This window comes from Raphanus sativus, chromosome 9 (assembly GCF_000801105.2).
Source record: "Raphanus sativus cultivar WK10039 chromosome 9, ASM80110v3, whole genome shotgun sequence".
Taxonomy (NCBI): Eukaryota; Viridiplantae; Streptophyta; class Magnoliopsida; order Brassicales; family Brassicaceae; genus Raphanus; species Raphanus sativus.
In genome coordinates this window covers 10,515,251-10,585,438 of record NC_079519.1, presented here as the reverse complement: position 1 = coordinate 10,585,438, position 70,188 = coordinate 10,515,251, and the positions used below count along the sequence as shown (strand labels likewise).

At 34.6% G+C, this 70,188-nt stretch overlaps 9 protein-coding genes and 1 long non-coding RNA gene across 17 annotated transcripts in view; 4 read left to right on the top strand and 6 right to left on the bottom strand.

Moving 5' to 3' along the window:
- The window catches only part of LOC108827527 (transcriptional activator DEMETER), an 8,074-nt gene extending 5,859 nt beyond the window's left edge, over nt 1–2,215 (top strand). The window contains exons 12-20 of the mRNA XM_018600939.2: nt 5–87; nt 187–630; nt 809–845; nt 932–989; nt 1,070–1,209; nt 1,298–1,363; nt 1,460–1,574; nt 1,694–1,732; nt 1,815–2,215. Coding sequence (XP_018456441.1) covers nt 5–87; nt 187–630; nt 809–845; nt 932–989; nt 1,070–1,209; nt 1,298–1,363; nt 1,460–1,574; nt 1,694–1,732; nt 1,815–1,918 — 1,086 coding nt within the window. The 3' untranslated portion in view covers nt 1,919–2,215. The remainder of the gene's footprint in view (nt 1–4; nt 88–186; nt 631–808; nt 846–931; nt 990–1,069; nt 1,210–1,297; nt 1,364–1,459; nt 1,575–1,693; nt 1,733–1,814) is intronic.
- Nucleotides 2,216–2,525: 310 nt separating this feature from the next.
- LOC108824733 (uncharacterized) lies at nt 2,526–3,806 on the bottom strand. Its single transcript, XM_018598127.1, has one exon. The coding sequence runs from the start codon at nt 3,804–3,806 to the stop codon at nt 2,526–2,528; it is 1,281 nt and encodes a 426-aa protein (XP_018453629.1).
- Nucleotides 3,807–17,101: 13,295 nt separating this feature from the next.
- LOC108827446 (UDP-glycosyltransferase 74F2) lies at nt 17,102–18,726 on the top strand. Its single transcript, XM_018600845.2, has 2 exons — nt 17,102–17,762; nt 17,864–18,726. The coding sequence occupies exons 1-2, from the start codon at nt 17,139–17,141 to the stop codon at nt 18,587–18,589; spliced, it is 1,350 nt and encodes a 449-aa protein (XP_018456347.1). The 5' UTR covers nt 17,102–17,138; the 3' UTR covers nt 18,590–18,726.
- A 3,439-nt stretch (nt 18,727–22,165) lies between these two features.
- On the bottom strand, nt 22,166–26,571 carry LOC130499584 (uncharacterized). 3 transcript variants are annotated; one of them, XR_008938458.1, is made up of 3 exons: nt 26,455–26,571; nt 25,774–25,845; nt 22,166–23,139 (listed from the first exon to the last, which is right to left on the bottom strand). It is a non-coding gene; the product is annotated as an uncharacterized LOC130499584 (long non-coding RNA). The 3 variants fall into 3 exon arrangements; XR_008938459.1 differs by having other exon boundaries at nt 25,788–25,845; XR_008938457.1 differs by lacking the exon at nt 22,166–23,139 and having other exon boundaries at nt 25,697–25,845.
- LOC130499583 (uncharacterized) lies at nt 25,852–30,153 on the top strand. Its single transcript, XM_056993787.1, has 2 exons — nt 25,852–26,756; nt 29,635–30,153. Exons 1-2 carry the CDS (start codon nt 26,398–26,400, stop codon nt 29,888–29,890), a joined length of 615 nt encoding a protein of 204 aa, XP_056849767.1. The 5' UTR covers nt 25,852–26,397; the 3' UTR covers nt 29,891–30,153.
- A 10,719-nt stretch (nt 30,154–40,872) lies between these two features.
- LOC108827423 (uncharacterized) lies at nt 40,873–49,986 on the bottom strand. Of its 6 annotated transcripts, XR_008938837.1 has the most exons (10): nt 49,792–49,986; nt 49,585–49,666; nt 49,257–49,487; nt 48,767–48,825; nt 46,299–47,691; nt 42,730–46,215; nt 42,520–42,601; nt 42,192–42,422; nt 41,703–41,761; nt 40,873–41,145 (listed from the first exon to the last, which is right to left on the bottom strand). XR_008938837.1 is itself a non-coding variant. In XM_056994612.1 (8 exons), exons 4-7 carry the CDS (start codon nt 47,689–47,691, stop codon nt 42,200–42,202), a joined length of 5,184 nt encoding a protein of 1,727 aa, XP_056850592.1. In that variant the 5' UTR covers nt 48,767–48,825; nt 49,257–49,487; nt 49,585–49,777; the 3' UTR covers nt 40,873–41,761; nt 42,192–42,199. The 6 variants fall into 6 exon arrangements, 2 of the variants coding, with proteins under 2 accessions (XP_056850592.1, XP_056850593.1); XR_008938834.1 differs by lacking the exon at nt 49,792–49,986 and having other exon boundaries at nt 46,299–48,209; nt 49,585–49,777; XR_008938836.1 differs by lacking the exon at nt 49,792–49,986 and having other exon boundaries at nt 49,257–49,777.
- Nucleotides 49,987–50,538: 552 nt separating this feature from the next.
- LOC108826181 (uncharacterized protein At4g00950) lies at nt 50,539–51,802 on the top strand. The gene is made up of 2 exons (XM_018599564.2): nt 50,539–51,348; nt 51,588–51,802. The coding sequence occupies exons 1-2, from the start codon at nt 50,680–50,682 to the stop codon at nt 51,648–51,650; spliced, it is 732 nt and encodes a 243-aa protein (XP_018455066.1). The 5' UTR covers nt 50,539–50,679; the 3' UTR covers nt 51,651–51,802.
- Nucleotides 51,803–53,247: 1,445 nt separating this feature from the next.
- LOC108827033 (protein RKD4) lies at nt 53,248–54,160 on the bottom strand. Its single transcript, XM_018600378.1, has 3 exons — nt 54,075–54,160; nt 53,536–53,986; nt 53,248–53,409 (listed from the first exon to the last, which is right to left on the bottom strand). Exons 1-3 carry the CDS (start codon nt 54,158–54,160, stop codon nt 53,248–53,250), a joined length of 699 nt encoding a protein of 232 aa, XP_018455880.1.
- Nucleotides 54,161–59,429: 5,269 nt separating this feature from the next.
- LOC108825825 (uncharacterized) lies at nt 59,430–60,559 on the bottom strand. The gene is made up of 4 exons (XM_018599176.2): nt 60,443–60,559; nt 59,992–60,064; nt 59,838–59,893; nt 59,430–59,677 (listed from the first exon to the last, which is right to left on the bottom strand). Exons 1-4 carry the CDS (start codon nt 60,484–60,486, stop codon nt 59,572–59,574), a joined length of 279 nt encoding a protein of 92 aa, XP_018454678.2. The 5' UTR covers nt 60,487–60,559; the 3' UTR covers nt 59,430–59,571.
- A 671-nt stretch (nt 60,560–61,230) lies between these two features.
- LOC108825500 (uncharacterized) lies at nt 61,231–64,422 on the bottom strand. Its single transcript, XM_018598796.2, has 11 exons — nt 64,186–64,422; nt 63,926–64,097; nt 63,762–63,844; nt 63,568–63,668; nt 63,275–63,370; nt 62,892–62,945; nt 62,648–62,796; nt 62,448–62,565; nt 61,886–61,973; nt 61,560–61,778; nt 61,231–61,479 (listed from the first exon to the last, which is right to left on the bottom strand). Exons 1-10 carry the CDS (start codon nt 64,304–64,306, stop codon nt 61,594–61,596), a joined length of 1,167 nt encoding a protein of 388 aa, XP_018454298.2. The 5' UTR covers nt 64,307–64,422; the 3' UTR covers nt 61,231–61,479; nt 61,560–61,593.
- Nucleotides 64,423–70,188: the final 5,766 nt, after the last annotated feature.

The following is a 70,188-nucleotide window of genomic DNA, read 5'->3' as shown; positions in this document are numbered from 1 at the left end:
TCAGGTATTTTGCACGAAGAGTAAACCAAACTGTAATGCATGTCCCATGCGAGGAGAGTGCAGGCACTTTGCTAGTGCTTATGCTAGGTAAGCAAACCGTTCATGCATGTCTACTTCTATGCAATACACATGCCAAAGTAGCTATTTCTAATTGGAGAGTCGATGACTGATGTGTCATGGTAACAGTGCAAGACTTGCGTTGCCGGCACCAGAGGAAAAGATCTTAACCACTGCAACTATCCCAGTCCCTCACCAATCCTTTTCTCCTGCACCCATCCCGATGATGGAACTACCTTCTCCTCTGGATAGTTTTCTAACAAGGGAAGCACCATGGAATATAGGAAGCTCGGAACCCATAATAGAAGAGCCTGCTACGCCCGAGCAAGAATGCACTGAGATAACAGAGAGTGACATTGAAGATGCTTACTACAACGAGGACCCTGACGAGATTCCAACGATTGAACTCAACATTACGCAATTCGGCAAGACGCTTAAGGAACACATGAAGAGAAACATGGAGCTCCAAGAAGGTGACATGTCAAAGGCTTTGGTTGCTTTGGATCCATCCACAACTTCAATTCCAACTCCCAAACTAAAGAACATTAGCCGTCTCAGGACAGAGCACCAAGTGTAAGACAATATCTCCTATATTTCATCTTTCGTATATAACTTGGGGAAAAAAAGAAAACATCCCTCTCAATCTGGTTTTATAGCATGTGGGTCAGCCATGGGACATTATGACTTGAGAAGGTACAACTGTTTAGTATAGATAGACAAGGTAAATGATAAATGTGTCGTCTGTTTGCAGGTACGAGCTCCCGGATTCACATCGTCTCCTTGCTGGTGTAAGACAAATCTGTTTATTCTCTCTATACTTGAGGTGTTTTCATTTGAACAAAACTGTATAAAAATACTCATTTGATGAAAACAGATGGACAAAAGAGAACCAGATGACCCAAGTCCTTATCTCTTAGCTATTTGGACACCTGGTGAGGATACAATGTTTCACTATTGCTTTCCCCGAGTAATCAAGGCATTTAAACTAATGTAGTTGTTTGGACGTTGACAGGGGAAACGGCTAATTCGGCTCAGCCGCCTGGACATAAATGTGGAGGGCAAGCGTTTGGCAAAATGTGCTTTGACGAGGCTTGTTCAGAGTGCAACAGCGTGAGGGAAGCGAATTCACAGACAGTTAGAGGAACTCTTCTGGTGAGATTTGTCTAGATCTTTTGTAGTGCTCATAAGAAGGGAGAGTACAAGTTACTTACTGATATGTTTTTTTTTCAATCATTCTCAGATACCTTGTCGAACTGCCATGAGAGGAAGCTTTCCCCTTAATGGCACATATTTTCAAGTGAACGAGGTATGTTAATTGAAAAATACAAGTCAGAAACACAGCGAACCAATTCTTTCTATCTATTTACTTTGATTCTTGATCCTTGTTATTTTCATCTTGCAGTTATTTGCAGACCATGATTCCAGTCTCAAACCCATCGATGTTCCTAGAGAATGGATATGGGATCTACCAAGAAGAACTGTTTACTTCGGGACATCGGTAACATCAATATTCAGAGGTAAAAGCATTCACATATGATCAAATGTTCAAACACACACTTAGCAAAAAAAATGTTCAAACACATAACTCTTTGTCAAAAAAAAAAAGTTCTTGAAATGTTTTGAGGAATACATGCAGGTATGTCGACTGAACAAATTCAGTACTGCTTCTGGAGAGGTACACGTTAGAATCACATTGTTCCTTATCAACATAGTATACACACTTGTTATGTTCTCTAACGATTCTGATGATGATGCAGGATTCGTCTGTGTACGAGGATTCGAACCCAAGACCAGAGCACCTCGACCGCTGATGGCGAGGTTGCATTTCCCGTTAAGCAAATTGAAGAAGAACAAGACCTGAAAGATCAACGGGTTAAATAAACAGCATCACTTCTCTTTTCTCCCCTGAATAAAAGTCAAGCAAAAGACTCATCTAGACATAAAACAGAACACCAAATAGTTTTATTCTGCCTTCATTCATCAGAGAAACAAAAAGAAGTTAGCAAATACCAAAAGAAGTTAGCAAATGCCAAAGGAAGATTCGTAGGTTCTTTTTAATTTCTCTCTAACAGATTGTAGCATTCGTGCAGATTGAAACGCATCGTTTAGATATGAATGCGTCTTTCTACCGTCAGTTAATGCATCTTCCATTCTTTTACTGTTGGGTTCGTGAGCTTTTCTCTATTTACTAAGGGCATCCTCAAAGGGGGAGCAGTTAGATGTGTGCTTATAGTGAAAATAGTAGTATAATATTGTATTAAGGCTAAGAACATGGGACATCCTCAAAGGAAGATTACTTTATCAAGGGTGTGCTTAACAAATAAAATTAATTAAATAAAGTAACAAAAAAACTTAATTTAAAATTGATTCCAAAAAAAAAAGAAAAACAAAATACAATTGGAAATTTGTAAGAAACAAACATATTATTTAATTAAACAAACAAACATTTTATTTAATTAATACAAAGTTTAATATCCAAATTTATTCCATATATTCTCAATCAAATCCTCTTTCAATTGGTGATGTGCTTGTCTATCATGAACTCTTGTGTGACCATCACCAAGACCTTCGAGATTTGAAGCCATACTTACTGAAAACGATCGACCCGGAGTAGTTCCGGTTCCATTTTCTTGTTCCAATTCTTGTTCGAGAGTGTATGAATCTCGTTCATCTTCAACAATCATATTATGGAGTATGAGACATGCTCGCATAATATATGCTATTTTACCTTTGGACCATAAAAGAGATGGATTTTTAATTATCGCGAATCTAGATTGGAGGACTCCGAATGCACGCTCAACATCTTTTCGCGCACCTTCTTGATGTTCTGCAAACAAACAATGTTTCGGGTGTTGTGGTCGTGGGATGGATTTAACAAATGTCGCCCATTCGGGGTAAATGCCATCCGTCAGGTAGTAAGCCAAATTATACTCCCTTCCGTTGACATTGTACTTCAGTTCGGGAGCTCGACCGTAAATAATGTCTTTAAATACTGGTGATTGGTCAAGTACATTTAAATCGTTACAAGTACCTGGCGCTCCAAAAAATGCGTGCCATATCCATAGATCTTCTGAAGCCACCGCCTCCAAAACAATTGTTGGTTTCTCGGTGCCTCGTGAATACATTCCTTTCCAAGCGGTTGGACAATTTTTCCATTTCCAGTGCATACAGTCGATGCTGCCAACCATCCCGGGAAAACCCCGTCGTTCTCCATAAAAGAGTAGCCTTCGCAGATCATCTTCTGTGGGTCGGCGTAGGTATTCATCGCCAAACAAGTCAACTATTCCGACGACGAAGTGTTCCAAACATGCACGAGCCGTTGTTTCGCCAATACGTATATATTCGTCAACACCATCCGCCGCACCCCCATATGCTAATAATCGAATAGCTGCAGTACATTGTTGTAACGGTGATACACCATCCCGGAAGGTTGCATCCTTTTTTGGTCGAAAATATGGAACTTCTGCAGTGAGACGATTGACAATACGCAAGAACAATGATTTGTTCATTCGAAATCGTCTACGAAATAACTTCTCCGGGTAAGTGGGATTATCACTAAAATAATCGTTCCATAACCGATTGTGACCTTCTTCCCGCTTTCTATCGATATAGATACGTTTATTCTTTGGGGCCGGCATTTCCTCTGCAGCAGCTTCTAATTCTTTATCAAATTGCTCTTGAAAAATTTGATCTAAACTATCATCATTTGCATCATAATGATAGTGAAACTTGTTGGAAGAAGATGCCATGAAAGCAAATTTTTATTAAGATAGAGAAAGGAGTAAGTGAGAGAAGAGAATTGTATGTTCATTTGGAAAAAAAAGACTTATATTTATAGGTATTATAGAAGTTCAATTATTTGGGACAACTCGATGTGATTCTGATTCAAAGTGATTCTTCGTTTATAACTACATGCCAACTACATGTGATTCTGAAATTAGTTGCACAGAACAATCCAAATGCATGTGATAGTTGCTACTATACTAGGTTCCAAATACATGTCATTACATGACAATAAATCCGACATACAAGTCACAAAATAGAAGTCACTACACGTGATAGTTGCTACTCCGACAGTACATGTCACAAAATAGAAGTCACGACATGATTACTAATCCGACAGTACATGAAACACAAAATACAATAGATCATTTAACCTTCTTAAACTAAATACAATAGCGCCACAGCCATTGCTACCACAATGCAGCAAATACAATAAGCCCACATCATTGGTTTCTTCTCACCTAACTCAGCAACAAGGCTCTCCAGGTTGACCAACCTCTGCTCTGAAACCCTCTCCAGTTGCACCACCCTCTGCTCTGCAAGGCTTTGCAGATCCCTGAGCTGCATCAGTTGTGTTGCGTAATCAGGTTCAGCTTGAGCCTCCTCTTCACAGCCAGTGTATCCAACCTCAGCAAGACCAAGTTGCAGAGCATAGTAACTGCTATCAGCCTCGTCTTCAGAACTATAGTCTAATGGGCTGTTTATTCCATAGTCGTAGATAGAGTCAAGTCCCATTTCTTCTTCAACCTGAAACCAAAAAACAGAGTTAAAACATATCCATCAAAACAAGTCTTTTAAAGCATAATTCATCAAAACAAGAGAAGACAATACTGATTCATTAAAACATATCCAGAAACCAAACTGGTTCATTACAAGACTCGTTTCCTAAAGCATAAAACATATCAAAGACAGAGGCAAACAAACTTGCAACAGACAGTTCAAAGTTCCTTAAATAGTTGACGCATTAGGCTCTTTTTAATGACTTTCTCATCTTCATCAAGAGTGTCATTGCGGGCAATGAGGGTATCAAGAAGTGACATCTTTTGGAGTTCTTTCTTCACGTCCAAATCTTTCTGTTTCATCTCCCATATCTGACTAATGTTCGAAGCTTGGGCATCCTTGTCTTTCCCTTTGTTCCTTAACCTTTTCATGGCCTTTATACCAGGAGGCCTGCTCTCATGCTCACCAACAACAGATTCTGTAGATGGTGCTGCATCATCGGCTTTTCTCTTGTTAGAGCTGGTTGTCTTCGGAGTTGGGTTCATAGGGGTGTGGTCGCACCATTTCTGTTCAAAGCGCAGGACATTCCACGCATACTCCAAACCAAACTTCTTCTTATACAGCAAAGTGAAGATTTGGTGAGCATTCTGCAGAATGTCCAAATCATTCATCCCACTAGCTTTCTCACCCTTTGCATCTGCATAGGTTCCACAGAACCTGGTCACTTCGCGAGAAATCTTTTGCCACCGTTGTCTACAATGCTCAAAGTTTCTTGGCTCAGCACCATCAAGTACATGAGTACTTGATGCATAATAATCGGCTATACGCTTCCAAAAGCACCCACCCCTTTGGTCATTGCCAACAATGGAATCCTTCGATGTGTTTAACCAGCCACTTATTAGGACTAAGTCATCTTGTGTGGACCATATCCTTCTCTCTCTACGCTCTTCTGGTGTCTCCTCTGCTTGACTAGGAGGTTGACTCGGCTGGGAACTCGGTTGTGAACTAAGAAAAGGGGTTTGGGTTTGAGGGGTTTGGGTTTGAGAAGAGGAGAAGTTTACAGTGGGAGAGAATCTATCATAAGGGAAGTTAAGAAGACTAAAGTATGATTGAGACTGACTAGGATTTTTGTTTGAATCCATAGGAAACGATTTCATACAAAGAAGAAGATGATGAAGAGAGATTGAGTTCACAATCTCGGGTTTAAATGGTAGTAGTTGTAGTTAATAGCTAATAACCATTACCTACTTCCATCAACTCAGACACTTATTGCAGACATTAGAGTGTTTTGTTAAAGCTTACAATATCATTTAAGTCTAAGTTTTGTTGGTTAGCTTTCATATCACTTTAGCTTTCATATCACTTTATAGTTTTGTGAGTTAAACCATGAAACTACTTGACTCAAACCAAACTGATATACGAGAAGAGAAAGACGATATCAAAAGCTAACTAAACTATTCAACTAAACACAACAACAACTCAATTCAAGCATTGGCTATTGAAAACACATATGACTAACCTTTTACTTTCGATAAAGGCTTCTTTGTTGTTGCTTAGCCGGTTTAACTCTCGGCCTCACTATCCGTAACTTCAATCCTCAGAAACAAAACAAAAGAGAATCTTAAGCTTCCAATTTTCTTAAGAATCTAAACGAAGCTAACCGTAAACAATGTATATGATCGATTAAAACAATGTATATGATCGACTTCCTATTTTCTTAAGAATCTAAACGAATCTAACCGTAAACATTGTATATGATCGATTAAAACGCTTAACCCATACCAACAAACCTAAACCAATGACAACGATAAACGAAGGACACGAGGAGACGAGGAGAGAAAAGATCAGAGACAAAATTTTTTTAAGAATCTAACTGTAAACAATGGATAAGATCGATTAAAACGCTTAACCCATACCTACAAACCTAAATCGATGAGAACGATAAACCAAGGAGACGAGGAGACGAGGAGAGAAAAGATCAGAGACAAAACATCGGTCATACCTTCTAGGGTGATACAGAAGATCGGTGAGGAGGAGATAAAAGATCGATTCACGGAGTGCTTCGGTCGGAAATCGATTCGCCGTTTGTGGATTCGAGAGACAGAGAGATAGATCGCAAACCCTAGCAAATGAGGAAAAGAAAAACCCGTGTTTCATTTATTTTTTTCGACCAATACCCACTTGCCACATCGACCAGCACTTTCCTTAAGCACAGGTCTTCGACAAGCCCTCCCAAACTGCTCTTAGCCCACTTTTGGATTAAATCCAATTATATTAAGCCCAAGCACACCCCATGTGCTCCCCCTTTGAAGATGGCCTAAGATCATCCTTTTCTGTCATTAACTACTTTAAATGGTGATGGTGTGGTAGGTCACCAACTAATGTTATGGGTACAAAAGAATCAATTGATGCACATCATTAGATAATTAATATGTTTTTTGAGTATATTTAGCAAAAGAAAAATGTAGATGATGTAACATGGTATTTAGTATCCAAGGAACAAAGTAGCTAGCACTTGTTTATTAAAGAAAGAACAAGTATGTAGCACCAGCTAAAACTCGCATACTGATCATATTTAGCATATGCGGCATTAGCCTTTTAGCCTTACAAATCAGCAGTGCCCGTGCGTATTGCCTCAAGCCAAAATTTCAAAATATGTCATTGTACATATTTATAAATCAATATAAGAACTTCAACTTTCATAAAACTCAAATTCCACAAAATGTTTATATTTTTTTTATCTATCACACTTTTATTATTGAAATATAGTGCTTCTTGCATTTTTCCTACAAAATCATCCATTAAACTTGTATTGTCAAGTTTTTCAGCCATAACTGTTTCGGTTGATAATATAATCAACTCCTTTAATTTTTCTTGTGATATGGTAGAGCGCAAATAATTTTTTACAACTTCAACTTCAAAAAAAATCTTTTAATTGTGGCGATTAATATCAGAATGGTCAACAATATCCGATAATCAATTTCTTTATTTTGATAACAATTCTCCATCTTTTTCAAAAAAATCAAGCACTTTGATATGCTTCCGAACTTCCACATGTATTGATTTTTGAAGAATCTTAATTTCCATAGATAAATATTCCCAACTATGTTTCAATGTTTACCATTCAGATAAAATAATTTATTATATTGATTTATTTTCTACCTACCTTGCTTTATAGATAAATAAATATAAATAAATAATAAAAAGATACTTTTAATAGTTTTGAATTATATTTTTTCAAATTTGAACTTTTCATTAAAAAAATCTTGAATTTTTTTTTAAAATGTTTTTGTCCAACTTTCTTTTTTGAAATTCGAATTTTTTTTGAAACTATTTAAAAACACTATTTTGAAAATTTAATATTCATTATTTATCTTTAAAAATTAATATTTATTTTAAAAATTTTAAACTACATTCCGAAAACCCCACCACTTAACTATAAACCCTAAATTTATATTAATCAACCCAATGGATATAAGTATATATTTACATTTTAATGAAACTTGTTTTGGTCATTTTCTTCTTTGGAGAATATTTGGTAAAAAGACACTAAAAAGGTTATCCTACAGATTTCTCTAAAATATATGGTAAAATACACAGTTTAAATTCATTTCTAAAGTCCAAATTATTGTATTGTCTCTACTTTGTTATTTCTAACCATAGATGTTTCATCGAAGATAACATTCCTACTTAGAACCACTCGGTTTTCTGATGGAGACAAGACCCTGAATCCCTTGACTCCATCACTGTAGCCCATAAACACTCTTAAAAGTGAATATTCAGCAGATCTATCTGACCACACATCAGAAGGTATCCTACACTTGATGCCTGTGTGGGAACCAAGATTTATCAAGTATCAAGTTGTGTTAAGTGCTTCATCCCGAAACCGCTTCTCCAAACCAGCACTCAAGAGCATGCGACACATCGCTCTCTCTATCATTATCAGGTTCATCCGTTTTGCAACACTATTCCGTTGTGATGTTCCCCTATCTGTAAGTTTTTTAGCAGTTGTTACATCCTTACAAAACTGTTTGAACTCTACCGAGCAGAATTCCAAACAAATATCAGAACGAAGCAGATCTTGCGTCGACAGACTTTGCATCCCACGCTCACCCATATGTCCAAACCTCATATGCCATAGCTTAGTCATGTCTTCCTTTGGGATCTTTGGCGATGCAACATTACCTGAACCGCTAACCGTTGTATTATTCAACAAATACAAAGTACTGTTCATGAAACCCTTCAAAATCACATCAGAACCCTTGTAGATATTCAGAACTCCATCGTCACCTGAATATTTGAAACCTCTACTGTCCAGAAGACTCACAGATATCAAATTCTTCGACATTGGTGAAATATGCCTAACCTTGTTCAATATGCAGAATCTACCATCATGTGTCCTGACTTGATTGAGCCGATCCTAGCAATATTGGAGACAAAGTCGTTTACCATCTTAATCTTGTTGTCAAGTATCTTTATGTACTCTGAAAACCACTCTCTCCTCGGTGTCATATGGTAGGATGATCATGTATCAAGAACCCATACATCAGAGAGTGTGTCCGTGCACAACAAGAGCGATGTCGTCGTCAGACTTGATTTCATCCTCGGCTACTACAACAGACCCAAACTATTGCTGCTTTATCTTGGGACAGTCTGATTTCCAATGTTCCTTCTCTTTGCAATAGTGCAAATATCATATGGCTTAGTATTTCTTGGAAACGACTTCCTATCTTTCAAAATCTTTCTGCTTCTATGTCACTTCACGCCACTGACAAACAATCCCGACAATCAGTTTTATCAAATCATTAAAATATATTGTACATAGGTTTTGTTATTATTATATATATATATATATATATATTAAAAAATATACTCCCTCTGTTCAAATTTATTTGACATACATTTTACAACATGGCATATAAATTAAGGAAGTTGATGTAATATCTATTTTAATCTTTCATTGGTGTCTAATTTTCAACTGACTTCATACCATTATCGTTAGAGATCATTAACTACAAAGGTAAAAAGAAGTCATATTTTTATCTTTATTTACCTAAGACTTTGTGAACGTCAAATATTTTGAGAAAATCACTAGAACGTCAAATAATTCCGAACGAATTAAGTATTAAATATCTCGTTCTGTGCAAGACATGGATTATTACCTATTAGCTAATTAAACGACTAATACTGTCACGATTTTTGTTCTCGTCAGAAAAAAATATAACGCATATTATATATTAAACGTGATATTATTTTTTAAAAATATATGTACAGGTAAGAACTATGTAATGTCATTATAACGGTTGCTCTGGTCTTAAATATAAGTAATATGTTGTAAAACTTGTATTTCTTCTTATTATTGATGTGCCAATAGGCATCTATATATATACATGTTACAAGGAAGAGATAAATGGAAAGATCCTATTTCCAATAGGAAATAGGAAATACATGGAAATAGTAATATCCTAATACAAATATGCTAATACATAAATATGGTAAAGTCTAAGTCTTCCTTTCTTCCTCATGCGTCTGGTCCGGTTCGGTATTGTCTGTCCGGTACGTCCGCCGGTACTGTCCGGTACGGTTCGGTTATGTCCGTCCATCCAATGGTTTATAACACTCCCCCTTGGACGCCATAACCGTTTCAGAGTTCATAGTGTGCTTCATGTTGCCTCATTAAAACCTTACCAGGAAAACCCAGTGGGACAAAACCTTGGTGAAGGAAAAAGAGTACAACACACACTACTCCCCCTGATGAATGCATCACTGAAGATGTCCGTGTAAGGACTTGTAAATATTGATTCAGTGAGCTTGGAGTGTCTGTGTTTCTTTCTCTTAGAATTTCGCAGAAGAACACTTGGACGTACTGTGCCTTATGTCGTCCAACTTATAATATGGTCGACCATTATGGTCCTTGACCAAAAACGTATGTCTCCTAGACTACTAACCACTTTACTTGGTTGGATCTCATCCATAAGTGTTTATGGATCGTCCTATAGTATGACCTGGTCGTTTATGGACAGTGAGATATTTCTCTTAAGTACTATCGAAAATGTACTGAACTGGTCGATCCATATTGTGTCATAGACCTTGTCTATACACGTCCATAATTTTCTCATGAGTGTCTTAGATCATGACTTGATCAGTGATCATTACTACAATGAGTTTTACATACTCATTAGACTTTGGTTCTATAACCAAGTACACTCATTGGACCTTATTCTTGGCAATCAATCTTTCTTGCCATATGTACTATCCATACTGATAGTTGATACCTCAAAAGTCATACCACGTTTTGGGTTAACAAAATTAGTCATCTCTCATGGATGATTCGGCCGGAAAGAAGCCGGACATAGTCTTTGATTTGGTATGGTCTTTGGCGTGAACCATAATGGTTCTCTTCGCTTTTTGCTGTGACCATCTTATATCTTACTTAGGGCGTGCTGATCTCATACACATACCCACGACTATGGTCTCTGCTATGAGTTATTGCAGTCCTTATATACATAGTCTTAAGAATCAATCTTGTTTATACACACACACAACCTTTGATGGATGTCTAAGATGTTGTTGGTGTGTTGCTATCAAGCCTTTGCCGTAGACCATTGGGTCATAGACCACGACCAATCACATGGTGATTGGTACTTCTCTCATACGGCTATATCTGTATATGCAGTCCCATGTCCTTAGTTCGTATGGACCTTTGCTAGGCGTGCTTATGGACTGCTACATGATAGCTGATCTTTTGAGATCTAGAAATAAACTGTATCAACCTCTCTTTAGGCTGGTTCCAAACACAAGGGATTTTGTACTTCTTATAAGTATGTATGGACTGAATTGGATTGTTCTTAGACAGATCCTTTACTTATACAGCTGCTTAATGATTCAGTCCATGAACAGCTTAGGAACAATGCTGTTCATTGAGAATTTCTTTTCTCATCTTTGTGGTACCTTTATAATATTTGATCCAGTGATCCATATGCTTGCTTACTACGTTTTTATCTCTTACTTATGACCAGACCTTTGTCAATTTCAAATCTGAGTAGTAGCATCCACCACATAGGAGTATATCTCCTTATAAACTGTTTTTCGGTCTCTGTGAGTAACCTTGTGTAATCAGCTATGCTCAAATGCTGTAAATAGGCACATGCACGTCTTAGACCACGTGACCATGTCCTTATCTCACGGTTTACTTTCCTCACATGACCCATTCACTGGTTTTATCACTTGATGGCGTTTTATGGCCAATACGTCCATCTTTCTTTACTTTAAACCCCACGTCCATTTTATTCTTTGTGAGTACTCTCGTGGGTTTATGATCCTCGCATTATATCTTATACTCAAGTGCTACTTTCTTTTATGAGTTCTCTTATATGTAAATACATCAGTGGTGTTAACACTCTTATTTATGGTTCCATTGTGTTCCAGACATGTCCAAATCGATTTGAGATTTCATTATCTAGGACCTTTATTTCCTTGCAGTTTGGCGTCCCAAACTACATGGTCTGGTACCTTAGATGGTTAGCTGGCCAGCCTTATCTCCATGTCCGGACTGGTTCCCTTTTGAACTCGGATTTATATCATTCTGTGCACCTTTTCATTTCTTTCTATCCGAGGTTCCTTTATCTTATGGAACACTTTGGTCTATCTTGTATAGACTCTGTAGCAACTTGATTGTGTCTCTTAGGACATCAAATTTCGTGGTGCATAAGCTGGTATGACATTTAGTCATTCTTTTCTTTCCTTTCGGGTCAATGTGTCTGGCATCTAGTTCTGCTAGCTTTTGCATTATTTGATCACATTCTTTGGACGTCTTAGATTATATTTCTAGTCCGAGGATCTTGCCAAGACAATGATGGTTAATACCAATATCTTACTCTTTATCCAGCTTATAGCTTTCTCACTTTTGATGTTGGACAGTCGGATTACTCATGCAATCCGTGAACCTGGCCATTTAATCTTATCACCCATATTTGGCTCAAGGTTTCATATAAATTCGTGGGAGAAAGTCATACTCCTATCCAACATATATTCCCAATTCTTATCTCAGTTTCTATCTTAGAAAGCACATATGAATGTGGTGGTTAAATCTCTTTAAGATTTCATATGTCTGGTCGTGACCCGTATTCAATCTGAGATGGGAATATCTATGCTCACTTATATGGCCTGATGCATATTGTCTTTACACATGTATATCAGTGTGTTCCCAAGCATTAGGTCGTGGCCTTTGTATTATAGGAAATCGGCCAAATGATTGTCCATGGTTCTGTTTTCGACCCGGTCGGTTTCATCGTCCGTGGTACGGTCGTATGAACTTTGTTGACCGCGTCCACGTCCTGTCCATCCATCCCGGTCTCGACCGGATGGTTTATCATGATGGACGTGGCTTGTCTTTGTATTAATTTACCATGGCCATAGACCATGTCCCACGGATCATGTTCATGTTATAGTATGGTCATGTACCACACGGGTGTGTATTCTCCCCCTCATGAACATGCTATAAACCATTATGCCATTTCATGATACTTGGGACAGTTAAGCCTCATGAGCTTTCCTTGTGTACATGTTTCACAACGTGAGATTCTATGGGATAACTCTTTTGTGCCTTTCAATTATTTGCATCAAGTTTGGATCGATCCGGATGGCTAGTCCGGTCATGCCATTAAGTGTAATTTCGTATGGTTAACCAACTGGTTACCATGGCTCTTTTGCCTCTCATCATACTGATCTTAGCATAGTATTAATCAGTAGAGTATATAGGTATAGTCTTGACCACTTTCTTATAAGGCCTTTGGCGATTTTTCTTTCAAAATCTGTAGGAACCTTTTGTTCTCTTTTGCCCATTGTTTCTATATGGAAACCATTTCTTGTTAGTACTCAATGGGCCACGAAATTGGGTGTATATAATGCCCTTCAGGCAATGCCTTGGCTGTGGTCTAACTATCCTTCTAGAACAAGATTTATTGGGAGAATTTTATTTTTATTTTTCGTGAATATTTTTATGCTTTGTAATTCTAAGATAAATAAAAATCATTCAATAAATAAAATTCCAATAAAGGTTTTCATAAAAACACTAAATCATATAACATAATAAGATTTAAAGTAAATCAAACAAACAAAGCAAAATTTCAGGATGTCAAATGGCCTTTTAGCCTGTGGTCAAGCCGGCCACTCCAACTGTCACTTTGGATGTGGCTTCCTCGGATTTATTATCTCTTTCATCACAATCTGCTTCATAACCACTCATCTCATTCTTTATTTGATTCATCCACTCTCTTTGTAATAAGTATGAGAACAGATCATTGTATGTGGTGAAAAATTTCTCTCTATGATGTAAAAATAGATCTCTTGGATCTGCTGTAGAGAATGTCTTTTCAAGTAATTCCTCATCTGTTAACTTTTCACCACATAATATCAGGTTATGAGCTATTTCGGACAGGGTATAATTATATTCTTCCACAGACCCATAGTCCCGGAATCTGAGGCTCATCCACTCATGCCTTATCTTTGGTAATAACACCTTAGTGTATCTGGACATTAATTCTGTCCAGAGGCATCGGGGGCTCTCTATATCTCGGTACTGATTTCTCAGTTCCTCAATGAGATGATGGCTCATTACTGTTAATGCCATTTCGTTCTTTTGGTTCCATGATCATCCTTGATGATACATTTCCCAAGACCCTCTGTCCATAGTATATATGAGATATTCATTGCCCATCCTAGATAATTTTCTCCAGAAATTTTTAGGGTATCATAATCCAAGGTTGACATCTGAATCATATCAATCAATTTTTAGAATTCATGCATTCAAATAATCAATCAAACATGAAAATACTTTTAGAAATTTTATCACTCAATATATCAATGGTTCACACCAACCAAAACAAAAATTTCTAACAAGTATTAATCAATCAACATGAAATATCCCTTTAAGCAATCATATATCAACCTCAGAAATTTTCAAGTGTTCTTATGTGATCTAGGTTCCTGCGGACCTAACTAGAAAAAATTTCAGACAAGTGATATATGAAATATAAACTATATGTTCAGGGTTATAATGCATCAGGTCTTACGACCCTTAGGTCACACGACCACAGTACATGATGCAAAGCCACACGGCTGGTTAGTATGAACAGTCTGGATTCATTTAATCTCTCCTAGCAGGATGATTCTAAGTGTTCAGGTCGGATTTAATGTAAATCTATCAACCTAATGAATCAGACAGTCTAGCAACCTAGATGAACAATTATACTAACAACCTAAACATCATTATGTATGCAAGTGAACCACACGGTTCCGATTGAATGATTATGTCTTAATGCAATCGATTTTTATCAACCTAGCAATCAATGATTCTAAGTGATAAAATGAAACAATAAACCGCAAACAATTTGTTCAGATAATTCAATCAACAAAATTCGGATGAGATCCTAATATATTGTTTCTATGTGATTCCAAATTCATTTTAAGCAATCAATGATCAATGGTGAGCATTCTAGCAATATTCCTATTTCAAATTCAGTATGGAATATGCAATTTAACATAAGCTGAAAACTTTTCAGAAAAGGAAATTTTTATAAAAAGAAACTTTCTATTTTTTCAGAAAAGGAAATTTTCCATTTTAGCAGAAAGGAAATTTCAACAAATCAATCAATCAAGCAATCAATAAAATAATTCAGATTTCAGTTTATAGAATTTATAGTTTGTGAAATCGACCAAGATGGGTTTAAAGGGTGATCGATTTCTATTGGCTCTGATTGATCATTCAGATCATAAGGTTTTCGAGATCCAAGAACACTTAGTGTTTTGGTTTTAATTGATTTAATCAATCTCTTATTGAATAAGGAATATTTGTGCTTCTAACAACCTAATGACCGTTTGATCTAGCAACTTAACGGGAGAACTAAACCAAATCCAAATTCCTCAAATTTATTTAGGGATTCAATTGTCCTAGGTTTTTAGGTTCATCAAATTTTAATGTTCAATCCTTTAACAAACAACCAAATTCGTTTTGATATGGTTCCAAAGGGTGTTTCAGATTTTATTTACCTTTAGATTGGAGAGAATCTGAAACTGGACCACCTAGAGAGAGGAGAGAAAACCGCGAACGGCTTGAACGTCTATCGCGAGCAAGGAACGGGCTGATCGGATCGTCCGGAACCTCTACTGGCTGTTGGATGAACTGTCGGATCGTCTGGTGGCTTATCGGGTGCTGATCAATTCGTCGGATGGTCAGTATGGGTGCTGGTCGGATGAGAATGGAAAGACAGCTAGGGTTTCCTTTAGTAAAAAGGAAATTGTCAACGCGGATTGAAACGGAGGTGGAGAACGCGTCTGAACTCGGATTGAGACGAGGTTTGCGGCGCTGGATTCTTCTCGTCGAGAGCTTCAATTGGATATATGGAACGTCGGCTAAATCCTTATGGTTTAAGAACGCGTCCGGTATCGGATTGTGATGAGGTCGACGGCGTTGGATTCGTCTCGTCGAGATCTTGAATTTGATAGGTGGCGCGTCGTCTGGATCCGTCGGGTTGAGGAGATACGGTGTTTTGAAGTTTCGTCTGATTTCTAGGGTTTATGGTGGTTGCTGGGAAAAAGGGTTTCGAAATTCACTCAGGGTTTTCTCAGAGCTCTCGTGCTGATAACGTGTTGTAAAACTTGTATTTCTTCTTATTATTGATGTGCCAATAGGCATCTATATATATACATGTTACAAGGAAGAGATAAATGGAAAGATCATATTTCCAATAGGAAATAGGAAATACATGGAAATAGTAATATCCTAATACAAATATGCTAATACATAAATATGGTAAAGTCTAAGTCTTCCTTTCTTCCTCATGCGTCTGGTCCGGTTCGGTATTGTCTGTCCGGTACGTCCGCCGGTACTGTCCGGTACGGTTCGGTTATGTCCGTCCATCCAATGGTTTATAACATAATAATGAAATATCAGATATTAGTGAAGAACAACATAAGAAGACATTAAATAAACAAGTCATTTTCTTGTTGTCGATGTCTTGTAGTTATAAAACCGTATAGTATCTTTTCAATTCTTACTCCATTTCGGCTTTGTCTCTTATTTTTTCCAACTCTTTAAGGATCTTACTTCTCCAAAAATAACAATACAAAATCGATTTTAAGTGATTTTAAATTTAAATTTAAAGAATTTATCACAATTTAAGAAAACGTGAAAAGCAGATGTTGAACACAAAACATGTTCTCCTTCCAGTTGCATTTCTCGTGTCATGTGGATTTGTAATTATCAAAAAAACATTGCTTAACATAGTAAATGATGTGATTTTATATATTTCTTTTTAAAACACTGAACATTTAAGCAAATGCAGAATAATATCTTTTTTATATATACATTTCCTTTTCTTGTGGAAGAAAAGCAAATTGATTTTCTCTTCTTAATCCCATCTTTTCCTAAAATTAAATGAGAAACAAAACTCTCTCTTGTTGATTACAACGTTCTCATCAAAAGGCAGAACTTGACAAACCTGTCAATAAGTATTCGCATTATCTCCAAGGGCATATTCACTTTGGTTTAAGCAAAACATTTTGAGAGAGAGAGAGAGATGGAGAATAAGAGAGGACATGTATTGGCGGTGCCATATCCAGCCCAAGGACACATCACACCAATCCGCCAATTCTGTAAACGACTCATCTCTAAAGGTCTTAAAACCACTCTCACTCTCACCACTTTCATTTTCAACTCCATCAAACCTGACCCATCTGGTCCAGTCTCCATAGCCACCATCTCTGACGGCTACGACGATCACGGCTTCGACCCATCTGGCTCGATCCATGACTACCTCCAAAACTTCAAAACCTTCGGCTCCAAAACGATTGCAGATATCATCCGCAAACACCAGACAAGTGATAACCCCATCACTTGTATCGTCTATGATGCTTTCATGCCTTGGGCACTCGACGTTGCACGAGAGTTTGGTTTAGCTGCGGCTCCTTTCTTTACGCAGTCTTGTGCTGTTAACTACGTTTACTATCTTTCTTACATAAACCAGGGTATCTCGAAGCTTCCCATTAAAGATTTGCCTTTTCTTGAGTTCCAAGATTTGCCTTCTTTTCTATCTGTTTATGGATCTTACCCTGCTTACTTTGAGATGGTGCTCCAACAGTTTACAAACTTTGAGAAAGCAGATTTTGTACTCGTGAATACCTTTCAAGAGTTGGAGCTTCATGTTAGACACTTCTTCTTACAACTTTCTCAACCATGTTGTTTTCTTGTTCATGTCTTAATTGCTATGTTTTGTGTCCTAATTAGCGTGTATTTTCGTTTCAGGAGAAGGAGTTGTTGTCAAAAGTTTGTCCTGTTTTGACAATTGGTCCGACTATTCCATCGATGTACTTAGACCAAAGGATCAAATCAGACACAGACTACGATCTGAATCTCTTTGATTCCAAAGACACTGCCTTCTGCACTACCTGGCTCAACACAAAGCCACAAGGGTCTGTGGTGTATGTAGCATTCGGGAGCATTGCTAAGCTGAACAATGTGCAGATGGAGGAACTTGCTTTAGCAGTAAGCAACTTCAGCTTCCTGTGGGTTGTCAGAGATTCAGAGGAGGCAAAACTGCCATCAGGGTTTCTTGAGACACTCGATAAAGACAAGTGCTTGGTCTTGAAATGGAGTCCTCAGCTTGACGTTCTATCAAACAAAGCCATTGGTTGTTTCTTGACTCATTGTGGCTGGAACTCAACTATGGAGGCATTAACCTTCGGGGTTCCCATGGTGGCTATGCCTCAATGGACCGATCAACCTATGGACGCAAAGTACATACAAGATGTGTGGAAGGCTGGAGTCCGTGTGAAGATAGACAATGAGAGCGGGATTGCCAAGAGAGAGGAGATTGAGTCTAGCATTAGGGAAGTGATGGAAGGAGAGAAGAGCAAAGAGATGAAGGAGAATGCAAAGAAATGGAGAGACTTGGCTGTCAAGTCACTCAGTGAAGGAGGCTCTACAGATGTTAACATCGACACATTTGTAACAACAGTCCAGAACAAATAAATTATCATGAAGTAGCAAAGATTTCTTTTATATTGTCTTGTTGAGTCAGTATTTCATTCAGTGCATGTAATCTTTAAACTCATTCTTCATCTGGGTTACTTTCCAATTTAAAAAAAAATAAAAAGACATGATTTATATTAATAAAACCGAGCTATTTATAGTATTTGGATAAATATATTAAAAATTATAAGAAAACTTCAAACTGGATTTAGTGAAAGATACAAAATAATCACAGTATTGATAGCGAACTGTCAACTAGTGAAGGACAAAAGAAGACAAGCTTCTTTACAAAGAATGCATTATTGTGTTGAAGTCTATAAGCTATTCTAAGATTGAATGGTAAAAAAACTTGAACTCAATATGACATCAAACAAGAGTGTCATAGTGTGTCAAACCATTTTCTCATGGCTTCTTCATACCCCTTTCTCCTAGTCTTTGTGTAACTGTGATCCTGTTTCTCCCAGTCCTATCGATGTAGCTCTTTAGCAGTATGGTGTGACGCACCATGCCTACGTCCATTTCATTCCCACCAAAGTGAGTATAAGGTTGCTTGGAACACATTTCTGATAAGAAACAGAGTTGTTTTGTCGATTGATCCACCAAAATCTTCAATAGATCAGGCCAACTGTTGGTATACAAGCTCCAAGAAGATTATAGGTTAGACCCTTCCAAACTTCCTCTGAGTACGAGCATTCAAAGATTAATGGTCTCGTGTTTCCTCCTGTCCTGATTATTGCATAGAACACACTCCAAGCTCGCATGTGTATTCCATTTGGTGATTCTGTCACATGTAGCAAGCCTGTCTTTTACCGCAATCCATGTTACATCAAAAAATCTTGGTGTAGCTGCCGGTCTAAGTTTTATACTGTCCCAAGCCTAACTTAAAATATGCCTTTATACATATTTTATCAAAATAATAAAAATACAAAAAACTTCATACAGATAAAATTTCATAAATTATTTACAAAAAACTTAATTTTGAGAAATCATCAATTCAATTTGGTCATAAAATTGAGAAGTCTATCAGGCAGGAACAGGAACTTCGGGATTGTTTAGGAATACAAATTCTGGGTGACATGGGATCATATTTGGGTATTCCGGAGAATTTGGGAAGACCAAAAACACAGGTATTTGGATTTGTCCAAGAGCGTTTAAACATCAGAATAAATAGATGGACTTTTAAATTTTTCACGAAGGGAGGGAAGGAGGTGATGATAAAATCAGTTGTAACGGCCTTACCAAATCATGTAATGTCATGTTTTCGTATTCCGAAAACAATTATTAAGAAACTCACAAGTGCAGTTGCTCAATTTTGGTGGAGTCCATCAGGTAATACGAGGGGGATGCACTGGCAATCATGGGACAAAGTGTGTAAACCCAAAGAAGAAGGAGGTTTGGGTTTTAAGGATTTCATGGACTTTAACACAGCCATGTTAGGGAAACAACTATGGCGTTTAATAGAGAAACCAAATACTTTGTTTTCTCGAGTTTTTAAGGAGAGGTATTTCAGGAATGCATCGCCCTTGGAACCAATTAGGTCATACTCGGCGTCTTATGGATGGCGTAGTATTATCTCTGCTAGATCTCTGGTTAGAAAATGACTAATCAAAAGGGTGGGAACATGATCATCCATCTCGGTATGGAATGATCCGTGGCTCCCATCCACCCACCCGAGACCAGCAAATAAAAATAATCATACTCTTTATCCGGATCTAACGGTGGATGCTCTTATTGATGCAACATCGAGAACCTGGAATATACAGGCTATAAGGACACTGGTGGAACCACACGATGCGAAACTTATTGAGAGTTTGCCGCTGAGTCGATCTGGGCTAGAGGATCGGGCCGGCTAGCATTTTACATTGGAATGCTTCGCCCTTGGAACCAATTAGGTCATACTCGGCGTCTTATGGATGACGTAGTATTATCTCTGTTAGATCTCTGGTTAGCAAAAGACTAATCAAAAGGGTGGGAACAGGATCATCCATCTCGGTATGGAATGATCCGTGGCTCCCATCCACCCGCCCGAGACCAGCAAATAAAAATAATCATACTCTTTATCCGGATCTAACGGTGGATGCTCTTATTGATGCAACATCGAGAACCTAGAATATACAGGCTATAAGGACACTGGTGGAACCACACGATGCGAAACTTATTGAGAGTTTGCCACTGAGTCGATCTGGGCTAGAGGATCGGACTGGCTAGCATTTTACATTGAATGGGAGGTACACAGTCAAATCGGGATATCAAGTGGAGCAGGTTTATCCGGATAAGAGGTCAAAAAATACAAGAACATGGCCCTTCGGTGATTCCGTTAAAGGCTAACTGCTGGAAAATAAAGTGCCCACCAAAGATGAAGCATTTCTTATGGCAGCTAGTTTCTGGATGTATATCGGTTAAGAAAAAACTAATGGCAAGAGGTTTGAAGGGGGATACATTTTGTGACAGATGTGGAGAACCGGAGGAATCAATAAACCATGTGTTTTTTGAGTGCCTCCCGGCAATTCAGATTTGGGCTTTGTCAAAAATTCCATCCAACCCGGATATTTTTCCGACAAAGTCTTTGTTTACAAATATGGATTATTTATTCTGGAGGATTCCGTCAGGGTGGAATGACCATCATTTTGCTTGGATCTTATGAAAAGGAGGCATTACTATGGGATGAGGCACAAACTAGTTTGATTCAGGATATAGATCGAAATAGGTTATCAGAACCGATCTTACCAAACATACCAGGTAGATGGTGTTTTACGGATGGCTCATGGAAAGATACGGACAGATTTTCAGGCCAAGGATGGTACAGCATCCTAGAAGGGTTTGATGGACTTATGGGAGCAAGGAATACAAGAGCGGCTAACTCGGCCCTACATTCAGAGCTGGAAGTCCTCATTTGGGCAATGGAATGCATGAAGAATTTAAGACAATTTTAGTCACGTTTGCAACGGATTGTTCTCAGTTGGTGAAGATGGTTTCGGAACCAGAGGAGTGGCCAGCATTTGCAAGTTATCTAGAAGACATTTAGAGGGGTGTATTCAATTTAACATTTGATGTGATTTGATTTTTAATAGAGTTTTAGATGATTTTAATAAGTTGCAGAGATTTAAGTGATTTTTGTTAAACTACTCTAGAATATCACCTAAAACCATGGGATTTGAGTTCTAATTTTTTTAACTAAGAAACTCCACCCAAACACCCTAAAATCACCTCAAAACTTTAAAACTCCACAATTTAAAATATTTTCAATAACAGTGGATTTCGGAGTACTTTATGAAATATCAAGTTCAATAACATTGGATTTTAAATGAGTTTTTTAAATTCATGTTTGAATAACAGTAGATTTGTCATTTTAATACAAATCACTTAAAACTCTCGGTTGAATACACCCCCCTAAAGTTTTGAAGAGAAGTTTCAACAGTTCAGAGCTCGTTCATATACCACGAACACAAAATATAAAGGCGGACAGTTTAGCACGCAGTGCAAGGAAACAACCGTCTTTTGTCGTTCATATGGATGCGGAGCCACCAGTTTGGTTAACAGAGTCTATTTGAGTCTGTTTTTGTTGCTGACAAAAAAAAAAGACATTTATTATTAAAATATAGAATTTCTTACTTTTTTCCTGCAAAATTCATCTGTTAAACTTTTATAGTTAAGGCTTTCAATCATAGTCGTCTCAATTTACAACATATCCAATTTGTTTAACATTTTTGTGACATGGTAGATCGCAAGTAATTCTTTATCATTTTCAATTTCAAAACAAATATTTCACTTGTGGCGATCGATACTAGAATTTTCAATAGAAACTAAATTATATAATTAAAAGACAAAAGGGCAAATGAAATTTTTGGATAAAGGTTAGTATGCTGCAAAAACGTAAAAGGATAAATTACAACAAGAAGAAAACTGTTTTGCGGTTAACTTTTAGTTAGTATTTTAGATTTTGACTATAATTTAACATAGAAATTTACTATAAACTATTAGTAATATATTTAACTTTAATAAAATTTTAAATTGTTGGAGAGTCCAAAAAAGTTATTCTAACTAATAATTTTCAATAACTAATATTTATCTAAAAAGATCTGCATACTTATAAGTACTAACAAAAAAATCAAAAATATGTCATTTAGTAATGGATGATCTAATCGGTGGTTTGGATGGTTTTCTCTCAAAGCTGAACCTCTGTGGCTGAAATTCTTTTTGGGTCCATGGAGATTCGAACCTTCGAACATATCGAAAGCATTACAGTGTCCAACCACAAAACTACTTAACATTTTTTAAAAATTTCTATCCAATCTTGATCGAACCTCAGCTGGGGGCGAGTGAAACTACGCATTAGACCACCACATGCCACACGCACCAACACGCTTTTCTTATTGTCGATGTATAGTAGAGAATCTTTTTTACTTCTTACTTCATTTCTAGGCATGGGCACTTTATTTTATATCTGGAGCCGCACCCGAACTCGACCCGAAAAACCCAAACCAAAATCCGAATCGAAGTAACAAAATATCAGAATAGGTATTGAATTGGGAGAGATTGGATATCCGAACCTGAATGGATATCCGAAGATAATTGAATATATGTATTTAAAGTAAGTTCTATTTAATATAATATAATTACATTAAAAAGGAAAGTTAAAAAATAGTAATATTATATTTAAAAATATTTTAAATAACATAAAATAATTTTGAAGTAATAAAATATTTTCTTAGATGAAATTTTTTTATTTGTATATAATGTTTTCATAAAAAAATATTATTTGAGAAATCAGTTTACTTTGTGTCGCGCTCACGTTTACTCTCACAGTTATTGATTACACTGTACCTTTAATGAATTAAGAATATTAAATTTGAATATTATTATTGATATTTTGTTTATTTTTCTTTTAAATTTTTTACAAATAACATATATAAAAAAGGAAACATTTGGAAAGTTAAAAAAGAAATTAAAAAACGAAAATATATGTACATATAATATGATTTCATCAAAAAGGACAATTCACAATATAGTAATATTCCATTTAAAAAATATTTTAAATAACATAAAAATACTTTTGAATTAATAAAGTATTTTCTTAGATGAAAAATTTATATTTGTATATAATGTGATTACATAAAAAAACAAATTAAAACATATAATCTTGATATTGGAAAATGAATTATTATTTCTTATAAAATATAATTTTAAACAATACAAAAAATATATTTACAAAGTAATAGAAATATTTTTATATATCTATCTTTCTGTTAGATGGTTACATAAAATAATTAATTAACAAAAACTGATATATGATTATTGGCTAAAAATAGTTTATAACTAGTAATGAAATGTTCTGTTTATTTTTTCATATATTTTTTACTATAATATCTTTCAATTAAAGCAAAAAAAATCTATAAATTATATTTAACTTATATAATATGATTTCTCAAACATAATCACAATATTGCTTTAGTGCTTATTTTAAGAGATATTAAAAATAAAAAATATTATATTTTACTAAATAATTACAAAATATTTAAAATAACATAACACTATATACTTAACAAGGTAGATATATTATATTTTATTATTATTAAAATTATTTTTTTCTTAATATACTAAAGCAAATCTGAATTATAATTTTTAAGATTATTTAAAATAAATTTCAGCTTGCAATTCAATAAATCTAAGGCATAAAATTAGTTATAATTTATAAAATATTTTGATTATTGTAAATATTAATATGTTATAATGAGCTTCAATCTAAGCACAATATATCTTAAGCTATATATAATATTCCTAAAATATATTTATATATCTAAGTAAACAACCAAACTAGATACAAATAAGAAAATTTGAATTTTAATACATTTAGAATAAAATATTATAGTTGAATTTAGAGAAATAGATGCAATCTAATATATCAAACAAATTTTACAATGACATGTATATTAGAAAGGAAAAATTTATAAAGTTTAAAAAACAAATTTTAAAATGAAAATATATGTATATATAATATGATTTCATTAAAAACATAATTTTAAACAATACTAAATATATATACACAAAGTAATAGAAATATTTTATATATCTACCTTTATTAGATGGTTATATAAAATAATTAATTAACATAAACTGATATATGTTTAATTGGCTAAAAATAGTTTATAATAAGTAATGAATTGTTCTATTTATTTTTCATATTTTTTTACTATAATATCTTTCAATTAAATAAAAAAAAATCTATAGATTATATTTAACTTATATAATATGATTTCTGAAACTTAATCACAATATTGTTTTACTGCTTATTTTAAGAGATATTAAAAAAGTTAAACAATAAACATCTTGTTGATCAAATAGTTACAAAATATTTAAAATAACATAAGTATATACTTTAACGAAGTAGATATATTTTTTATCATTATTAAAATTATTTGTTTTCTAATACTAAAAAAATCTGAATTCTCATTTTCAATATTATTTAAAATAAATTTCAGCTTGCAATTCAATAAATCTAAGGCGTAAAATTATTTATAATTTATAAAATATTTTAATTATTGTAAATATTAATATGTGTTCATGAGCTTCAATCTAAGCACAATATATCGTAAGTTATATATAATATTCCTAAAATCTATTTATATATCTAAGGCAACAATCAACCTATACAAATAAGAAAGTTAGAATTTTAATACATTTAGAATAAAACATATTATAGTTTAATTTATAGAAATAGATGTAATCTAATATATCCAATAACAAAAACAACAAAACCGACTAGATATAACAAATCTAAAATCATATGTTTAAATAAATTAATACAATATTATTATTATTATAAATTATGCATAAAGTTATAAATTAGTAAAATTAAAAGTAAATAGAAATCAATTATTATAATATATTTACTTTATAAATATATCAAATGTATTTATGTATTTGTAATATAATATCTATTTTTCAGAGGATTTTTTTATGTTTTAACGTTAGATTTTGTTTTTAAGAAGTTTAAAGCGACATAAAACAGTTGATAACATTTTTTATAATTGACAAACATCGACAACCTACACCAATTGTTAAATGTAGCGTTTGTAGATGGTAGCAAGAAAACTAATCAAGCTCGAGTTGTGTTCCTTCGTCATTAGGTGTAATTCAGAAGGATAAGAAAACAACAAATTTCAGCAAAAGTATTAGTATATTACAATCAAAAACTGACATGGATTTTAGAAGAGAAGTATGAGTAGCATCTCCAGAAACGCAACCTGTGTCTGCCCCTGGTTGGAATTATTTTAAAGAGAAATAATATAGTTGGTCAAATCTGATGTTGTGGAGTTAATATTAAAAACCTTAAAACCTAGAAATCTGCTTATAAACCACAAAAAAAACTACGACAGTTCTTCCCTAACGTAGCCATCGTCGTTTTCAGCGGTAGCATTAGTTTTACATTACAAATCAATATTGACATGGATTTTAGAAAAAGTATGAGTGGCATCTCCCTGAATACAACCTGTGTCCGCCCCTGGTTGGAACTTGAAAGACAATATAATAAAAGGTAGTGTAGTTCATATTCTAAAGCTAAGAACTTAGAATCTGCTTCTAAACAAAACAAAAATAAATAAAACGACGACAGTTTTTCCTTAATGTAGCTATCGTGGACTTGATCAAACCAGAAAATTTCAATCTCCCTTTATAAAACCACAGTTCTTACTTCTCTTTAAACTAGACAAAAAAAAAGAGAAGTTACCTAAACCGTCTTGTGAGATATATTATATATATAACTAAGAAATAAAATCGTCTTGTGAGATATCTATATACATCTTCATATCATGGAAATTAACACCGAAGCAAACCATCAAGAATCATCGGAGTGGTTCGTAAAATACCTAAACCATCAAGGCGACTGGTTAGAAAAAACAAGAGGCAACCTGATGGTTGCAGCAACGGTTATAGCCGGTATGAGTTTTCAAATTATAGTTAATCCTCCAGGTGGTGTTTGGCAAAGTGATAATTGCCCCTCTGGAAATCAAACTAGTGTCGTACCGGTTTGTAAGGCGAAAGCAGGAACCTCGGTACTGGAGTATAGTTCAAAGCGGGTGCTATATCTTGGAATGATTATTAGTAGTACGGTATCCTTCTCTGCCTCTATGAGTCTACTTCTTCTCATCATCAGCGGTTTACGACTGAGGTATTAGTAGATCAATTATATCTGCAGCTTCATACAATAAGTGTAGAATATTAAATTTTGAAAAATGTATGCAAATATGTAATTGATAAGATATTAAGAAAGATTGAATTAAATTGAATTAAGAAAGATTGAATTAAATTTACTAATTTAGTTGATATTTATGTAAATTGAGATTAAGGTATTGACTTTGTTAGCACTAGGTGTTTTGTCCGCACATGCGAGTATAATCGTTTTACTAATAATTATTAATATATGTATTATGATTTAAACATCATAATAACTTATTCTTTATATTCTTAATCATTTTAGTTTTTTTCAATTTTTATTTCAGTCTACGTCTCCATAACACAAAGAAAAGCTATAAAACTATAAAATCATAAGAGCATAATTACATATAAAATATTCCATACAATAAAGTAAAGTAAGAATGTGAACTTTTGGTCACTTTTAATCTACTTTGTATTTTTAACCAGAAATATGTATTAAATTACCGAAAACACTAAAGCACACAATCCAAGTAAGAACAAAATAAATAAAAAGTAAAGTTCAACGATAATTTAGAAAAAAAAAAAAAAAATTTCAAAAACTAATTGAGATAATGACAAATATTTCATTGGTGTACTTGATCAATATATACATTGAATTATCTTAATATTTTTTAAGTTTAATTTTAATAAAAAATAAATAATGATAGTTTTATTATTAAAGTTAATTCATGGTTAATTATATAACTAGTTTTTGACCCGCGCGTCCGCGCGAATTTATATTCTTCATAAATATATGTTTTTAGTTTTTTTAAAATGATATATATATATATATATATAAATTTAATTGTTTATAATTACATTCATATGTTATTTAAGTTTGACATTAGTGTGTCTTGTTCAATGTGATCAACTTTAATTTATAAGCTATGTGATTCTGTCTTTATTGTGTTTTTATTTACTTTATTTGGTAAAGTAAATATTCTCTCCATTTCAAATTATTTGTCGTTGTAGAGTAGAATTTTAATTTTAAATAAATATCGTTTTTAGTTTTCAATGCAAAATTTAATTATAATATTTTATATTCTATTTTTCTATTGGTTGAAATATGGTTAGATGTATTGGTAATAGTGTTTTTATTTTGAAAATATGTAAAATTAAATGTTTTCAACTATTTTAATGCAATTTATACTTAATTTCAGCTCAATATTAATTGTAATGCAAAAAAAAAATTGTGATGCATTGATTGTTTTAAAAAAATATTTATGGAAACTAAATTCATATATGGAAACTAAATTTTATTTAAGTAATCAAATATACGTTACAGATTTGATTTTCAATTGGTTGACTATATTTTCGTAGTATATTGTTTAGATATTTGGTTGTCAAAATTTATTGGGAATGTATCTCTTTTTTGTCGTATTTGCAAGATTTTTGGCCGATTAGTTAGTATTATATTTTATTTTCAAAATTTCCTTGTATGTAAAAAAATGAATGATTACAAAAACAGAACCGGTAAATTATTTTAACCGAATGATTTAGATACATAAAGACCAAAGGACCAGTCGATGCATAGATTATCATCTATCATTGTTTTGCTATGAAGAAACTTTATCTCATCTAAATTATAAATTTCATGTTTTTTTTCAAACTTATGATCAATCATTTGGTTTGTAATGGGTTAAGATAATTTATTAAACGACTTCATAGGAGTACTGGTTTCGAGTATATAATGGATGTGCTGGTTGCCGCAGAAAAAGGGATGTGCTGGTCAAACATAATTAATTGGATTTTCTGTTGATGCAATGGTTTAATAACGATTTTCTGCTATTGGAAATTAATGGGATAATGAAAATGTAAAACTACTGTGTTTTAGAGTAGTGGCATAAGAATGTAATTTTTGTGGAAAAATCAGGGTTAAGTACTATTTGTACTTCTCTTTTAATAGTTTTTAGATTAGATGATAAATCTAATTATTCATTAAAAATATATTTATTTTAGCTGTTTTAGAAACTAAACCATTAAACACATGTTCATAACATGATTACATAGATAACTCTTTAAGTTTAATAACAAGGGATATTTTTGTTATAGATTAAACAGTAATAAACATACACGTGAAATAACTCTCGAAGTAATTCAGAATACCTAATTCATAATTCCAAACTCGATGTAACAAAACTGATTTGCTCATAGTTTTTCAAACTCAAAGAAAAAAGGAAAATATAGAACTCCAACTAAAAAAATATCACAATTATATAAATATAGATATTAACTATAATCGACAAAACTTGGAATGAATGAGAGAAATGAAATTAGAGAGTTTAAAACATCTTACATCTAATGAAAATAAGAATTGGTCCTAACTTGTTTAAAATAATTATTATTGTAATCCCAATTAAAAAGTTTGAAATAGTTATATTATTTAAATTAATAAATTAATGATTTAAGCTAAAAACTAATAAGAATTTTGTGAAAGTTAAAATAATTATAATCATAATTCCAATTAAAATTTTAGAAAAATTTATATTATTTAAATTAATAAATCAATTAGAAAGTTCAAAATATTTATATTATATCTAGATTAATAAATTGATGATTTAATCTAAAAAGTAATAAGAATATGATAAATAAGCAAAATTAGCTAAAATCTTGGAAAATGTGACAAATCAGCAAAATAACTTTATAAATAATAGTATGGATAGATATAGTTGTTTCGATGGTTGACTTAGATTTATTCATCAAAACTCGTCTGATTGGTAAAAAAAATATTAACTCAACATAATTCAAAGTTGTTAATGGTTTTTTAGCACTTAGAATAAATAGTGGGAACTTTTTGGCTTTAAGGTCAATTAAAAATTTAATTATCTAACGTTACAACTATTAATTTATAGGAACCGGATGGTAATGGGAATTCTGGTAACGTTCATGATAGCTGCAGTTCTTTGTATCTCGGCAGCATTCTTCTTTGCAATGGCTTTGGTTCAATCCGACGATCAAATAATTGTTTATGTACTAACGATTTATTTGGGATTTTGGATCGTGTTTCCTATATTAATACTCATAATCCAACTCGTCCGATTTATATGTTGGATTATTTGTTTTATATGTTGTTGTTGTTGTCGCCCTCGTCGACGACGATCTGCTTGACGGTTATTACCATTGACTCGAACTCCAGTCCATTAAAGAAGGAAGAAATCGTTGGCTCGAACTCCAACCCACATAGAAAATGAGACTGACGAACACTAGGAAAAGAATCTCTCATGTTCATTATTGTAAGTTTAAATGTTCCTTGTATGGTGTTTATATTGTTTAATAACTGCATTCGTCTGGTTAATAAATATCGTATGTGTATCATGAAAAAATCTCTTGTAAATTGTTGCTCTTTATTTAATAACAAAAATTAGATTTTGATCCGGATGTCCATGCGGTATTTTTACATTTCATAAATGTATAGCTTTGATATTATCACAAATATTTTAAATATATGATTTACTGTTTAGTGTTACTAAGTAATTTTCCGTGCACATGCACGAATATAAATATTTATAAAATAAATATACTATGATAATTGATTGATATTTACTTTCAATTTTAAATTAATTTATAATTTGTATATATAATTTATATTAATAACATAATATTACTTTAAATAGACATATGATTTTAAATATGTTATATCGAGTTATTTGTTGTTTTTACAGTCGATCATTTGGGTACATTTGATTGCATTTATTTCTCTGAATTCAACTATAATATTTATATTCTAAATAAATTAAAATTTTTGGTTTAATTTTTTATTTTCATTTAGGTTAGTTGTTATCTTAGATATGTAAATATATTTACCAATATCATTTATAACTAAAGATATATTATATAAGTTAATGTAATGATAATATATATTCTGAAATTTCATGCATATATATAAATTTTTCAAAAGAAATAAATTGTAAGAGTTGATTAATATTTTTAACTTTTTAATTTTTTGAGTCATCTTTTAATAAATAATTATCAAGAAATTATATATTTTTATTGTAGTTAGATCTATGATTTTAGATATAAGTTGGATTAGTCGAGTCACTCATGTTGTGAGTATATTTAGATACATATATTCTTTCAAGTTCGAAGTATAATTACTTTGATTATAATCAAGTCAAATCAAATTATTTGTATTTATCGCTTAAATTTGCATGTATTTTCATAATACTTATCAAATTATATGTTGATTTCTTAAAAATATGAGAAAATATTTTATGTTGATTTTTTAAAAAAACAATACAACGGTAAATAACAAGTAAACTATAATTAAATGGATCTTCCAAATCTTGACAACAAAAACATCTTGATAGCTGATCTCGAAAGGAACATTGAAACAATAATGAATTATTTCCCCCAAAATCTGAAATCATATGCATAAGAGTTAAGACCAAGTAATAAATGATTTAGAGATGCTCATATGTGTTCATTAACAAACAAATAGAGTTTATTTTACTAAAAACGAATATCACCCAACAATAAACTTAAAAAAATGAAACCAATGAACACCAGGAACAACATTCTCAATCCAGGAACGTCATTTCCAACTCAACTGGATAACTAATGTTTTGATTGCCAGTTTTTCACCAAAGTTAAGATTTGTTTTTTGGAAAATTATGCAAAGGTCTTACGGCTGACAAAAACCTCCAAAAGAATCATATACATTAGTTGTTAGATACAAATTATTCAGCTGAGAATGATATAACAACTCAATCATGGTGATACCATAGAAGCAAAAAATAAAAATAAAAATTACTTGCAAACAAACTAATCAACAATTTAAATTAATAAAATAGTATATTTTATACGCATATTTTACAAATGTAAACATAAAACACAAACCACAAAATCATATAAAAATAATCTAGATGAAAAGTAAAATATTCTGTCTGTAGGGTGAATCAGTCCTAGTAAATTCTATATATTTTTATTCACGTGACTCAACTTTAAAAAAATCATGTATTCATAAGATTCGTAAAATCTGAAGAAAAACGCACATTTCGGCTCCTTACGAATATTACACTACCAAGTGACAATTTCAACATCTGCCCATTTCAATTTCGTAACAAGAAGAACGTGGCATCATACGAGACCAATCTTTCAGAGTATGAACCAAATCCTAGAAAAGACAGGTGGTGAAAAAGACGATAATTGACCGAACAATCAAGCCGTGGAGAAATGACAATCCTTTTTTGTCTTCTTGTCTTACTTCTTATTTCGTCATTCACAAAAAATCCCTATTAAACCAGTATTTTGAAATCCGATTTTGATCCGCGGTTGAACCGATAAACCAGATAAAAAAAAAATTTTGGTTTGTATTTTATAAAAAAAAACAAAATTTAAAAAACCTAATAAAATCCGGTAAAAACCACTTAAACCTGAAACCCAGTTACCGGTTGAACCACTAGTTGAACAAATAGAATTTTTTTACTTTTTTAGTTTTTAATTATGTTTTTAAAATCTATTTTGTATAATTTTTAATTTAAGAAACTAGGTTTTTCAATTTTGTTATCCATAATTTATTAATGATGTTTTACTTTTTCGTATATTTTGGATTTGAAATTTGATTTTATTATTCATTTTAGACATATAAGTATTTATGAATTTTGTCTTGATAACTTTTGTTAAATTTCATAAATCTTAACTTGTTATAATTTTTTTTAATAATATAAACTATTTTGATATTTTGTATGTCAAATAAAATTAAAAATAAAAATTAAAACTAAAGTTAAATATTTTCTAAATATTTTTTAAACATAAATATATACATATCAAAAATATTATTTTATGTTTTGTAAAAATTTTAGAAAATAATAAATTTTAACTTTAGTTTCTATATATTTATTTTTCATAGCTAATATATTATTATATAATAAAAAGTTAATTTATTTATTAATCTGCGGTTCATTCGCGGTCGATCCAATAATCCAGTGATCCGGAAAACCATCTGGTTCAATTTTCGGGGTCGGTTTTTTTTTTTTGCATCAAAAAGCTATTCTATTACACAAATAGGGGTCGGGTTCAATTTTCGGGGTCGGGTTTAAAAACATGGTTTAAAACTAGATTATACTAACCTTTGCATATGGAAAACTCAACATATGTTTGCTCAAGAAAAAAAGGGAAACTCAACATAATAGGATAAGGGTGAAAAGGAAGAGATTATCTCTATGTAGCTCATGGAGGATATATATATATATATATATGTGTGCGCGCTCACGTGTTTGGCTTACAAAAAATTGGTAATTTTCTAAAAATACTGATATATATTACCTCTTCAACATTTTGTATATAATTACCTTGAGAGGAGAGTTTTCTTGAAAAAAATATATCTATAAAATTCAATAACAATCAACGGTAGTTCATACAAAACACTTGATAAAACTAGGTAATAATCCTCGCCTTGCACAGAGCGAAATTCCTATTTGAAACCGAGAAACAAAAATTTGCACTATCACACAAATTTTAAAGTTTTTTTCTGTTACATAATAGTGATTTTATTGCACAATAATAGTGATTTTATTGAGAAACACCGCACACAGAAATGTAAACGGAATATATAGATGGTGACGACTCAATGCCAAAATAGGAAGAGAACGCAAAAAATATCTTAAAAGAATATCAAATTTTTTTTGAAAAATAAAATACAATTTGACACTAATACCGTTAATCTTATAATCAAAACATACCTTAATGAAAGTTATTGAAATTTAATATAATTTACACCGGATGTTAGCTTCACCACTGACAAGTACTATTATACAAACAACAATACATTATTAGATTACTACATTACACAATAAAAATACCAAATGATATTTTTAACAAATAAAAACGACCAAATAATTACATCATATAGAAATCATACTGAACAGCAATGAAACAATATTCTGCGTGAAGCGCGGACACGCTCCTAGTTTATCAATAATGTTACTTAAAATAGGGTTGGACATTTTATCCGTTAAATTTGATTCATTTGTTATTCGTTGCTATTCGATTTTAAAATTCCGGATATCCGTAAGCTTTCGAAGCAAAGCAAATACTAAAATTCAATATCTGTTAAATTGAAGCAAATCACAAATATTAAAATTTTTGGAAAGCGATTATCTGATCCGTTAATATATAAATACATGTATATTTTGATTATACTTAAATTTTTAAATGTATAAAATTATATAGTTATTATTCTAATATATGATTTGATAGATTATATTCACATTATTACTTATATAAAAGTATTACATAAAAGGAAGAGAAACATTTATGACAATTATATTTTTTTCTTAAGTTTTGTGTTATTATAATTGTTAATTAAGTTTAAAATTTTACAAAATATGTAGATTCACTACTTCTTTTAATTTTTATCTTTTGTATCATGCAAAAAAAAATATTTTACAAAACAAATTTGTATCAAATTTTTAAGTTTATTTGTATTAATTAATCAAAACAAATGAGATATCCGTAAATATCCGCAAATATCTATTTATTGTCTAGATATATGTTTTTCTGAATATCCATAGTTTTCCGAAGTAAAGCAAATCATAAAATTAGATATCTATAACATTCGAAGCAAATCACAAATACTTTCAAAAATCCATATATCTGATCTGTGCCCAGACCTAACTCAAATAATAGAAAGGGAACATTTCTTAAATCTAGTCAACTTTTAAAATCTATCTACTTTTAAAATTATTAAATTCTACATCATTTTTTGTTCCATAAACCCTCTGAGTGTCGTTGACGGTAGCTTAAAATTTACTGTCGTTTAATTTCTTGAAATAGTGGTACTATTTGAATTTGACCTAGATTCCTAATGAAATACTTCTAGAAGTGAGATATCATTTGATAGATTCCAACAGACATATAACTTGCGGTTCATATATATTATAAATATATATATGTTTCTCTTCAGCTCTTCTCAAGGTTAATGAAAACCCTTTTAAGTTTTATCTGTGTTTAAACTCTCCCCCAAATGATTCGGTGGTTTTCAGGTAGATTGATACAACTGATAAAGAAGCAGTAGCAATATGCTGTCATTAATCTTTTTTTTTAATAATTGATAAAATATTAGCAGTATACAATATAAATATCAGAAAAGTTAGTATATAATATATTTATTTTAAAATAATTTGTGTCCAATTATAATATTTATTAGTAATATATTTGTTATTAAAAATAAAATCTTATATAATTATATAAATTAAATAAAATTGTAAATGTGAAATATTATTATTTAAAAGTGTAAAATAAATTAGTTATATATAGTTTATATACAAACTATCATTATTTATTTATTGGTATACCAGTAAATGATTGATATATAATATTATCATAAAAATTAATATAAGACATATCATTTATTTATTTCTCAATAATATAGATATGTATTTTTTATAATATAAATTATGTTATGTTTTTATTATAAATAATGAAATATATGTGTGGTTATATAAATTATATTATATTTAAATATGAAATATTGTTCGTTTAAAAAAAGTTAAAAATATTTGATCGCAACTTTTATTTTTAAAAATATGTTTTTTTTGATTATGAACATAATCTTTATATTATTAAAATAAATATAAACTAATATATATATACAATTATTTTTTAGTTTTTATATATTCTAACTACAGATATTGTACCAAAAGCTTCATATGATCGCATTGGGTAAAAGATTATTTAGAGAGCATAATCATTTTATAAATATTTTATGATAAATATTTATTAGATAATAACGAGCATAATGCTTATACTAATGTTTTGCCAATCAAGCCTTGCCCCAATCAAAATATACGAAAACATTGTTTATACAAACTTGTATGTTCTTAGATCATACTGTAAAATCATTACTGAGTTTTTTTTTTAAAAAACGCTATGTTATATGAATAAAATTCTTCAAGAAATGGAAGTATTTCATCGGTTACAATGGTTTGCTTAATAAAGGTTTCTCTAAGTTCTTTACTTGTCTAAATCATGCATTATTTGAATCTAACCGGTAATCAATACTAGAAACATTAGAAATCAAAAGGAAAAATGGATATGAATAAAATAGTAGGCGTGAAAAAAATAAGATTGTTTCCTTTTAAAATTAATGAAGAACAAATTTATTCTTTAATCGTAAGAAATAGAAAGAAAATTTTATTCTTTATAAATGGTATTCTTAGGAATGATAAGAAATTTCATAAATCTTCTTTTGTTCTTTTGACTAAGATAAGAAATTTCATAAATCTTCTTTTGTTCTTTTGTTCACCATTCAAAACCAAGTATAGGTTATATACTATAACAAAGGATAGATGTCCAATCCGGTTTCGTTTGGTATCCCCTGGGCAAAAAACCGAAACCAAAGAACCGAACTGGAGCCGAACCAAAATACCTGAAATGGGAACCAGACCGAAGCTTTCAAATACCTGAATGGTTCCTGTATTTCTATATCTGAAATAACCAAACCGAATTAGAACCGAACGAGAACTGAACGGTGCCCGAATATATAAAAATATTAATCATATATCATATAACATAACTAAAAATGTATTTATAATTTAAAAATCTTAAAATTATCCAAAAATATTTTAAGAAAAATTAAATTATTACAAAGTATCCGAAATACACGAAAGTATCCAAAAGTGTCCAGATATTTTTATCTGAAATATCCAAAATAATCTAAAATATCCAAGATTTTTATTATAATTATCTTAATTATTTGATATTTTACCCAAAATATCCGATATTTAACCCGAATTATCCGAATTACCTGATATAACCAAACCAGGACCGGAACCGAATGAGAACTAAATGAGACTGATTTTTCGGATATTATTTGGTTCCTACTTTTTCTATCTGAATCGAACCGAAACTATCTGAACGGATCCGAACATAACCGAAAATAAGTCAAGATAGTAAATGAATCCTCTAGCTTCTGCCCGAACTACCTGATACCCGAAATAAGTGAACCGAACCGATAATCGCAATGCTCAGACCTACAGTTAGCTATTTGGAAAGCAAAACTAGATAAAAGAATAGTACCACAAGAGAATTATAAAGATAGAAAGATTAAAAGGATTGGAGAGTGGGCTAAGGAGAGGATGGGGCTTCAATTGGATGTATCTATGTAGCTTTTGAAAGTGATAATAAAAAGTATTTGCATGTGTTGTTTTTTGCTTTGCCCTCTTGTTATTTTGTAAAAGCGATCACATTCAATCAACAATGTTTGGTAGTTGAGTCTTGAGTTTATCAAAAAACCAATAATATTCTATAATATATAAAATATAAAACTTCTCGTTCATTTAAAAGGAAATGAAACCTCCTTTATTAGATTGTCGCAATACCTTTCAAAAATCCAAATCCTTGATCAATGGAAGAACCGAAGAACAATAGCATCATTTGTATCCAATAAGGTACCACCATAGTGGAGCTCTTATTCTATCAATATTGAGATAACAGTCGATCATTTTATTTATTTTTCAATAAAGTTTATTTAAGAACTCATAAAAGTTGAGGTAACATAAAACAAAGGAGAATTATATATAATATATCTGTGTCCGAATTTACAATTAAAAACATTTTCTTTACTTTATGTCCAGGTATCCTAGCTTATAAAAAAATAAAATAACTTTTAAAATTATGTACTTTTGGTTCGGATAGCAATACATATTTTCTCCGTACTTTACAAATTTATTTATTTGAACACTTCACGTTTCGTAAACGCAACCAAATTTGCTTTATGATAAAAAAGGAAATAGCCCTCCCAGTGACAAATTGAAAGAAAAAAAGATCTTCCTTATGGTTATCTATATAATTACGTGTTCTGTTTCGTAGTACCTTGTATAAAAGTTTGAGAGAAGAAAGTAACATTTGACTAACGTGAGTGGCCTCTCAATTCTCATAACCTAAACATGTTTAATACAAGCAGTTATCCTCAACATAGACCATTTATCAACTTGACTTGCTTTTGACTATTTTCTGTTTACAAAGGAAATTAAGGGCGAAGCAGAAACTCATACTAATCTTTGGATCATGCACAACTTCAAATAGAGAACTTGTCACTTATACTACGATAATGGACGTTGGAAAATCTGAACTATGACATTTATATTTCTATCTCCGGGAAGAGTCCATTCGCTGGTCATCGCGATATGATTCTCTTTATATATCACTATTATTATTACTTTCTTGATGGTGTGTAATTAAAAATGTTGTAGCTAAAAAAAATGTTATAGCTATTATACGCAACCCACTTCTTTTATTGTTTTTCATTAGAAGTTTTTGACATACAACCGATGCTAAAAATGTAATCCCGTGTCCAAATAAAATTCGAAATGAAAAAAAAAGATATTCCACTAACTAAACATGAGACTCCCTGTCATTTCCACTTCCAGATTCATATACATAACTATACCTATTAATTATACCTATCCCCTTATTATTAAAAGGGAAGCAAATTTTAAGAGTAACATTGCTTTGGTACTTTATTTACACATTTGCCATTTTGGCTTACGTGGCGAGCCCACATCTCTTCTCAGCTGTCTTATTAAGAGACCTTTACTTACTAGAAAATTTACATCAATTGCCATTGTCACTTATTATAGACTCTCTTATTACATTATAACATATAACACACGAATATGTAACCGGTTTCTAAATGACCGATTTCACTGAAGTGTTTGTGGCTATCGAAGTTTATAAAACAACTCGCGAGAAATTAGAAAAAGTTGTAAATGGAGTTTGTACTTGGAAGTAGAACTGCAAGAGCTGTCATGATAATTGGCTTTTCGGAGTGATGCCAATACGGATATCAAGCGGCAGCAGTTCGAAGATCCGCAACCAGATTGAATGACAGCGTTTGGATTGTGATTGGAGTGAAAGGTTTCCGAAGATTCCACTGTGAAGTGGTGTCGCTGGTAATCGAACGGCATGCACACCGCCATTGATGTGAAATGTAACAGAAACAGAGAGGAGGAAGAGGAGAAACAATTGAAGACAGATCAGAACACAACTCTTTTCTCCTGTGTCTACCCAGATGCTTATGATTGTTTGATGTGTGAAGATAAGAGAGATGAGAAAGTTGTGAAGGAGGGGAGCGTTTGTTTTCTAAAAGAAATGGAAAGAAGAGAGAGATGGACCAACGCAGGGGAAGGGGAAAGGTAAAGCCTACCCGACTTTTTTTTTCTTTTTTATGCCTTTTCTTCTTTACTTTTCTAAATTCTAAAATAATTATTCTTACACACTTTTCCATATAATAAATACCATCCACTCATTTTTTCGTTGTTTTTCTTATCCGACACACTTTAAGTATTTGAATAACAAAAACTCTGTTTTTTTTTTGATAATAACAAAAACTTTGTTCATCTAATAAAAACTTAATTTTTTATTTTATGATATGGAATATAATCTATTTACAATAAGTTCAGTAAATTATTTAGATTTTTCATCCAAGTTATTATTAGATTAAGTTTCCAATATAGAATACTTTTATTTTATTCGGCACATCCTTTTATATGTCTTTTATGGTCCAATTGACACAAATAATAACCAATTCTTAGTCCATTGCTTTTTTTTAGAATTTATTTATAATCTATCAGTTTGATAAAAAAAATTCTCTATACAAGTATTTATAAACATACTATATGCTTTATTAAACATATTTATAGTTTGCGTATATTATCAAATGGAAATTAAACAAAAAATATAAAATTTAGCTTTTTTAATAAAAAATTCACCCTGCGCAAGGCGCAGGTCTCTACCTAGTTAATTATATATTTGACTTGTAATCATGATAATAATGTGTAAGCATCGCAAATTCCGTGAAAATTATAAGCTTTGACCTTAAATTTAATTTACACAAATGAGTTTTGACTTTCACTAATGAGTCATATTTGTTAAGAAGCAAACCAATTCGATATTGAAAAAAAAAGTTCGATATTGAAAAGAAACCAACCAATTTTTATTTGGTTTAAAGAAAAAAAACATATCCGTCTCTAACTTATATATATTTTTGTTTTTTTTTGCTAAATCTTTAACTTATATATATTGAAAAGCAAATCTCATAGCACATAAAAATACATGAGATAATTTTATACAAAATAATGTATAATTTTTGTTGGTAAAACACACAACGTAAATTCATTTGTAAAGTCTAAATTATTGTATTGTCTCTACTTTTTTTTTTCTTTTGAAAATGCAAGTGTGATATTGATCATCAATCATTTAAGTTGTGGTATTGGTTCGGCCCTAAGTTTAGAAGGTATTTTGTTCTTGCTTGTGCTAATCTAATCAGGGAATTACATTTTGTAATTACCCTTTAGTTTTCCTCAAAAAAGTACATCTTTATGACATTACCTTTTTTTTAATCGACACTTAAATTAATAACTAACTATCAAGATTTTAGTTCTCTTTGTAAACCACATATACCGTAAATTAATTACTAAACCAGCGAACAAATATAAATTTTATGGGCTAAATTAGTACGGCCAAAATAAAAATTTTGTATACGACAGCCCAATTTAGAAATACAAAAGTTTGTGTATGTACGGGACAAATATATATCAAGTCTTTCAGTGTTTTTGTTTGAATCTTATTAATTATATAAAAAATGTTTTTAAACTATAGTTACAATTTTAACGTTATTTTTAATACATTCAGTAACAACATAATATAAATTTTATAGGTAATCATGTTTTGTTAAAGTTCATTTCATTTAATTATAAATACAATCACTAAATTACTTAATAAAACAATTATTGATACCATAAAACAACATAACTGATCCACAGATAGCCAAAAGAAAATCCACACGATACTGTAATGAAATATATATATTTAAAAAATAAACTAATATAGTATAATAAAACTATTAAATTTTTGTTTTATATGTTTATAAAGTTCATAAAAATATACATCTGCGCGGGGGCGTGGATTGAACTCTAGTCGAGACTTATAATGCAAGTGTATAGAAAAAACAGATAGTATGTTTTGTGATCAGAAAATATATATTTCAACACTTAAATGTCGTTCACGGTAGCTTAAAATTTACTGTCGTTTAATTTCATGAAACAGTGTGTGACACCCGTCACTCTCGAAAATCCGATAATAATAAAATATCATAATAATAATAATAATCTCCATATATAATATACCACAGTCCACAACCACGTCATCACAATACCGTAACGTCAAATCCGTAAATAACGATAACATCCGAAGTAAAAATAACAACATAAATCCGTAAGTCCGAAAATACGAAATAACATAAACGAAAGATAAAAGCCCGAAGGCCTAAAAGTAGATAACGATAGATGTGATAAAAAGCCCAAAAGCCCAATAGCACTCAAAAGCATCCGTCCAGTAGAATCACTCCTGCTCGGTGGTCTCACCTGAAAGGGGAAAGAAGGAGGGGTGAGCAACAGGGGAGTCGCTCAGTGAGGTATGGGATGCTAATCCCGAAAATTCATAGACATAGACATAGAATAACGGATAAAAATAATTTAATCTTAATACGTACAATCACGGTACCTAAAGTACCCAAACATCAAACAATGGTCCTAGCGAGGTGCACACCCGCTGCCCACTAACAGGCCAAAATATAACAACCACTCGAGATAGTGCTCGTACACCGCCCTCAGACGATTCATCGACACCTCCAGAATACGGTCCAGCCGGTCGACTGAACTGGCCGTACCCTCCACACAATCTGACATACAGGAACACCTTCCCGTAGCCGTCTACAAACAATTCTAGCTAAAAAATGAAATAACATTAAGTGAAGCAATCAATGTTGAACCATCTAACACCCTAGTACCGGTTTAAGCAAGCAACCTAAGCTAAACAAGCAATGACAGACTCGATTTCAAGCAGACGGAACGTAGTAAAAATAAATTATATTTATTCGAAATCCTAAGTCGTGTACGAGAAGTTCGGAAAGAGCCCTCACCTTAGAAAATGTAGAGAAGTGGTATCTATGAACTCCAGATGCTCAAATAGACTACAAATCTGAAATCAGTGCGAAATTTCGGGTCAGAACGCCCTTCGAACGGGTGAAAACGGGTCTGGTCAAAGTCTACGGAAAAGTCAACCCGCTGGTCAAAGGTCAACCCGGTCAAACTTTGACCAGAAATCAATTTGAGATAACCGGCCGGTTTTGTCTAACCTAAATCGATTTCAATTGGACCGCCCGGTTTAACCTTAACCGAAATTAAATTAATTAATTAATTAAATCGACCGGTTTACCCTAACCGAAATCTAATTAATTTTAACCAACCGGTTTACCCTAACCGATTCGCAATTAATTTAAACCAGTCAAACCAACCGGTTGACCGAGTCACCGAGTTGACTCACCGAGTCGACTCGGCCGAGTGGCCGAGTCACCGGCGAGTCACCGGCGGAGGTCACCGGCGGCGACGGCGGAGGGACGGTGGCTTACCGGAAAAGTCACCGGCGGCGGCGGCGGTGCGGTGGCGACGCGGCGGCGGACTCCCGGCGGCGAACTGACGGCGGCCGGACGCGGCGGCTCCGGCGAGGTGACGGCGGAGCGTCTGTTTCACGCGCGCGCGAAGGCTGATCTTCTGGAGGCTCGTACGGCTTCGTCTGAGCTCCGATTTCGACGATTTCGGTGGCTATGGCTTCGTCTCGTCGAGAGGAACACGATGATGGTCTTGCATGCACGAAATACTCAGTGGTTAGGAAGTTATGGGTGTTTTACTAAAACGGCCGAACTTAAACTAAAAGCATGGTGGTTTTGCGGTGGTTACCTAGGGCTGCGATCGGTGGTGACAAGCTGGACGTGATCACTGCGTGAGGCGACTCCGGCGAGCTCTGGTGGTGGCTCAGTCACTACAAAACATCCCCCAAATCTCCCATCAACTCTTTTCTCTCTTTTATCTTTTTTTTTTTTTTTTTCTTTGATGAACTTGGTGACAATAACAATGTGAGAGGGGGGCTATTTATAGAAAAATATGGACCTGTGGGTGTGTGCATGGACGTTGGCGTGCTAACAAACTCGGTAGCCGGAATTGGGTCGTTACAATTCTCCCCCACTAACACGGAATTCGTCCCCGAATTCGAGTCACCAATAGACTGTCCGATAATATCCCGAAACAACTCTGGATAGTCAATCCTCATTTGTAGCTCGGGCTCCCAGGTCTCCTCCTGGATCCCGTCTCTCTCCCAACGAACCTTGACCAACATGGTCATCATACCCTTATCTGTTTTCATTTGGCGATCCAAAATCTCCACTGGCTTACACGGCGCACATAAATCTTTGCCAAGATCACTTGGTGGCTGCTGCAAAATGAGCTCTGGCTCTCTAACGACTTTCCTCAAAACAGAAACATGAAACACGTCATGGAAGTCTGATAACTCTGCCGATAAATTCAGTCGGTATGCAACTGCCCCAATCCGCTCCAAAATAGGAAATGGTCCCATGTATCTCGGTTTAAGCTTCTTTAGCTTCCGAGTCTTAGATCCTCCCTGAAACGTTCTCATTTTCAGGTATACCAGGTCGCCAACCTGGAACTCCAAATCTTTTCGCCGCTTATCTGCATAACTCTTCTGGCGGTCATGGGCTTCTTTAAGCCGTCTCTTGAGCATCTCTACCTGCTCTACCGTCTCTTGCACCATTGCTGGTTCTATCTCACGTCGCTCCCCAACTTCTGTCCAACAAAGTGGAGTGCGACAAGGTCTACCGTAAAGAGCCTCATACGGTGCCATCTTAATGCTCGAGTGATAATTGTTGTTGTAGGCAAATTCCGCTAAAGGTAGATACTTTGCCCAACTTCCTCCCCAATCTAGAACGCAAGCTCTCAACATATCCTCTAAAGTCTGAATAGTCCTCTCGGACTGACCGTCGGTCTGCGGGTGGTAAGCTGTGCTCATATGGACCTTCGTCCCAAGTGCCTTCTGAAAGGCTCCCCAAAATATGGACGTAAACTTCACGTCTCGATCCGATACAATGCTGACAGGAACTCCGTGCAATCTCACAATCTCATCGATGTAAATCTGTGCCAATTGACTCGCTCCATCGTTCTTCTTAACCGCTAAGAAATGGGCTGATTTGGTCAATCTATCCACAATTACCCATATGGCATTCTTCCCTCCTGAAGTAGTCGGTAACCCCAATACAAAATCCATAGTCACCATGTCCCATTTCCACTCCGGCAACGGCAGGTTTTGCAATAACCCGCTAGGAACCTGGTGCTCAGCCTTCACCAACTGACAAGTCTGACACTGCGATACAAATGTAGCAACATCCTTTTTCATACCCGGCCAATGATAATAACGCTTCAAGTCTCTGTACATCTTAGTATTCCCCGGATGAATAGAGAAACGCGAGTGGTGTGCTTGCCGTAAGATCTCCTTTCTTAACAGCTCATCACTGGGCACACAAATCCGGTTCCGGTACATGAACATCCCACTCGATGCTGTATGATATCCAACACTCTCGATCTCAATCTGCTTACGCAAAGCCTCATCTGCCTCCTGAGCTTTGCGTATCCTCCATAGCAAATCTGCCTGCTCCACGGCCTCGAGACCAACTATCTCTCCGTCTACAGAAGTGGCACACAATCTGAGACTAGCTAGCATCCCAGTAAACTCCTGAACCTCTCTGGTTCCTGAAACATCACTTCTGCGCCTACTCAAAGCATCTGCCACCTGATTGGCTTTTCCCGGATGATAAGTGATCTCCAAATTATAGTCTGCTAACAACTCCATCCATCTGCGTTGCCTTAAGTTCAAGTCCGTCTGAGTAAAGATGTACTTCAGACTCTTGTGATCTGTGAGAATCTTCACCTTCTCTCCATACAAATATGATCTCCAAATCTTCAATGCAAAGACAACGGCCGCTAACTCCAAATCGTGCGTAGGATAATTAGCCTCGTGAGGCCTCAACTGTCGTGATGCATAAGCAATGACTTTACCCTCCTGCATCAATACACATCCCAATCCAGTACCTGATGCATCGGTGTAAACCTCGTATGGAAACCCTGGCCTCGGGAGTGCCAAAACTGGCGTCTGTGTCAGATGTCGCTTCAACTCAGCAAAACTCTCCGAGCACTCATCTGTCCATTCAAACTTGACGTCCTTGCCTGTTAACTTTGTCATTGGCTTTGCAATGCTAGAAAAACCCTTGACAAAATTCCTGTAGTATCCTGCTAAACCAAGAAAACTGCGGATCTCTGTCGCACTCTTAGGTGTCGGCCACTCTGAAATAGCTTTAATCTTTTCCGGATCTACAGCAACTCCCTCTTCTGAAACCACGTGACCCAAAAATCCAATCTTTCTCTGCCAGAAGCTGCACTTACTCAACTTAGCAAACAACTGATGTTCTCTAAGCTTCCCCAACACAATCCGTAAGTGCTCAGCATGCTCTTCTCTACTCCGAGAATAAATCAAGATATCGTCGATGAAAACGATCACACACTTATCCAAATGCTCGCGGAACACATCATTCATTAGCTTCATGAATGCTGCCGGTGCGTTCGTCAACCCAAATGGCATCACAACAAACTCATAGTGTCCATAGCGTGTACGGAAAGCCGTCTTCCGCACATCACCCTCAGCTATAGCAATCTGATGGTATCCTGACGCTAAGTCAATCTTAGAAAACCATGAAGCTCCCTGCAACTGATCTAACAACTCATCGATACGCGGAAGTGGATACTTATTCTTGATGGTAACTTTGTTCAACCCTCTGTAGTCGATACAAAGCCTGAGACTCCCATCCTTCTTCTTCACAAACAATACTGGTGCTCCCCACGGTGAAGTACTCGGCCTGATAAGACCCTTGTCTAATAATTCCTCCAACTGCTTCTTCAACTCAGCCATCTCTGCTGGAGCTAAACGGTAAGGAGCTCGTGAAACTGGTGCTGTCCCTGGTTCCACCTCGATAGTAAGAACGTCACTTCTAGCTGGCGGTGGCCCTTTTAAGGCCTCAAAAACATCTGCATACTCAGCAACTACTGGAATATCATGCAGCTCCTGCTGATCATCATCATTAACCATCGAAATGGTCGCCAAAAATCCCTCAGCTCCTTTGTCTAGTAAATCCTCTGCACGCAACATGGAGACGATAGAAACCCCTTGATATGTCTGGGCTCCCTCAAATGTAATCTTTCCCTCTGCTCTTGGAATACTAACTCTTGCTTCCGGGCAATCTAATACAACTCGATGTCTCGTCAACCAATCCATCCCAAGTATGACGTCGTAGAAACTCATCTCCATCTCCGTCAAATCTCCAAGCAAGTCAACTCCTCCAAGCATAACTGGTACATTACGATGAACTCCGATTGTTCCCAATCTCTCTGTTCCGGCGGTCTGAATCTGCTTAGCCTTCGGTTCGAAGACACCTCGGAAAGACCACGATTTGACCAAACGCGGGCTCACAAAACTGTGAGAAGCTCCCGAATCGAATAAGGTGTGAGCTGGCTCACCTCCAACCGAAACCAATCCTACACGAGATTTTTACTAACTACAAATGATAACCACAAACCCAAAATACTCAAAACACAACAAGTCTGAATAAGAAGCGTACCCGCTATCGGCTCGGCTCCCTGGGCATCTCCAACTGTAAACACACGTGGAGCGATGGCTAGGCGCTTCGGTGGTGGTGGAAGCGCTACATTGTCCCTCCTCGGGCAATCTCTGAAGATGTGACCCGGCTGCTTACAGCCGTAACAAATCATGTTGGTCACTGCTGGTGCTGCAACCTGTCTGACTGGAGGCGTATCCACTGGCTTAACCTGACAATACCTCGAAGTGTGTCCCCACTGACCACAAGCAAAACACTTGACACATTTTCCGCTATGACGGCGACGACAACGTGGACAACCCTGTGATCCAGACTGATCTCCGGCTCTCCTCTGGGACTCCGGAGCTTTCCCAGACTTAATCTGAGCAGCTCTAGTAAGCTTCTTCTCTTCTGCCAAACCTTCTTCCTGCTCAGCGGCTTTCTCCACCAAATCTCCCAATCTCTGGTAAGTAACAACACGGCATCTGTTGCGAATATCCACTCGCATCCCCTTCAAAAACCTCCTGATCAAATCTTTTTCTGTAATACCACCTCCAGCAAATCTGCGAAGTTGGTTAAACCTCCGCTCATATTCTCTTACTGACATCTCCCCCTGGCTTATATGATCAAAATCACTCTTCTGCTTATCCATAGCCTCTTCCGGAAAGTACTTCCTATCAAACTCCCGGATGAAATCTTCAAAAGTAAGCCTCTCGAGTCCATCATGATCCAATCGAATTCCTTCCCACCAAACAAGAGCATCTCCACGCAAGTACTGCATAGTCAATCTGAGAGACAACTCCGGTGGACACTCAATAATCTCCAACTTCCGCTTAAGCGCTAACTTCCAATCGTGCGCTGCTATGGGATCTATTGTCCCGCTAAAATGCTCCATATCCATGTCTCTCATATGGCGCGTCAATCTGTAGAATGTCTCATCATAAGCCTGGTAAACCTGGGGTCGCGGTGGTGGTGGCGGTAGATCCTGAACACCCTGAGCAAACTGCTGAGCTGGAACATGCTGCAATGGGACCTGAGGAAGAGGAACCTGCTGATCTGGAATCTGATGATCCTGCTGAGCCTGAACTGGTGGAGCCTGCTGAACCTGAACTGGTGGAGCCTGCTGAACCTGAATCTGCGGACCCTGCTGCATCTGAACCTGAGGACCCTGCTGAACTGCAGCCATCTGACGAGCAACCTCCTGTGCAGCTACCCGGGCAGCCTCTTGAGCGGCTTGCCTGGCTGTCTCCTGAGCAATCTGCTGAACTGCCTCCTGAGCAGCCTGTCTAGCAGCATCCTGAACCATCTGTCTCATAGCCTCCTGGTCAACCTGAGGAACCGCGGGCTGAACATGCTCATCCTGAGCCTCTCTAGCATCTCTGGCGATCTGGGCACGAGTAGCTCTCCTCGGCGGCATCTGAAAAGAAGACAAATCTGTTAACTTCTGCTGAAAATTTAAAGGAGTGTACCGAACGGAGAGGTGCTATTGGTTTTTATTTTTAAAATACCCAAACCCCCAAAAATGTTTGAAAGCCGATTAAAACCGAATAAAAACCGAGTCTCCAAAAATCGCCATCCCGGGACAGAACCGGGACGGAACACGGCTCTGATACCAAAAACTGTGACACCCGTCACTCTCGAAAATCCGATAATAATAAAATATCATAATAATAATAATAATCTCCATATATAATATACCACAGTCCACAACCACGTCATCACAATACCGTAAGGTCAAATCCGTAAATAACGATAACATCCGAAGTAAAAATAACAACATAAATCCGTAAGTCCGAAAATACGAAATAACATAAACGAAAGATAAAAGCCCGAAGGCCTAAAAGTAGATAACGATAGATGTGATAAAAAGCCCAAAAGCCCAATAGCACTCAAAAGCATCCGTCCAGTAGAATCACTCCTGCTCGGTGGTCTCACCTGAAAGGGGAAAGAAGGAGGGGTGAGCAACAGGGGAGTCGCTCAGTGAGGTATGGGATGCTAATCCCGAAAATTCATAGACATAGACATAGAATAACGGATAAAAATAATTTAATCTTAATACGTACAATCACGGTACCTAAAGTACCCAAACATCAAACAATGGTCCTAGCGAGGTGCACACCCGCTGCCCACTAACAGGCCAAAATATAACAACCACTCGAGATAGTGCTCGTACACCGCCCTCAGACGATTCATCGACACCTCCAGAATACGGTCCAGCCGGTCGACTGAACTGGCCGTACCCTCCACACAATCTGACATACAGGAACACCTTCCCGTAGCCGTCTACAAACAATTCTAGCTAAAAAATGAAATAACATTAAGTGAAGCAATCAATGTTGAACCATCTAACACCCTAGTACCGGTTTAAGCAAGCAACCTAAGCTAAACAAGCAATGACAGACTCGATTTCAAGCAGACGGAACGTAGTAAAAATAAATTATATTTATTCGAAATCCTAAGTCGTGTACGAGAAGTTCGGAAAGAGCCCTCACCTTAGAAAATGTAGAGAAGTGGTATCTATGAACTCCAGATGCTCAAATAGACTCCAAATCTGAAATCAGGGCGAAATTTCGGGTCAGAACGCCCTTCGAACGGGTGAAAACGGGTCTGGTCAAAGTCTACGGAAAAGTCAACCCGCTGGTCAAAGGTCAACCCGGTCAAACTTTGACCAGAAATCAATTTGAGATAACCGGCCGGTTTTGTCTAACCTAAATCGATTTCAATTGGACCGCCCGGTTTAACCTTAACCGAAATTAAATTAATTAATTAATTTAAATCGACCGGTTTACCCTAACCGAAATCTAATTAATTTTAACCAACCGGTTTACCCTAACCGATTCGCAATTAATTTAAACCAGTCAACCCAACCGGTTGACCGAGTCACCGAGTTGACTCACCGAGTCGACTCGGCCGAGTGGCCGAGTCACCGGCGAGTCACCGGCGGAGGTCACCGGCGGCGACGGCGGAGGGACGGTGGCTTACCGGAAAAGTCACCGGCGGCGGCGGCGGTGCGGTGGCGACGCGGCGGCGGACTCCCGGCGGCGAACTGACGGCGGCCGGACGCGGCGGCTCCGGCGAGGTGACGGCGGAGCGTCTGTTTCACGCGCGCGCGAAGGCTGATCTTCTGGAGGCTCGTACGGCTTCGTCTGAGCTCCGATTTCGACGATTTCGGTGGCTATGGCTTCGTCTCGTCGAGAGGAACACGATGATGGTCTTGCATGCACGAAATACTCAGTGGTTAGGAAGTTATGGGTGTTTTACTAAAACGGCCGAACTTAAACTAAAAGCATGGTGGTTTTGCGGTGGTTACCTAGGGCTGCGATCGGTGGTGACAAGCTGGACGTGATCACTGCGTGAGGCGACTCCGGCGAGCTCTGGTGGTGGCTCAGTCACTACAAAACATCCCCCAAATCTCCCATCAACTCTTTTCTCTCTTTTATCTTTTTTTTTTTTTTCTTTGATGAACTTGGTGACAATAACAATGTGAGAGGGGGGCTATTTATAGAAAAATATGGACCTGTGGGTGTGTGCATGGACGTTGGCGTGCTAACAAACTCGGTAGCCGGAATTGGGTCGTTACACAGTGGTTACTATTTGAATTTGACCTAATTTCTAATGAAATACTTGAAGAAGTGAGATATCATATCATTTGATAAATTCCAACAGATATCATATCTATATATAAAGTAAATGTACATCAATATATATGTGCATGGAAGATGAAAGCAAGAGAAGGCGAAGAGGCAGGAGATTCGCATGATTCTCCTAATCTTAGCACTCATTTCTTCACAAAAGTCACCACAAACATAACTGATGCAACGACAAACAGAGAGTGATTGAACAAACAAAGAGCTTCCTTTGACTTTTTCAATCCCTAAACCAAATTGACCGTTTGTCCATCAACACGTCCTCGTCAACGTCCATCAAGGATTAACCTTTATTAATTCTCACCCAACAATATTCTCTTCTATGTTTTTCTCTTATTCACAAGTTACAAATACTATACATTGCCTAAACGCAAAGCATGTGTATGTAGTGATGTGTATGTAGTGATAATGATGAAATGCCCACAAAATGTTACGTTTTTGTAACCTAATCATCAATTATACTCTTAGTTTCAGATTATCATATTGGTGATAGTGAAGGTACTTAATTAACTAGTCGTTTTCATTCCCATCTCTCGTGAATAGAAGCACACAAGAGAAGCGTTTCATTTAATTTTTAAATTCAATTATTTATTTCTTTACTTCTCCTTCATGTCTTCTCTACCATTATACATCCTCCTTAACTTTTCCTTTTCCATGTTCAAATGAATCCAATTCCAAAAGAGCTTCTCTCTTTCGCCTATATAATCCCAACCCATTTCATATAACGTCAAAAAAGAAACATTATTGGGTTTCATTAAATGAAGACAAAACAAATGGGTTTTACTAAAGATCAAGATCGGTTCTGTTCCACGCCTAAGCTTCCTCTGTTTTCATATCCAACGAACATGCCATACGAAACTCCGGGACTAGCTACACCGCCCGTTAACATCGGCGGATCTGTTCCTTTTCTATGGGAAGAAGCTCCGGGAAAGCCAAAGGCTCGTTCTTCCGTTAGAAAACCGCCGAGGTCGAATCGTACCGGAGAGAAAAGAGGAGCCGTGAGAAGCTTGGACCTTCCTCCGAGACTCCTTTTACGACCCGAGGAGCCTTGCAAATCGTTTACTGCAGACGAGCCTTCTCCGACCACTGTTCTAGACGGTCCGCACGATTTGCGTCGTCGTGCGCTGTCGCTTCCGAGATCAGCGTATGTAGTCAGGAAGTTGAGAGGTGTTCCGGCGCCGGCGCCGGCGAAGGAGAAGAGACTGTTTGGATCGAGTAGATGGGGAAGTTTCGAGAAATGCAGAGAGGCGTCCGAGGGTATATTTGACTTTTCACGTTTTAGAGACGGCGGATGTGATTACCGGAGGGATTGGACCGGAGGAGGAAGTGATTTCTCCGGCGACGGCGGCACAAAAGTGAAACTTTTTAGACTAAAAAGGAAAGGAAACCTTTTTAACCTCTCTCATGCAACAAAGTCAGAGTTCTGGGTAAGTTTTGCTTTTTTCAGCTGAATAAATATTCAAAAGTTACACTTTTTCACAAAATAAATAACCTTTTTCAGTTTTGATTTAAGTTGCGCTATAAAGATTAGTTTTAATTATAATGTATATTTCTGCGACCAAAAAATATATTTCGTTGTCAAAATTGTATAAATAATTATAAAAGGTTTGTTTTTGTTATGAGGAAGTAATTGAGTAACCCAATTATTCGATATTTAAACATGCAGGGAAGGGTTTACGAAGGGTTTAAGCAAGCGATTCCATGGAGGCGTAAGCAAGAGAATCTGTAGAGGATAAATGATTCCACTATTAACATCGAATATCTCTTAAACTTCTAATTCTATACTAGCTGATTTACTGATTCATTTGTCTTCTATTGTTTATCATACTTTATTTATATTATAGAATATGTCACTGAAATCTAGTCTCTTAAACAGGTAAACTTCTTCTAATTCTATAGCTAATTTACAAATTAATTAGTCTTCTCTCGTTTATAATACTATATATGTATACAATATGTCAATGAAGCAACTTATGTTGTAAAATTACAACGAAACTACAAAATTTATTTTGTTATGTACCATTTTGTTGCATTCAGTAAGAAAAAATGTACAACGAACTGAGTATCATCATTTATTATCTAATTTTTAATAAGATATTAACAAACTGTAAGGATGCTTATAAAAGTAACTGAGTTCTTAAATTACTTACAATTCAATAATTTTTTTTAAAAGTAAATTTTCAACTTTCATCCCTGAAAATATGCATGGGCCTTCGGGTATCCGTTGGCGTACAGGTTTTTCGGATTTTCGGGCTTTCAGGTTTACGTTCATAGATCATATACTAAAATTTTTTTAATACGGGTTGGATTCGGATAATAACACTTCGGGTTCGGTTCAAAATTATATTGCATCCTAAAGTTCATAAAGTAACTATATATCACTCGGATTCGGGTGATATCGGTTCGGTTCAGATATAACCAAAGTAAAAAACAAAAACTTAGAGCAAAAAATAAAAAACACCTAAATTAAATAAAAATTTATCTATCACACATAAAATTGATAAAATAACAATAAAATATTAAATCAAACATAAAAAAAAACATCTTTTGTAAACAGTATACATTACCTTGTAGAGAGTAGACTTGTTATTTCAATGAGCAAATAATAAATTACTTATGTATAACTAATTGTGTACTTAAAATATTTTGTTTTAAAATAATATTTATTATTATATATCATATTACCATAAATATTTAAATTAATAATTGAAATACTTATATATATTATATTAACTATTAATTTTAGATTTTTCAGATTCTCCGTTCGGATTCGGTTAATAACACTTCGAGTTCGGATACTTTTTATACCACCCTACAAGAACCGTTCGGATATTTTTTAAACTTCGGATCGGATAACGGGTCGGATTTTTCGTTTCGGATTTCAGGTTCCGGATTTTATGCCCAGACCTACCTGAAAAGTTGAAACAAAGTTTTATTTTTATATATTTGTCTATAATGGACTTCTGCTCGTTTGTGTAATTTTTTTTGTCAAATTTGTTTAGAAATGGCAGTTTGATTATGGAGCATAAATTTCAATACAGAGTACATCATAATATGACTTCATTGGTAATTTGATTGTAATTTATTCAACTCATCAAACTTAACTTCATTCAACAAAATAATTGATAAACGCGTTCCTTAGTTCATCAAATAAATGCCTCTAAGGCTCTAAATACCAAAATAACAATCTCTAGATATTTTTCTGACCCGAAAAATCCTAGATTTCCTAGATTTGACCAATTGGGTCACTAGAAAGAAAAAAAAGCCTAGAATAAAATAAGAAATGAAATAGAATTGTGGAGAAATTAAACGCTAAAATAGATTCATTAGTAACCATCATTGGCAAGTGATTTCTTTCTCTTGTACTTAGCTTTGAAACAAGCTTGTCTCAGCTTCTTTGTTCCATCAGTTAGCTCAGCATCAGGTTCTTGCTCTATAAGAACCCTATGTTCTTCCAAATTCTTGACTTCTTCATCCATTCCAACACCCTATCACCAAAAACGTATTAGATGTTGTTCTTATTTAATAATTAATATCAAAACTATTAAATCTCAATATCAAGAAAGCATTGAACCCTAAAATGCAATTGAAATCATATAAGCAAACGTTATTACCTTGAGATTATAAATGAGAGAGTTAAGACTCTTGAGCTTCCGGTGAGGCCACCGGTAAATTTCCAGTTCTCTGCAACGCTTCTTCAACACCGTAAGCCCAACGTTAAGTTCTTTTGCCGCTTTCATGATTGGTCTATCAAAGTACTTTCTGATCTCGGACAACTCCAACTTGTCCTGTCGTCTCTTTATCCTAGTGTTCCTGTTCTTTGGGGTTTTCTTTTCACCTCTCTCGTTGGTACCGGGACAGTGGTTGTTTTGGATAGCCAATGGTGAAGAGGAGTCACTCGAGAAGTAGGGTTCTTGAGTCAACATGAGAATATCAGATGATATTGTGTTATTCACTTCAATGTTTTCGAAGAAATCTTCAAAGCTATTGTACTGATACTCAAAACGCAACCCTGAATCTGGCCTTAGATACTCGGTATCTAGCAGAGAATCTAGCGGAGGCAAACTGCAGATGGGAAAACGATTAAATCAGAAAACACCTCAGAACGAGGTTACTTGTATATCAAGAAACGAGTCAAGGGTTTCGAACTTACTTTTCTAGAACGTCGAATAATGAATCTGGTTCATACTGATTTTCGATTTTCATAGAATCGTGTGGTTGAAGAGAGTTAGGATCCATTTCAAGATAGTAACTAGTAGAAAGAGAGCAGATTAGTTTAGAAGAAAGTAAACAAAGGAGACCGTGTCGAGGAAGGCATATATAGTCTCTGTAAATAAAAATTTAATGTCCACAGGGAATTGTGTGCAATGTAATGGGAGTTACGAGTCCCAAAGGGTGCAATCATTAATTGATAGGGATTACCGTGTGACTTGAATTAATTGTGTGATCATGGGGACTGAATTGTGGGTTAGTCGATCTTTAGTGATGCTAAGGATGTACCTTATTTTCTTTTTATTCTTCCAGTCAAAGTCAATGCATGAAGTAGATAACATCTAAATTTCGTAATCTATAATTAATGAACGGGCTTCCTTATTCGTAATACATGATGCATGTGTTTATATGTTATGATTATAGTGTGCATCTCCTTTCAAGCTATGTTACATGAAACAAGATTTTTTAAAATATTAGGAAAGCACAGAAATGAGATTTTTAAAAATATTAGGAACAAGATACGTGTTGGAAGCGCGTATATCTATATAAATATATATAGAACGATGCAAACTAAAATAATATACAGTTAGCTACACAAAGTATATATTATGTATATCAACATCTTTCAACTTAATGATATTATATACTAATTAACATCGCAAGTTTAATTTCATTCATCCAAAAAGTAATGTGGATATCACAGACCATTTAAATCTCTTATTTTATCAATTAAAATATGATGTACTTGATAGTAATTTAGACTAAAATTAGATTTTGATATGCGATTTAAAAATTTAAGAATATTTTTAACAAAATCTATTTTACAAAATCAATATGTTTTATAAAATTTTGATAAGTAGGTGTTTTAACATTTTTATTTTAGTGTATTTGAAAACTATATAATTATACTATTATATATATATATATTAAATATGAAGTTATAGAAGATATTATTTAATTTTGTTTTTTATTATTTTAATCTGTTTTGTTAATAAATTTTAATAAATTTTATGTAATTAGTTTGATTAATTGTGTGATATATACTTATTTGATCAATTTTTATTATAAAACTTATTTGTTGTCAATTTACTAATTCTAACATTTTATTTTTTAATATAAAATCAATTAAATATATGAATTATTCTATTTATATTTTTATAAACAAAATTGCACACATTTAAACTTAGTAAAATTTCATATTAATTTTTATTATTAGATTATTTTTATTCTTAAAAGTATATAATTAATAATTATAGAGGCGATATTATGTTTGGTTTAAGTTGACATCAAATAAGTTTTAAACAAATAAAAGGTTAGAGTCAATAAACTGACGTCAAATAAGTTTATAATTAAAAACTTATTTTTGATCAATTTTTAATATAAAACTTATTTGTTGTCAATTTAAACTTACGTTTAAGTTGATCAACTTTTATTATAAATCTTATTTGTTGTCAATTTACTGATTCTAACATTTTATTTTTAATATAAAATCAATTAAATTTATGAATTATTTTATTTATATTTTTAGAAACTAAATTTGCATTCATTTAAACTTAGTAAAACTTTCATATTAGATTTTTATTCTTAAATTATTTTTATTCTTAAAGGTATATAATTAATAATTATATATGCGATATTATGTTTGGTTTAAGTTGACATCAAATAAGTTTTAAACAAATAAAAGGTTAGAGTCAATAAACTGACATCAAATAAGTTTATAATTAAGTTTATAATTAAAAATTTATCAAATAAGTATATATCACATAATTAATCAAACGAATTACAAAAATTTTATTAAAAATTCATAAGAAAGAAAATTAAAATAATAAAAACAAAATTACATAATATCTTATATAGCTTTCATATTTAATATAAATAAAAATAATATACTTATATATTTTTCAAATACACTAAAATAAAAATGTTAAAATACTACTTATCAAAAAATGTTAAAACATATTGATTCTGTAAACTAGATTTTGTTAAAAAAATTCTTACCCTTTTAAAACGTTGGTTAAAATACAGTTTTAGTCAAATTATGGTCGGGTCGGTCACATTTTACTTAATGAAACGAGATATTTAAGCGGTCTCTGACATTTACAACAATTTTTGGATGAATAAAATTAAACTCGTAATGTTAACTATATAACATATACTTCGTATAGATAGATATACATTAGTTTAGTTTGCATGGTTAATCATATGATGGCTAATATTTTATGTAGTCAGCAATCATTTTTTCAAATATATAAAACTTATCGCAAGAAGAAGAAGGTGATCTGGATAGTTCATTTTGGTTTCCATTCAAAACAAAAAGGATAGTTCATTTTAATCTTACATCTGATATAGTTTGGTAGTCCAACTATATAAGTCCAACGAAGGTTTCAGACCCAATTTAAATTATGTCACATGCCACTCTCTCCTTTGCACTGTTTGATGAAATGACCGCCTTTTTCTTTGTCAAAGTTTATTATGCTATTAGAAACTAAAAGAAACATTACATAGATAATATTATAAGCGATTACTAGATTTTGACCCGCGCTTTGACCTTTACTTTTTTAAAAAATTGAAAAATATTTAGTAAATGTCATATTTTTATATATTTGTTTTTTAATAAAGGACTTAAGCTTTTTTATCTTTCTTTATCGTGTTTCATTTTAAAAGAGTATAGGCCAGAGCACAATATCCAGACCCAAAGAACCAACCCGAAACCGACCCGAAAATCAGGGTCCCGAACCCGATCAGACCCGGGGTAAATATCCGAATGAGTTATAAATTGCAATATCCGAAGAACCGGTCCCGAATCCGACCCGAACCGAGAACCAAATGAGTATCCGATGATATCCGAAATGTGAATATATATCTAAAAATATATGTTATAATTATATTTATAATTATTTTAATTTTTAAATTAATATTATAAGTTAACTATAGTAGTTATTTTCGGTACTTTTGAGTATTTTTGGATAAAATATGATAGTTTGGATAAAAGTTTACCCAAAAAGCTGTATAAAATGTATATTTTTGGTTACTTTTGAATAATTTGGATACAAAAATTTGAACCGAATCAGATACTTTGGTTACTTTGAGTAGAACTAACTGAACCCGTTACATACTTTGGTTATTTGGTTATTTTTTAGGTTCTTATGCATGAGAACCGAACCCACCCGGACCCGGAAAGACCCGACTCAAACCCGACCCGAAATTTTATAATACCCGAATGGGGTTTAATTTTAAAACCCAAATGGGGTTTAATTTCAAAACCCGAAAAATTCGATATACGAAGGAACCGATCCGTACCCGAATGGGAATCCGAACGTCCAGGTCTAATGAGTATTTATGTTTAAAAAATTAAACTTTATTTTTAATGAATTAAGTTAGTATAACTCTGATATATTAATTTTATTATGTGGTTAATTTTTTAATAAAAAATTATATACTTTTAGTAAAGATTTATACTTTTCAATGAAAAAATCAATTTTTTTTTATGAACGCTTAAATTATATTAAAAACATAATAATTAAGTTATTAATTTTTGTTCACTACACAAAATATTAAGAATGGTTGAAAATAAATTATTTGAACTTGAAGAAAAAAATAAGAATTGGATCTGATTTCTTAATCGGCCAAATTGCCCAAGAGAGATGATGTGGGCAGTGGGCTGGATCCAAAAAATGACCTAATAAATATGTGTTATTAATATTACTTGATTGCCCTTAATGAAATAAGCAATGTTAGTTAAAGAAATGACAAGTTTAGATAAAAAGAACAATAAGATCCTGCTTTAATAGTATAGATTCTACATGTCTTACGAGGATTTATGTCTGACTACATCACACTGAACCGTCCTATGAGATCTATTCTTCACAATATTTTTTGCGCCATACTGAAGATCTCTTCTAAGACTTTTCTCCAATGTTCTTCATAATTCATTTTTTCCGAAAATTGAAATCTAGATCTTCTGATGTAGAATTGTGTCGCCTGGGGTTCAAACCCCAGACCTGGATATAGAAACATTTAAACCTTGACCAGTAACCCACAATGCTTCCAATATAAAATGACCGATAGAAAAAGTATTACTTTATATATATAAACATTTCAAGATTTTATATTGACTATAAACATTAATCCCAAAATATACAAATATTAAAAGGTTATATTAATTAACCGTATACAATATATTTTCAAAACTAATCAAAACAATGAAGTGAAAAAAGTAAGGCCACAACACCATTAATAATATTTTACGTCAAAAAAAATTAGAAACATTATTCAAAGTTTCAAATAGGATTGAATAAAAATGCAAAAAAAAAAAAGAATTATCATACTACATTTGAGGTTATAGATTAACGACGTAAAATAACAAACTACATCACTCACTTTTAGTGTGTTTGTTATGAAACTCACTTTTTGGTTTCATAAATTATAAACCTATTTTATTATATCAAAAGATACATGGAATAGAGTAAAAAGAATTAGAAGTCATACTCTCAATTTATTGGAAAAACAAAGCAAAAAGTTATGGACTTATTTAGTAAAACCGGCTTAAAATACTACCTTGAAATATGTATACAAAATAAACACAACCTCAAGCAAAACAACAAATTTAGTAATAAAAATAATAATTTAACAGATTTAGTACACGAATCGCGTGTAGTGCAGTGAAAACCCTTAGTAAAGTATTAATAACATTATTAATGAAACGTGTTTAATTGATGTAAAAAAAAATGAACGTTTAATTTATTTTGTAAAAGCTAATAAATAAAAGAATAACCGCTTGTGAAATGAAAAAAATATTAAAAATGTATTATCTCTTTTCTCATTTCTTAGATTAATCAGTAACCAATGGGATCTGGTCGTGATCTCGCTCCTTTGACTCGCTTCTCATTAGGCGCTCCACCGTTGCTCTCTGTCGACTTCGCCGTTCGGAAGTTTGACCTCGAACCGTAATCGGGTCTTTCCTTCCGGTTTGGAAGCCATGCTTGATTATTCTACGCTTATTCACTATAGGTGGGTTACGTTATCAACACAGTTTTGGTAACTCTTGTCAAAGGCTGGGAGGATTAAGGTTGATTTCTGCGATTGGGTTTGAACTTCATCATTTGGACTGCAGCTGCTCGTTTATCTTTGTTATGTCGTTCATTTCCCCTGTGTTTAGTTTTACTTTGTCCTCTGTTTCTATCTTGTTTCCCTTTGATAGAGCTTAGTTTCCAGAAGCACTTGTTGCTTGCTGGCCTAGTTTCCAGAAGTACTCGTTACTTGCTGGCTTTGTATCTGACAACCGCATTCCACCATGTATCTCGTCTTGTTAAATATAATTTCAGTGTTTAAAAAAAGATTAATCAGTAACCACCATAATAGTACATTGTTTGATTAACGCTTCAATAACTGAAGTGAATAATAAGAAAGAATGAAACTTGTTGTTTCACACTGGTGGTTTACTTTTGCCCGAATTCTTGAATTGTTCTCGTGGCGAGCGTAAGAACGTCTACAAACGCAGAGAACGATGCTCGGAGAAACCTCGCCTCTAATGCCTCAAAGTGCCTATACAGTTTTATCCGGTGAAGGAAAAAAAAAACTAGTAAAGAAGTAGGATCCGAAATATGAAGGTACTAATTTGGACCCGAAGACGTCAAATTTGGAATCAGTCTTAATCCATATATTAAGAGATTTAAATATTGATGATGATATTGGAGAAACTCACACAGAAAGCTTGTTGTTTGATACGGACATAACTCTTCTCACTTTATCAGGCTGCAACTGCAAAATATTGGTTGCAAACACAAGAATTTTTGAGTGAAATGAGAAGAAGAAAAAACATAAAATGTGTGTTGGAAATCAAACAAAAAATGGCAAACCTCTTTATCAACATCTAATGTTGTATATACAATCAAAGCATGTTCTTCTGATTCGAAATTCACATCCAGTTTACTGCAAATTTGTTTGTGGGGGAAACACAAACTCTGTTAGATACAAAAGATTACAACAATCCCTAACTTCATTCCATCTCTCTCTCATTGAATAAAAAGTTCCAAATTTGTTCCAAGTCATTACAATGTAAGCGTGGATATTATGGTGCAATCTCTAATTGTGCGGAGACAAGGAAACTAGGTCGTAGTGCTGTCTATTGAGTACAGATCGAAACCCCAAGATTTCAATAAACGAATCCGTATGTTCTATCATCAGAACAAGAGCAAAATCGTTACGAACAATCCAGAAAGCTAAGAGCCCAATCACTAAGGGAGAAGAATTAAGTAAATTCTCAAAACAGAGAAGATGATTCAATAGCTTTTAAGTAAGAGAAGTTACCAACTAAAATCCCAAGCTTGGTTCGCAGGAACAGTCGCAGCCATCTGTCTTCTTTTTTCTTCAAGGGAGGGTTTTAGCCAACACAGAAAACTGAAACACCTTTGTTTCGATAAAAAAAAAAGAATAACAGAGAAGCAGAGAGGGTTTGAGTGGGCTTCAAAAAGGTTTAATGGGCTTTTAGGGCCCAATATGTTGACGAAAAGACAACTCCACCTCCACCCGTAAACAAATGGTGCTGTGAAGGAGGGAGGGAGGAGGGGTATATGCCAAGAATATTTTTGCATGAAGGAATATTACCTTGAGAATCTCGTCTACGGTCATACTCAATTTTTGCTATCTCTTCGTTGTCTCTCTTCTCTTCTCTTCTCTCAAAGCAGGCTATCTCTCTATCTTTGGTTCTCGAGATTAGAACTGTTCGGCTACGCAAACATCATTCACGACACGAGAGATAATACTTTGCAGCTTTGGTTTCAGACACAGAAGCATTACCCACAAGGTATGTCCTCTTCTCTCATCTGTTTGTACATATTTCAGAACTGGCTCTTGTCTTATAACAAAAAAAAAGGTTTTATTTCTAGAAAATTAGCTTCCAAATTTTCGTTAAGTTTCATGAAACCTGGAATTTTTTTAGTGAAATTGTTTTCTATTGGTTAATCTTATCCTAGTATCAAAAGATCTTTTGGCGTTTAATCCTTTATAGCGATATATATAACACATATGTAGTCTGCAGAAACTTGTTATTCAATACTTATTCAGAAACTTGTATGTAAATTAATATAGGAGAGAGGTACACAGAAACATTTAAAGTCTTAATTGAGGTGAAGTCTTGTCTTTACATGGTACCTCATTTCGATCGATGTAAATAGAATATAACAAATGTTTTTGTCTCTCTACATAAGTACATATCAACAGTTTTGTATTAATCTCTCTTTGTAAAAGCAGTGTCTCCTTCTCTCTAGCGTATGTTTGCATCAAAATTATCAGCTTGATCATTGAAGAACACTGCTAGTTGCCTGAATGAAAACTTTTGTCCAAAGCTGAAAGAGAAGCGGATAACAATGAGTCTAATTGCTTAAGTTCTATCTAGGCATTGTTAAGCAGCGAGGAGGGGCTTTACCAGTGGACGAATTGAAGTGTGAGAGGTTTGTTGGTTATGTAAGAGAAGGCCCAACTTTGACGGGTTTGACGACCCTCAATGCTCTTCTTGCATACTCATAAGCCAGAACCAGAAGCCCGAAGAGGAAAAGTAGACAGCGATGAAACTTTTCCACTGGAGAAGCCGCACTCTTGCCTTCTGATGAGCTTCTAATAATTGCTATTCTCCTCTGGAAATAACCTGAAAGAGAACAAGCAAGTAATGTAATATTGGTGTTAGTTCCAGAACAACCTTTCATGAAGAAGAAGTATGGTCTTAAACAATGGATAAATTGCGTATTTCTATACCAGGATCTTCCATGGTGAGGTTAGTCCAATCAGTTGCTGTTTTCTTCACTCCTGACGCTTTGATCAACTCTAGAAGAGATTTATTAACCTGTAAATTAATCAGTAAGTTATCTTAATCCTTTCTTCCAGGTTCTGAGGCAAATAGAGATACGGACAAGAGCAAGAAAAACCATTTGCTCCCTCTACAACATTATAGCAATGCTATTCACACAAGAACTCAAGAGGCCTGGTAAGTCTTTGTAATTTGCTATATCATTAACTCATCAACGAGGGTTTAGGTAACAATATGATTGCTTACAGTTATATCAGTTAATCAAAATCATAGTCAACTTCTTATTATTATTATTATTTGTGCCAAAAAAAGTCAACTTATTATTATACTTTCAGATTAGTTATATCTTTTCTGTTAAGTTGCAATAATCCGAGTATGATATGCATAAACATTGACTGCAGATTAAAGGGCATAAGGGATAAAAAAGACACATTGATCAAGTCTTTGCAATACATCAGACGTAAGAGAGACAGAGAAGTTAAGACATGAGTAAATAGGACAGAAGAGTACCTCCTCTGTTTTTTCGTGGCTTACAAGATGACCTCCATGAAGATCAACCATTCTAGCAACAGGATACAGCCTCTGTGCCAGTCTTCTTGCGTGACACATCTGAGCAATGACATCATGTCTGCATATAAACCCACCACACACTCAAGACTGAGCACAATAACATGATTCAATTCTAACTTAACTGCATCTTTGTCACATACCTTCCATGAATGACTGAGACAAGGAACCCAGCAGAGCGGATACGTTCGATCTCTGGTTTTGTGATCTTGTGTAACCAACAAGCGTTAAGTTGTCCATCAAGCCCGTCCTTTGACTGCATTCCAGTTTCTGATATTCCTTTTACATATTGCTGCAAATTTGCATCACCTCAAATATTAGTTCCCTTAGATCCACATGATTATTCATATGATTTATATGTCCCCATTATTAAAGCAGTGTGCCCACCTCATATAAGACATCCCGCCTTGTGCTGGTGCCTATGGGTTCTTTTAGGTAATCCTGCATATAGATATAATATACAGCATAAGAACTTATTCACCTCACAATTTTCCTCTTGAGAGTAGTACATCACACAGAGTAAATCACTCTGCTAGCATCTCCGAGACCAATATATGTTCAATTTCTCAACCAATGGAATCATCTGAATGGCTCATTATAACCTCAACAGAGAAAAATAGCATCACACTTTGCATAGAAAGAAAATTGCAGTAAAAACATTCCTCCAACAATATCCAAAATCCAATCATCAGATTTATTTACAACCGTTCTATGTCAGTTTTTTTTTTGTTCTTAGAAAATTTGGCAGCAAATCAAAAGAAGATCTCCACCTGTGAATAATGTGTGTCCAAATCAACTTTTGCTCTTTGTTGAGGGGTCTTAGCCATCCAGAAACGAAACGCAATGGAAAGAGTTAGCCGGTCAAGCTGCAGCATAAAACGCTAAAAGTCAGAGATTTCTAGTGTTTTTCTCTGTATCCAAAGTGAAACATTGTCTTCCAATTACTACAAGATAATAAATATACTTTTTCTCTATATATATAATAACAAAGTAATTGCTATAAAAAAAAAAGAAGAGGATTGAAGAAATAGAGGCATGTGTTTCATCCATCCAAAGTGGTTACCTTGGGGAAACACTCAAAACCACCACCAGTAACGTTAAGTAACGCAAGAGAAAGAACCCGTTCAGGCACCATTGCAGCTAACTTGCAAGCTATCATAGCTCCTGTTAAATGCACAAGAAGACATAAGACTCCTTAACGTATCAATCAAAACGTCGTCATTTGAATGATGAAAAGGAGTTAGTTAAGTTAGTTACCCATAGAGTGGCCAATAACGTGAGCTTTCTCCCATCCCAAATGATCCAACAAACTAATTGAATCCTTTGCCATTATACTTGTTCTGCAACGCCCAAATCAAAATCAAAGTCAAAGTCAAAATCAAAATCAAATTGAGTGGAAAACCAATTGAGAGAGTCCTCACGTGTAGTCGGATTTGTGGGTGGGCACGGAGCTTCGACCCATACCACGATTGTCGAAAGCGCAGACCTCCGTGCCTGAATCATCGGAAACGATTCCGTCTCCGTCGTTGGGTTGATCCGTCCCCGTCAAGCCCTTGATTTGAGGTCCCCACGATTCATGGGTTCCGGCTAAACCTGCACAACAAAAAAAGAAGAAACATTTGAGCGATTTAATCTAAAAATTGAAATCAAAGCACGGAGATCGAGAGAGAGAGAGAGAGACCTATGATGAGAAGAGCTTTGGTGGGACCGTGGCCGTAGGTTCGGTAGAAGATCTTGACGCCGGCATTGTTAAGCGTCGTTTCCGCGTCCACGTGTTCTCTCACAACCTCGCAATACGGCATCGTTTCTTCCTCTTAGAAAATCTGGGGCGGGGGATTCGGATTCAGAAGAAGAGGAGAAGAGAAAATGGGGAACAGAAATGACTTCCTCTTCTTCTCTATAGAGAGAAAAGAGATTGGACGGCAATTGCTTTCGTGGTTTGGTTTGGTTCGGTTTGGTTGCTGGTGGAGGAAGAGACTGCCACGTGGGACTGCTCGGTTGGATGGTGTATTATACTAATATCTAAAAGAGTCAACGGTCAATTTTGACATAAAACATGTTGAGATTATTCACACACAGGCTTTGGCATTAATAAGGAACTTCTTCCCAACTTTTTGAAAGGTTGCGCTATGAATTGTTTTGTTGACACATTCCTATATGGATTAGAAGAATATAAAAGATTTGATTATGTTTATTTACGAGAAATATCTTAGGATAGCACTAAAAAAAAATTGTCACAAAATGACCAAAATGTTGTATTAAAAAGACAAATATACATTTATACCTTTAGGGTTAGGATTTAGAATTAAATGATGGAGTTTTGGGATTAAATGATAAATTTTATAAAATAAAAATGAATATTAAATTTTTGAAAATAATTTTTTTTTAAAATAATTTCGAAAAACATTTTCGAATTTTAAAAATTTTATATAAAAATTCAAATTTGAAAACATATAATTTGAAATTATAAACTTTTTATTTGTTATTATTATTTATTTATTTATTTTCATTTATCTATCTAGGATATAAGATTTTTTTATTTTTTTTGATAAGAGGCTTCGATATAAGAATTTTTTACCTATTAAATAAAACATCTTGATCATTTTAGTTATGACAAAAACTTAAAAATAATCTATTTCGAAGAATTACCATCTGCTTATTGTCAAGTGATTTAACTCGAACTGGTTAATATTGTTTGAATGACTCAAACAAAAGATGTTATAAGGGAGACAAAGGCAGAAGATTTGGACTATGGTCGGGTGCAAGTGATAGTCGATGGGTTCCAGGAGTAGAGTTTTGAGACGACTGTGGATTTCATTGGTGGAGAGTAGTACGAGGGAGAAGAAGCTCCAGTCTCATGAAGTATGAGAAAATGTTTGGCTATTGTCGTACATGTTGCAGTTTTTTTCATAAGACGAAAGAGTGCCCACTGACCATAACGTGTCCCGAGAAGAAGGAGACGAAGGAGACTAGAGATGCATCTGAGCGACGACATACTGATCGGGCCCGCAGCTACAAAGGCGTGGTAATCAATGCAACAAGATAAAGGAAGGTAAAAACGGGATTATCATGGAAAGGGCAAGGGAAAAATGTTTGGGGAAGATGACTCCAAGTGGTTTAGGGTTGCGGAGAGAGAACATAAGAGATACCACAATAACCGTAAAGATTATCGCGTGGAGGAAGAAGGCTCTCGTCACAGAGTTTCCAGAAGATAACACATTCGGTCTCACCATCAGGAGGACCGGACCAGAACTACGGGAGGTCCGAGGAGTGATAAACATTTATGTACTGAGGCCCGAACAGAACTGAGAAAAGAAGGTGAGATCAGATATTTGGAGAAACCTCATCAGCAGAACGAGAATGCTGGCCCTTCTCGCGCGTTCCTCGCTGAGATAATGGATACTCAAGAGGAGCTACCAAAGGTAATTTCGACTTTTTTAGGGTTAGGAACAAGGTGTAGACTCTGGATTACTAGGGCCAGAGGAAAGTAACATTGTAAGTGCTGAACTTGTGTTAAATACGAAAGAACCTAAAGCGGGTAACTTTGAACATGGGACTAAAGATAATATAGATGGATAATTTTCAGTCATTATCTGATCGAGAGGTTGAGGAGGATGTTAGGATACATGATGCGAAGATTAACATACTCGAGGGAGAGAAGGTTGTGGAAGGGAAAGATTGGGTTACTGGGGAAGCGATAAAAAGACATGGCATTCGCAGGAAGCCTCTCAAGTCGTTGCGGGGCGCGGGATCTTTCAACAAAATGAAGATGGCCCAGTTGGTGACTTCCAAACGTCCGGGGGCTAAATCAGGAGCTCGTCGTGGAGACCACTCCAAGCAGGTGGAGGACAAGGGTACTTCAAACCCACAACATGATTCTGCAAAACACTAACCGTTCCATGAATCAAGAAGCCTTATTGGAGAGTTTGTGTCGTCTTTTTATGGTTTTTTATTGTGTCTTTTCAGTTTCAATAAGCTCTTTGAGCACTGTTTTTTGTTTTATTTCTGGTATGAAGTTGGATTTTGATTGTTCTCTGTTATCTTTGTTGTGGAAATGGTCTTACTACAAGACCTTTTATCGGAATAAAAATGGTTTTTTTTTTTAATTTGGAATTTCTGGTGGTGTTGCTTTATCACATGTGTATACAGTGGAGTCTACGAGATTATATATTGATTCTCGTTGGATGCTTGATAGCCAAAGGGTCGAATTATGGTCTCAACTTTGTATTTGGCTTCTTCATGGGCATGATAAGTGGAGGCAAAATGTATTTCAATCATTATATAACAGATACTGTGTTTGGTCTCATCATACCAAACACAGAAAAGAATTGGTAACGTAGAGAAAGACTGGCATATTCTGATCATGGGGACTCTTTTGTGGGGAGGAGTTAGAGACGTATGGGCATATATGGAGCTTACACAGGATTCTGTACGTATTAACAACTCTACAACTTTGGCAATAAGAGCTTATAAATTTTTTCACAACTGGAATATGTTGTGTAATAAGATTCATTTGAGGATTAATACGTTTATCAGATTAACAAAGGGTTTTCTTATACCCGAATTCTTAGCTCAACAGAGGAATTTTTTTTATTATTATGAGAGTTTTAAGCTGGAATTGCATGGGAATGTGAAGTAAATAGACAATAAGTTAACTTAGGGAGATATGGAAAAAACATAAACCTGATTTTCTATTTTTATCAGAAACAAAGCAAGACTTCGCTTTTGTTCAAGAATTTCAATCACACTTTGGTTTCGACAGTCTGGTAACGGTGGATCCAAACGGGATAAGTGGAGGATTAGCTTTGTATTTTAATCGGATGATAGATGTGGAAGCAATTGTACTTGGGAAACAAGTTTTCATGACATTTGTTTACAGAGAGCCGGTCCAAAAAATTAAGAGACCAAGTTTGGGAATGTTTAACGAGATATGGACTAGCACGATTTGAACTTTGGTTCATTATTGGAGATTTAAATGAGATTAATGGCAACCATGAAAAAGAAGGCGGTACTTTACGAAGTGCAGGATCCTTTATTCCTTTGAATAATATGATTAGGAACACTGGTTTAATGGAATTTCCGGTATGAGGTAATAAATTGTCCTGTCAAGGAAGGAGGAACAAAGTAATGGTTAGATGCCAGCTGGATCGAGCATTAGCAAATGAAGATTGGCATACACTTTTTCCGTTTTCCTACACTGAATATTTAAGGATGATGGGTTCTGACCATAGGCCAGCCGTGGCCTACCTTGAGGAAAAAGTTAAGAAACGTCGGGGATAATTTCAGCTTGATAAACAATGGATTGGACAGGATGGCCTGATGGAAGCCATTGAAAGAGGTTGGAGTGCCTCGATAGGAGATAAATCAGGGGAAAATTTGGGGGATGTTGTTTCGAAAATTATCAATTGCAGGCACGAGATCTCTACGTGGCGGAAGAATAATCCACCTCATGGAAAAGAAAAAATATGTAGCTTCAAAAGGCCTTGGAAGAAGTACAAACTGATGAAAACATAACTCAGGAAGATATTTTAGACATCTTTTGAAAATTACAAGAAGCATATAATGATAAAGAAGAATATTGGTATCAAAAGAGTCTAAATTCATGGAACACGGCAGGGGGTTTTAATACTAAATTATATCATGCCCTAAAGAAACAACGACGAGCTCGTAATAGAATCATGGGGCTTTATGATGAAAATGGAAATTGGATAATCGTGGAACAAGGAGTGGAAATGGTCGCAATAGACTATTTTGATGATTTGTTTCAGACAACATCTCCATCAGATTTCAAAGGTTTCTTGGATGAGATTACACCTACCATTACCCCCAGATGAATCAGAGGTTAATTAGGTTAAAAACCGAGGAAGAGGTTCGTTAAGCTCTATTTATGAAGCATCCATAAAAATCTCCTGGGTGGGATGGAATGACGGCTTTATTCTTTCAACATTCTTGGCATATAATAAAAATGAGTTATTGGAAATTTTTAATAACTTTTTAACCTCATGGAAACTGGATACAAGGTTGAACATTACAAACATTTGCCTAATTCCCAAAACGGAGAGGCCAACGAGAATGGAAGACTTAAAACCTATAAGTTTATGTAATATAGGATATAAGATCATCTCCAAGATATTATGTCAAAGATTAAAGGCTTGTCTCCCATCACTCATCTCAGAAACCCAGTCGGCCTTCGTGGCTTGAAGGCTGATATCTTATAATATACTTATCGCTCATGAGATGCTTCATGGTTTGCGGACTAACAAATCATGCCAGAATAAATTAATGGCCATTAAAACGGAAATGAGCAAGCTTATGATAGAGTGGAATGGATTTTTATTCAATAAGTGCTCTCAAAGATGGATTTCGATCATCAATGGATTAAGTTTATGATGGAATGTATATCTTTAGTACAGTACAAGATTTTATTGAATAGTCACCCAAAAGGACATATAATCCCTCAGAGAGGCCTTTGACAGAGAGCTTCTTTATCTCCTTATTTATTCATCATGTGTACGGAACCTTTGGTGGCAAATATTAAAAAGGCTGAACGGGAGAAAAAACTAACATGCATGAAGGTTGCAAGGGCCTACCCCGCTATCTCACACATGTTCTTCGCAGATGATAGCTTATTTTTTTGTAAAGCACAAGAAGAGGAATGCCAGACTATTTTCAGGATTCTGAAGGATTGTGAAGAGGTATCGGGCCAGCAGATAAATTTTGTTAAATATTTTATTCAATTTGGACACAAGATTGAAGAACCGATCAGGAAGGAATTACGGGACATCTTAGGGGTACAAAATATAGGTAGAATGGGTTCTTACTTGGAAATCTCTAAAAATCTGGGAGGATCCAAAATCCAAGTGTTTGGAAATTTTCAAGAGCGGTTAAATAATATGATTAATGGATGGACTTTCAAGTTCTTTACCAAGGGATGAAAGGAAAAGACTATCAAATCGGTGGTTACAATTAACTTTACCAAACTATGTAATGTTCTGCTTTCACATACCAAAAACAGTAATGAAAAAGTCACGAGTGCAGTGGCATAATTTTGGTGGAGTCCATGGGATAATATTAGAAGCATGCATTGGCAATCACGGGACAAAATATGTTGTTGTAAGGAATATGTAGGGTTAGGTTTTAAAGATCTCACGGACTTTAATACAAGTATGCTCGACAAGCAATTTTGGAGGCTAATAGAGAAACCACAAACTCTATTTTCTCGGGTTTTCAAAGGTCGGTATTTTAGGAATGCATCAGCCCTAGAACCAATTCATTCGTACTCGTCGTTCTATGGATGGCGAAGTAATGTTTCAGCTAGATATCTGGTTAGCAAAGGACTAATCAAAAGGGTGGGATCAAGATCATCTATTTCAATATGGAACGATCCTTGGCTCCCATCCACTCGCCCGAAACCAGCAAATAAAAATCAACACAACCTTTATCCAGACCTTACAGTGGCTTCACTCATCAATGAAAATTCGAAGACATGGATCTTACAAACAATCCAGAGTCTGGTGGACCCCGAAGATGTGAAAATTATCGCAAGTATTCCATTAAGTAGATCCCAGATGACGGATGGAGGTGGCTGGCATTTTACTAATAATGGGAGATATGCGATTAAATCTGCTTATCAGCTTGAAAGAGTGTACCCAGATAGAGAAAGAACTCTACTTGCCCTTGGCCC

What these genes read in the sequence shown, in the direction of transcription:
- LOC108827033 (XM_018600378.1), bottom strand. Translation starts at nt 54,160, where the DNA reads ATGGATCCTAACTCTCTTCAACCACACGATTCTATGAAAATCGAAAAT. An exon ending in TTATTCGACGTTCTAGAAAA is followed by an intron (nt 53,987 to 54,074) that starts GTAAGTTCGAAA and finishes TCCCATCTGCAG; the next exon opens with TTTGCCTCCGCTAGATTCTC. An exon ending in CTCTCATTTATAATCTCAAG is followed by an intron (nt 53,410 to 53,535) that starts GTAATAACGTTT and finishes TTTTGGTGATAG; the next exon opens with GGTGTTGGAATGGATGAAGA.
- LOC108826181 (XM_018599564.2), top strand. Translation starts at nt 50,680, where the DNA reads ATGAAGACAAAACAAATGGGTTTTACTAAAGATCAAGATCGGTTCTGT. An exon ending in CAACAAAGTCAGAGTTCTGG is followed by an intron (nt 51,349 to 51,587) that starts GTAAGTTTTGCT and finishes TTAAACATGCAG; the next exon opens with GGAAGGGTTTACGAAGGGTT.
- LOC108824733 (XM_018598127.1), bottom strand. Translation starts at nt 3,806, where the DNA reads ATGGCATCTTCTTCCAACAAGTTTCACTATCATTATGATGCAAATGAT.
- LOC130499583 (XM_056993787.1), top strand. Translation starts at nt 26,398, where the DNA reads ATGGAAATTAACACCGAAGCAAACCATCAAGAATCATCGGAGTGGTTC. An exon ending in ATCAGCGGTTTACGACTGAG is followed by an intron (nt 26,757 to 29,634) that starts GTATTAGTAGAT and finishes ATTAATTTATAG; the next exon opens with GAACCGGATGGTAATGGGAA.
- LOC108827446 (XM_018600845.2), top strand. Translation starts at nt 17,139, where the DNA reads ATGGAGAATAAGAGAGGACATGTATTGGCGGTGCCATATCCAGCCCAA. An exon ending in TTCAAGAGTTGGAGCTTCAT is followed by an intron (nt 17,763 to 17,863) that starts GTTAGACACTTC and finishes TTTTCGTTTCAG; the next exon opens with GAGAAGGAGTTGTTGTCAAA.
- LOC108825825 (XM_018599176.2), bottom strand. Translation starts at nt 60,486, where the DNA reads ATGGCTGCGACTGTTCCTGCGAACCAAGCTTGGGATTTTAGTTG. An exon ending in CAAGCTTGGGATTTTAGTTG is followed by an intron (nt 60,065 to 60,442) that starts GTAACTTCTCTT and finishes ACAAATTTGCAG; the next exon opens with TAAACTGGATGTGAATTTCG. An exon ending in TCAAACAACAAGCTTTCTGT is followed by an intron (nt 59,678 to 59,837) that starts GTGAGTTTCTCC and finishes AAAACTGTATAG; the next exon opens with GCACTTTGAGGCATTAGAGG.
- LOC108825500 (XM_018598796.2), bottom strand. Translation starts at nt 64,306, where the DNA reads ATGCCGTATTGCGAGGTTGTGAGAGAACACGTGGACGCGGAAACGACG. An exon ending in TGGACACACATTATTCACAG is followed by an intron (nt 62,946 to 63,274) that starts GTGGAGATCTTC and finishes ATCTATATGCAG; the next exon opens with GATTACCTAAAAGAACCCAT. An exon ending in GGCGGGATGTCTTATATGAG is followed by an intron (nt 62,797 to 62,891) that starts GTGGGCACACTG and finishes GCAAATTTGCAG; the next exon opens with CAATATGTAAAAGGAATATC.
- LOC108827423 (XM_056994612.1), bottom strand. Translation starts at nt 47,691, where the DNA reads ATGCCGCCGAGGAGAGCTACTCGTGCCCAGATCGCCAGAGATGCTAGA. An exon ending in GTCCATGCACACACCCACAG is followed by an intron (nt 42,602 to 42,729) that starts GTCCATATTTTT and finishes GATGTTTTGTAG; the next exon opens with TGACTGAGCCACCACCAGAG. An exon ending in ACCACCGATCGCAGCCCTAG is followed by an intron (nt 42,423 to 42,519) that starts GTAACCACCGCA and finishes CGTGCATGCAAG; the next exon opens with ACCATCATCGTGTTCCTCTC.